The sequence below is a fragment of the Apium graveolens genome, chromosome 7, assembly GCF_009905375.1.
Source record: "Apium graveolens cultivar Ventura chromosome 7, ASM990537v1, whole genome shotgun sequence".
Classification (NCBI taxonomy): domain Eukaryota; kingdom Viridiplantae; phylum Streptophyta; class Magnoliopsida; order Apiales; family Apiaceae; genus Apium; species Apium graveolens.
The window spans coordinates 32,516,590-32,588,678 of record NC_133653.1 but is presented as its reverse complement, the minus strand read 5'-3'; the positions used below and the strand labels follow the sequence as shown (position 1 = coordinate 32,588,678).

Here is a 72,089-nt window from a genome sequence, read left to right as displayed (position 1 = left end):
TTGTTCGGATGATTGTTTGTATGATTTGATGATTGCATGTTGTAGAGCTTTTTTCCTGATGATTTTCATATGTCATACGTCTGATTTGGAGTTCAATAACATGCTCAAAAGTGGGTTTAATTTTCGAATTTCAAAATTAGGGCTTATAATCCGTATGAATGTTTTCAATTGAAATTTGGGGGTTTTTGATTCAGGGGTTATTAGCTGTTGATTTATAGTGGGTTGTGTTCCTTATAAAATTTGCAATCGATTGATATATAGCTCGTTAACAGAGGATGCTTGAATCGAAGGGAGTTGTGTTTTAAAGATTTACGATGATCGCCGGAAACCAGCGATGTTCTTGGCCAATTTCCGGCTTGAACAGGGATGATTAGAATGTTTTGATTGCATGAACAAGTTCCTGGTGTTGTGTAGTGTTGATCTGGAGGTGTTAGTGGGGTGAGGTCGCCAGGATCGTCTTCTCCGGCCACCCCCGATTTTCCGGCGACTGAAACCGCAAAATTGCAGTTTAGTCCCCGTATTTTTGAAGATGGTGAATTTTAGTCCCTCTAGTTTGCAAAGTTTTCAAAAATAGGATTCCTATTTATAAAATGTTTAAAAATCATATTTCCTATTTATTTTTATTATAAAAATTCATTTTTAATTTCTGAAAATTCTGAAAATTATTATTTTAATTCCGAAAATTATTTTTAATTCAAAAATAAATCTGAATTATTTTTTAGTCCCTGTAGTTTGCAAAGTTTTCAAAAATAGGATTCCTGTTTATAAAATGTTTAAAAATCATATTTCCTATTTATTTTTATTATAAAAATTCATTTTTAATTTCTTAAAATTCTGAAAATTATTATTTTAATTCCGAAAATTATTTTTAATTCAAAAATAAATCTGAATCAATTAGTTAATTAATTTCAGTTAATTTTTAATCGATTAATTGGTCAATTAATTTGGAAATTAATTGATTAATTGATTTAATTAATTATTAATTGATTTTAATTAATTATTTAATTAGATATAATTACTTAAAAATGATTTAAAAATTCCGAAAAATAGTTTCGAGCTTTAAAATATTATTCTAAATTATTTTCAAGGCTCGATAATTAGTATAAAATTATTTCGGAGCCAGAATTGGCCAACCGAACCCTGTTTATTATTCCGAAATTGATCCAACGACCCGTTTTAATTCCGAAAAATGTTTTAAAAATCATTTTAAATACCCGAAAGCCTATTTATGACCCGAAACTTCTTTATAAATAATATATCATCGATTACGTGATGTATTATGTGCTATATATGACTTGTTGATTGACTATCAGTCTATATATTCGGTGTTTACATGATTATTGCATAACTTTCAATCTGTTAATCGGATTTGGGTAAAATGAAGGGTAGACAGAAGTATGTGTTGAATAGAACTCTATGAGTCGATTATTGATAGATGTTTATGATATGTGAGCAGAAGAGGCAAGGCGTAGGAAAGGGAAACAGGTAGTTGAGGAGTAAGACGATTGTGATTGGAAGTGAGTGCAGAATAGTAAGCTAGTACCAGGCAAGTGTTCTGAACTTTCTCGAGATATTGTAGTACTTGATAATCCTGTGATATTGCAAGTGCTTTGAAGCACAGAAACCTAAACCCTGACTCAAGTTATTGATCTTGAGCCATGAACCTTATTCTTCCTAGACCATTGATTGTTGTATACCCAAACACGAACCTCAAGTATACGATACTACTCCACAAATACATGCAAACAAAATTCCAAACACTAAACTGAATTAATTATATACTCAAACATTGTATCCTATGCTTTGAAAGCCCAAATCTTTGAAACCCTGAAATGTTGATTCCTTTGTTATCCAATTCTTTCAATACCAGCATCCAAGCTTTTAAATTATCTTATTGATCCTTACAAGGATTGAAACTCTTTCATTGTTAAACACTCATTGTTGTTAATGATTCTGATTATTGTTTATTATTGCTTATTCTGTTATTATGTTAGAATTGGATTGTTTTTATAAAATTGTGGACCAGATTCGTGGTCAGACCATATAATGGTCAAGTTAGGCCAATGTGTGCCTTGCTCGGGGTTAGTGCGTGACTGATCAGCAGCCTAACCTTGGTTTTTAAATTAAAAGTATAATATCCAATTCTAAATCATAATCCATTGTTCACTTGATATCATAATCATGTTCACCTGATGATCATTATTCTCAGTTTTGTCATTGTGACTTGCTGAGCTAGTTAGCTCATTTGTGCAATATTGTTTATATTCTTTCCAGCTAAAAAGGAACCAGTTGGTAACGAGGATCCCCAGTCCAGCGCGAGAGCTAGGGGTTCAGGTTGAGAAAGCTGAGCTAGTAGGCTTTTTTTGGAATAATTTAAGTCTGTAAAAGTTTGTAATAAAGTTTAATACTCAGTTTGAGTTTGAATGGTTGGGATTTGAACGATATGTAATATAAGTAGATGTGTGACTTGTGTGCATACTTTAACCTGGTGCGATCCGTGGTAGTTGGTAAATAGGGTCACTACATATTATTGTTATCTTTATTATTGTTATAAGCAGGTTATAAATAAGGTGTGTGTGTGTGTGTGGACCCCAAACTTCTGACCCGGGTTTGGAGGGCGCCACAAATATGCTGTGATTTTGTTTATTGAGACTTATTATTGATTTTTATTGAGACATATAATTTTACTATTTAGTCTATTATTCTTTATGTTATAGTGTTTTGATTACGTTTTACCAATCTTATTTGTTGTAATTTTTATAATGAAACTAATTTTTTTCAGAACTTAATTTAAAAGGTTAATTATCTAATCATATTTAAAAGAAACTATACTAGTATTAAAATATAAAAATAAATATATACTACCAGAAAATATATAAAACATAAAAATATAAATATTTTTATTAAATAATAAAAAGTAAATAAGCTAGATTTAAAGCTGAAAAGAAAAATCTAAAGCCAAAAGTTTCTATTGCAAAGAAACCTCCAAGGCCTAAGGTAAAAGGCATTGTGATCAAGGAGAAGTCACATACTGAGGCATCAAAGCCCAAAAAAAGATCACAATCTGAGATTGATCCCAAAGACAAAGGGAAAGGAAAAGTTGATGAACCAATCAAGCCACATGAGATGAAAACTTCTCAAATCCTGATAAAGCCAGTGTGCAAAATGGTTCAAGTTACCGATGATACTCTTGCTGAAGATGAAGATGTTCAAACTCAGCAAAGAAAGAAGATTACTGAAGAATTCAAGACAACCTCTCACAAGGCTCAAGTTGTTCAGAGTCAGGAACAACAAGCTATAACGGAAACAACAAGTTTTGATAAAATCATCAAGATATCAGCCTCTGATAGTGCCCAAGTTGATTTAGACAAGATGGAAGTAGCTGATAAAAAGAAACTTCTGTGGAAAAATGTCAAACCATCAGATCCAAAGAAAAGCCAATTGCTGTCTACTTTCATGACCATTGGGTTAAATGCTAAAGAACCAAGAGACAGTGCTGGACTAGGTTCGGATGAAGCTAAGATCAAAACAGGAGTTGAAGTTGCTACTAGAGATCCATTTCTTTTGACTGACAAAACTCTTGAAGATGTTACACAGAAACACCTTGATAAGGTTATCTCTGTTCGAGTGGTACTGGATGCTCATGACAAGCACAATATCAAGGAAAATCTGATTCTATTTCTTGAAGATGGAAGGATATATCAGATGTCAGAATCAGATGTGCTGATCAAATCATTGAAAGAACTTCAGTTCTTTCATTACCTTTTAGAGGTAAAGTCTGATATTACCAGGAGATGGTCAAACTTCATATTGAAGACCTTCTGAGATAAAGCAAGAATTTCCGGTTCAAGATTTACATAATTCATTCCTAGTATTGTTGAAAATGATGGAAGTGAAACTCCAATGAAGAAGGATTCTGCTAAGCTTGAAGTGTTACTGAATGAGAAATGTCTGTGCGACAATGAAGATTCTTCTCATCCTGGGGTAATAAGACTAAATGATGGTTTAGAAAGAAACCATATCTCTGCTTTAAGGACTGCAATCTATCAAATTGGGAGTCAAGATGAAGAGATGAAGCAAGTTAAAGCTACATTATCTCAAGTCCTGGGAATTAAAGAAGAAAAGCTGATATCAAGCTTTGTCAAGAATCATTATGAATTCAGATCGACTTAGTGAGATTGGTAAAATCTACAAGGACTATAAGTTATAGTTAGTTATCTAGTTAAACTCTTATTTGCATTTGTACTTAAATGTTTTTGACATCATCAAATCTATTAACTTGTATATTTTGCATAATTTACAAGTTGGGGGAGATTGTTAGATATATTTGAGATGTCATGTCTAATATGATTCATGTTTAGTTTTCAGATCTTAACAAACACGACATATCAGGACTTACTAGAAGTCGGAACTTAATATCAGAACTTAAGGTCATATCAGAACTTAAGTGCGGGAAGACTTTCATATAAGGAAGAAAGCTGATTTACAGTAGAAGATCGAGACTAAAACAAAAGAAGATATGCATGGAAAGAGTTAGAAGACTGGAAGACTTGTAGAAAATATCTGATTGATATATTTTAGGAGACAGAATTATATTTGTTGGATTTTAATCGCAGCAGAGGCATGGTAAAACACTTTTACACATATAAAATCCAAATAAAAGCATATAAATCGTGGTAAAAACATAGGGATCAATTACTAACCTTTAATATGCGATCCAAAAGCAACGTTCGGAGATCCTTAGCAGCTGCTCCTCAAACGTGAAGCACTCCACCGGTATCCACCAAGAAAACGACGTTAAGGAGGAGGAGGAGGTGGAGAGAATTAGGTTTTTATAAAATTTTGGGGTTCTGGGTTAGAATAAAAATAGGGTTTATAATAGTATATTTATAGGCAAAATTTTCAGCTGAAATTTTCCCATAAATATTATTATTATTATCCCATTTATTATTCTCATTAATAATTTAAAACACCTTTTAATTATTAATCATTTTTCTAAACACTTTAGAAATAATTCTCTCTCTTGATTTAATTTCCAAAAATTAAATCCTTTAATTAATAATATTAAGAACTTTTCTTAATTAATTTATAATCAATTAAATCTCATTTAATCAATTATTAAATTTGCCAATTAATTATTTATTTCATAAATAAATAATTATTGGCCATTATTAATTAATTCCTCCACCATTAAATCATTCTCTTTTTATGGTGTGACCATGTAGGTTCAATATTAAGCCGGTAGTAGAAATAAATAATAATAAAACTATTTTATCATTATTTATATAAATTCTCTAATTTATTAAATATGATTAATTAATTAATCACATTTATTCTACATCGTGAGGGATACTTCTCAGCATATCGCGACTATCCGGATAATACGAATTCACTGCTTTGAATACCAAGAACCTATTCAGTGAATAGTTACCGTACAATAAACTCCTTCTACCCTACAATGTCCCGATTAAATACAAGGCATGGATCTCGTGTCAAGGCTATCTAATTCAATCACTTGCTTACCATTTACTATGCTCAGTTCTATGTAAATTAGAAACTCCTTTCTAATTTCATTTACTCTGGCCAGAGATTCCTGAACTAGCATAAGTGGATCAGCCTTGAACATTCGCTTCCTTCACTGGAAGGGGTAGATCCTTTATTGATCATACACTATCTTCGTGTACAAATTCCTATACCCAGTAGAGCCCTAATAATTGTCCCTGGAGACTAAGAACTAAACCAAAGCATAGTTCAGTGTACACAAGATGACTATGATGACCTCAAGTCTAAGGATACTTGTACAACTATCACTATGTGAACAACTGCTGACACGTGAGTGAACTCCATCAGTTGTTCAGCTGTGCGAGTCATGTTCAGTGAACTTATTCTATAATAAGCACCTACATACTAGCTATAGTGTCACCACAAAAATGTCTATGAGAACAGACATCCTTCATAATGAAGCAAGCATAGTATGTACTGATCTCTGCGGATTATTAATTACCAGTTAGTAATCCTACGACCAGGAACTATTTAAGTTTAGAGTTATCATCTTTTAGGTCTCACTATTATGATCTCATCATAATCCATAAAAAGCTTTACTCTAAACTATGGTATATCTTATTTAAACACTTAAATAGATAGAGCCCGTAATAAAAACAAAACAAGTCTTTTATTAATATCAATGAAACCAAAACAGATTACATAAAAGTTATTCCTAAATCCTCATACATGATTGGACTTAGGACATATTCCTTTCAATCTCCCACTTGTACTAAAGCCAATCACTCTGGTATCTAATACCCATCTTGTCTTTATGACGATCAAAGTGACTTTCATAAAGTAGCTTTGTGACTGGGTCTGCTATGTTATTATGTGTGTCAACTCTATTTCAATATAATACAAGAAATGTTACCGCGCTCCCACTAACCCTTTTGTAGACGCATGGTTCATCTACGTTTTTGATAAAATCAAACTCTTTAATTGTCTCATCAAAACGGATGTTCCAACTATGAGAAGCTTGCTTTAAACCACATATGGTTCGCAGCAGCTTACACACTACGTTTTCATTTCCCTTGGAAAGAAAACCATCTGGCCATTTTCCAGATCTCATAGTCGTAGTAAGCAGCAATCACAAGCAAAATCCGAACTGATTTTAACAGGGCTACAGGTAAAAGGTTTCATCAAAGTCAATCCATTGCATTTGTTTGAATCCTTTTGCCACAAGCCTGGCCTTATAGGTCTCCACCTGGCCATCTGCTCTAATCATTCGTTCGTATACCGTATACATAGATTCCTTTTCGGATTTCATGGCACTATGCCATTTCTCTGAGTCAACACTACTCATAGCCTCATTATAGGTCACAGGGTCGTCATCATCAATGATCGACAACTCATTGTCATTCTTAATGACAAGGTCATATTACCTCTCAGGTTGGCGAGACACTCTCCCTGACCTACGAATGGGCTGTTCCACAGAAGGTTGTTCAGTCAGAACAGGTGTTTCCACTTGATCCGTAGTAGTTTGTGCTTCTTGAACTTCATCAAGTTCAATTTTGCTCCCACTGTTTCCTTCAAGGATAAACTCCTTTTCCAAGAAGGTAGCATGTCTGGAGACAAACACCCGATGATCGGTGTAAAAGTAATACCCTAAAGTCTCTTTAGCATATCCCACAAAACTACATTTTACGGATCGATATTCCAGCTTATCTGGGTCAACTTATTTGACATAAGTTGGACATCCCCAAATCTTAACGTGTTTAAGACTCGGTTTCCTTTCTTTCCATATCTCATACGGAGTTTGAGGAACAGATTTGGAAGGCACCTTATTCAGTAAATATGCTGAGGTTTCCAATGCATAACCCCATAGGAATACTGGAAGATTTGCATAGCTCATCATGGACCGAACTATGTCTAACAAAGTTCGATTTCTCCTTTCAGATACCAATCTGGAGGAGTCCACTGGGAGACTATACCATTTACTTTGAGATAATCTAGAAACTCTTCATTCAAGTATTCACCACCTCGATCTGATCGAAGAGTTATAATACTATGTTTGGTTGTTTGTCCACTTCATACATATACTCTTTGAACTTTTCAAAGGCTTCAGACTTGTGTTTCATCAAACACATATCCGAATCTAGATCTATTATCCATGAAAGTAATGAAGTATGAAAATCCACTCATGGCTTGCTTAGACATTGGTCCACATACATTTGTGTGTACCATTCCTAGCAAATTTGCAGTCCTTTTTCCATGTCTACTAAATGGAGACTGTAATGCCACAATAAAGTGAGATTTTCATCATCCTTTTTCTTTTATTAGTTTGTTCAATCTGAAATAAATTATGTCACATTTATACAGACCATTATTTAAAGTACCACGTCCATAAAGAATATTATCTCTAAGAATAGAACATTCATTATTCTCAATAATAAATAAAAATCCAGCCAAGTCTAACATGGGAATAATATTCCTCACAATCGAGGGAACAAAATAACAATTATTTAAAACAATAGTCTTGCCCGTAGGCATATGTAAATGAAATGATTCTACATCTACATCAGCAACTCTTGCTCCATTTCCCATCAGTAGAATCACCTCATCTTCCTCAAGAGTCCTACTTCTCCTTAGTCCCCACAACAAATTGCAGATATGAGAACCACAGGCGGTATCTAATACCCAAGTAGAAATTTGATTTAATGACATATTCACTTCTATCATGAACATACCTGAATCAGAATCGGTAGTCTCACTACCCTTCTTCTTCTTCAATTTTGCAAGGTAAACCTTGCAGTTCCTCTTCCAGTGCCCCACCTTGTTACAGTGAAAGCAAACAACTTTGCTCTTGGGGTCTTCAGCTTTTGGTGGAACCGGCGTTTTCTCACCTACTTTCTTCTTCTTGGAAGGGTTCCTCTTCCTTTTCTTAGGATTGGAACCTTCACCAATTAGAAGAACAGAACTCTTCTTAGGGGGAAAATTCGATTTCACAGTCTTCAACATGTTGTGGAGTTCAAGCAGGCTGACATCCAACTTATTCATGTGAAAGTTCACAACAAACTGCGAGAACGAACTCGGAAGCGATTGCAAGACCAAGTCTTGGCTCAGCTCCCCATCCATGGCAAAACCAAGTTGTCCAAGAAGTTCAATCAAATTGATCATCTTAAGTACATGGTCATTCACAGATGATCCCTCAGACATCCTACAACCGAACAGCTCCTTCGATATCTCATATCGAGCTGTCCTCCCCGCCACATCATACAACTCTTGTAGATGCATGAGGATAGTGTGAGCATCCATATGCTCATGTTGCTTCTGTAGCTCAATCTTCATGGAAGCTAGCATGATGCATTGAGCAACATTTGCATCATCTATCCACCTACGATACACAACATGTTCATCATTATGTGCATCACTAGCAGGTTCAATAGGCTTAGGTGAGTCAATCACGTATTCCAGCTTCTCAATCCTGAGAACAATTCTCAAGTTTCGAAGCCAGTCAGCATAATTAAGACTTGTCAATTTGTGAGCATCCAGTATGCTCCTGAGTGATAGTGCAGAAGACATAATGTATATTGTAAATCTGTAAATGATAAACACATAACAACAATTAGCAAATATTCAATTTCATTTTAAAACACTATATGAATCGGGTCTTTATTCATAAGTGGCTCCCACTAGTTTACCTAATTTATTCAACCCCCTACGTGAAAAATTAAGCATTCAATGCTAGTGGGAATAGGGATCCTACATTCCATTACACAACCCCGGATGTAGCACGAACCGCCATGTAATGTTCAATAGGCATACAACTCTTGTCAATTACATCTTATGTTATTCCCTAATCAAACTTTAGCCTCTTGAATAATTGAGTCTCGGTTGTGGCACGACAAACTCAATATTCTAAGTCAAGTCTAACCCAACATTCCGTACAGTTGAATCAGTCCCCAAAGACCCACGGCTGTGGCACGTACCGACCTTTAGATTCTTATTCAATGTACACATCTCTATGTAATAGACAAGTATTTCTTATTTCGAAATCAAAGCCCTCGGCTGTAGCACGAACCGACAATGATTCAAAAATAAGAACTACTTTTCTATCATGTTGGAAGGCTATGACCGACACAAGCCCGTTGTATTATTGGCCAATTACTACTTGATATTATTTAATTTTAGAGGGATTATATTACGTTACAATCATAATCATATTATAAAAAGATTCTTCCTTTTAAATTAAATATTTCAAATCAATAATCGATAATCAGATGATTCCTAGATCAGGTGGAGCATTGTCAAGAGGCGTCACTTAATAACCCTTTCTTACAGATAGAAATCTGTTGTTGACAGAATCATCCTTTCTCTCATATCGAAAATTCATATTCAAATAACGTGTTTCATAAACACAAGAATCTCATGATTGTATTCATAATATTGTTATTAAGGTTATGAAACAATTTCACTATACTAGGTTGTCTAACAAACGCCTTATGTTCATTTAAGTTCACCTAAATCTATCATCGCATGATAAACTAAGCATATATCACATATATCAACATGAATAAACATCAAGGTAGGCATGTTATATCATCTAGCACATTAGTCTAAACATTATACATCTCTATGTATCACATGAAGCACTTAAAAGCAATTCAAACGATTAAAAACAACTTTAAAACACTTCTGTCAGCTATAAACAGTTCGAAACAATTTCATAAAATATCATATAATATACCATTAGAAGCGTCTCAAAAAGACGAATCCAACGGCACCAAAAACGCCCTATTCTGAGTTGCCACGCACCCGCACGCACCGAAAAAAGGTCTCCCACGCGCCCCCACGCGCACACGCGCTGACAGACGCGTGTCACACCGCCGCCCACGCGCGCCCACGCGCCCACGCGCCACACGCGCCCAAAACCCTACGCTGACGTCAGCATGACGTCATCTGATGACGTCAGCATTGCTTGACCATTGACCAACGCGTGTCTGCCACGCGTCGCGCGTGGTACATGGGCGCGTGTACCCCACGCGCGCACGGCAGACGCGCGATCCTCCTTCCTGTCTTCGTCTCCGTCTTTTTCCGTGCAGCAGTAATACAACACAGGCAATACAAACATATATATATATACTATATATACATATATTTATACTTAATTACGAATTTAATTGCAAGAACTTCAAAAATTCATAATAACAAATCTATACATCATAAAATTATGAAAAAAATACCCAGACGATCTACAACACTTGTAGAACCCAGATCAACATTCAAAATTATTCTGAGAAACGATTTCTCATCAGACAAAATTAATCCATAATATAACTTGTAAAAATCTAATTAATTCATACAAGCACATAAAATTCTGAAATTTTTACCACATATCTATATGCATACAACCTATGCTCTGATACCATTGTTGGATTTTAATCGGAGCGGAGGCATGGTAAAACACTTTTACACATATAAAATCCAAATAAAAGCATATAAATCGTGGTAAAAACATAGGGATCGATTACTAACCTTTAATATGCGATCCAAAAGCAACGTTCGGAGATCCTTAGCAGCTGCTCCTCAAACGTGAAGCACTCCACCGGTATCCACCAAGAAAACGACGTTAAGGAGGAGGAGGAGGTGGAGAGAATTAGGTTTTTATAAAATTTTGGGGTTCTGGGTTAGAATAAAAATAGGGTTTATCATAGTATATTTATAGGCAAAATTTTCAGCTGAAATTTTCCCATAAATATTATTATTATTATCCCATTTATTATTCTCATTAATAATTTAAAACACCTTTTAATTATTAATCCTTTTTCTAAACACTTTAGAAATAATTCTCTCTCTTAATTTAATTTCCAAAAATTAAATCCTTTAATTAATAATATTAAGAACTTTTCTTAATTAATTTATAATCAATTAAATCTCATTTAATCAATTTTTAAATTTGCCAATTAATTATTTATTTCATAAATAAATAATTATTGGCCATTATTAATTAATTCCTCCACCATTAAATCATTCTCTTTTTATGGTGTGACCCTATAGGTTCAATATTAAGCCGGTAGTAGAAATAAATAATAATAAAACTATTTTATCATTATTTATATAAATTCTCTAATTTATTAAATATGATTAATTAATTAATCACATTTATTCTACATCGTGAGGGATACTTCTCAGCATATCGCGACTATCCGGATAATACGAATTCACTGCTTTGAATACCAAGAACCTATTCAGTGAATAGTTACCGTACAATAAACTCCTTCTACCCTACAATGTCCCGATTAAATACAAGGCATGGATCTCGTGTCAAGGCTATCTAATTCAATCACTTGCTTACCATTTACTATGCTCAGTTCTATGTAAATTAGAAACTCCTTTCTAATTTCATTTACTCTGGCCAGAGATTCCTGAACTAGCATAAGTGGATCAGCCTTGAACATTCGCTTCCTTCACTGGAAGGGGTAGATCCTTTATTGATCATACACTATCTTCGTGTACAAATTCCTATACCCAGTAGAGCCCTAATAATTGTCCCTGGAGACTAAGAACTAAACCAAAGCATAGTTCAGTGTACACAAGATGACTATGATGACCTCAAGTCTAAGGATACTTGTACAACTATCACTATGTGAACAACTGCTGACACGTGAGTGAACTCCATCAGTTGTTCAGCTGTGCGAGTCATGTTCAGTGAACTTATTCTATAATAAGCACCTACATACTAGCTATAGTGTCACCACACAAATGTCTATGAGAACATACATCCTTCATAATGAAGCAAGCATAGTATGTACCGATCTCTGCGGATTATTAATTACCAGTTAGTAATCCTACGACCATGAACTATTTAAGTTTAGAGTTATCATCTTTTAGGTCTCACTATTATGATCTCATCATAATCCATAAAAAGCTTTACTCTAAACTATGGTATATCTTATTTAAACACTTAAATAGATAGAGCCCGTAATAAAAACAAAACAAGTCTTTTATTAATATCAATGAAATCAAAATAGATTACATAAAAGTTATTCCTAAATCCTCATACATGATTGGACTTAGGACATATTCCTTTCAATATTCCATATCAGTTAGAAGTTATCTTGTAACTGTGTAATATATAAACACAGACTTAGGGTTTACACTATATGTGTTCTCATTATCAAGAAGATTATACATTGTAACCTAGCAGTTCTTAGTGATATTTGTTCATCACTGAGAGAGAACAACAGTTCTTATTGTAACAGAGTTTATTCAATATACTTGATCTTTGTTACATACTTGTGTTAAATCGATTTGATTGTATTAACACTGTATTCAACCCCTTCTACAGTGTTGTGTGACCTAATATATATAATAATTATTACAGAGAATTGGTACATGGAGCATGTCACATTGAAAATCAACTCTCTATAAACATATATATTCATTTTAATGGAGGTGTTAATAAAAACATACCTCTCTCCTTTGTATATCTAATTTGATAACATTGTAGTCAGGTGAATGGTTGAACGATAAATTAAATGCTTTCTATATTTAAGGTATACTAATTTTATACAAAAGAAATGTCATACTCTTATCTCCATGTATTATCATTGCTATCAAATTTTGAATGTGAACTTTTGAATTTGCCTCTTCCCCATTAGCTTTTAAAGTCTATCAGACAAAGGTGATTTATTAGAATTTCGATTAAAACCTCTCATTTCTTCCATTGCAGTGGGAGAAAAAAAAAGGAGTAAAATCATCCAATGAAGCATATAATGGATTTTTTTTGTGTATTTAAAAATAAAGGAATCACATTTAAAAATAAAAAAAATTGAGAAAAAAATAGCAGTAGTAAGTCATTCAATAGCCATACACATACAACTATTGTTTATTTAGTGCAAGTATAAATATTAGAGGACGAATGTACAAACTACGGTTCGAACTGTAATACATGAGTCATACCATTGACTAATTCTGTTTCGATATAATTAATTTGTCCAAATTATTATCTGTTGCATTCTCAACTGCTCCATTTATCTCGACAAAGTCGCCAACCACCGTCTCCGGATTCACCAGTAGCCATACCTCATGCTCATTTTCTCGTACATATGGAAAACACGTAAAAGATAAGAATTTTTAGTATGAAATTTAAGTCTGACAGTGAATTCATTTAAAATCATCAAAATTACAAACAAAACAGTCTAAAGGCTCTAAGGCATATATGCACAGAAAAAAGAAAAAAGAGTGCAAGGTAATTCAGTTTTTACCAAGGTATTCCCCTCATATCCAAGAGTTTATCTTTTTGGATTCATTTTCCAAAGATTCAATACATGTTGTTCATATCTCTAACATAAGTAAGCATTAACCCGTTAGTTGAAAGATTTGTAATATTAATTGGAGAATAAACTGAATTAATCTATAATGATATAGGTGTTTCATACCTAGATTGACACTTAATCGGAAATTGCATCATATTCATTCTCGATGGCTCCTGTCATCAAACATGTACACCTATAAAAATATTCATAACTATATCAAAATTTTGGTCAAACATTTAGTCTTATTAAAAATGATATGCATCGACGAATTGCTATAAAATAAAGATACAAAAGAGATAGTTGGTATTATATTCTTGATATCATTGTTCAATATTTATAAACAAATACCTTTTTTGATCGAATCCTTACTTACAAATAATTACTCCACTGTTATAGTACCTATATCATTGAAACAAATATTTAAAAACAATAATTATATATAAATCGACATTATAAACACATATATATCAGATTTCACAGTTTGCTCATATAAGTTTAAATAATGTACTGTTAAAAAAATAGTTTAAATAATGTAAGTAAGGAACAAATAAAATAATTATAGGAAGAAGAAGGAAGGCGACTAAAGATGAAACAATGAGAAAATATAAAATATATATACACTGGAAGATTTAAAATCTAAATATACAAAATACAACTAATCAATCACAAATTTGAATTTTCAGATTTCTATAAATGTATATGCATATCATATATCATAATTTAAAAAAAGAACAGTAATGAAAAAAATTGATGTACTTCCATGTTAATTGAGTCTTGTATTGATATCTGATTTTGTTTAAAATTGTTCATACCACGAATTTTGGGTATTTAATTGACATATACATAAGACCGTATTGTTATTTAATTACAATTTTGTTTAAATTGCTGAAACCATGAAATTAAGGTCACTAATTGATATACATATCTTGATCTTTGGTTACAATTTTGAATGTTTAAATTGTTGATACCATAAATTTAAGATCATTGATACATAAGATCGTAATTGATCATTGATTACGATTTTGAATATTTTAATTGTTGATACCATGAAATTAGGATCTCTGATTGATAGATACATAAGACTGCATTAAATGAAAACAGGTAAACGAGTCGGACTTGGTTATTTTGTTGATTTTTTTTCATTAAACGGGTCGGAGTTGGTTATTTATTTAATTAGTTATTTACTGTACTACCCTTTTCTATGTAAAAATTGCATACCTTAATTTAGCAAATAAATAAATAAATTTACATACCTCGAGTAGCGTGCATTAAGAATATATTGATATTGATATTGATATATTGATATGGATTCTTCTAAGATTTCTACACATATTCCATTAAATTTTTTGAAATTAACTTACTATCATATTATTCTCCTTAACTTCTCCCTTCTCTTTAAATCAACTTACCATCTTTAAATATCTTTTTTTAATATCATTTATCCTTTTTATCCTAAAAACAACTTACTATATTAAATTATTTTAATTTATTTTTGTAATTTTATCAAAATTTTATAATATTAAATAAAAAATATTACATGAATTATTGACTAATAAATAATTATATTAAAAAATTTATTTAATAGCGTGAAATTAAATAAAATTAAATTAAAATGTACAAAGGCCCATTCACTTCCCTTCTTGTGTACAACAGTTACACTTTACAAGTACAACTCAAACGCTTAAAAGTCTCAAAATAAATCAAAACCGCCACATATACATTAACTTTGGCGCCCATCTCAAAAGCTTCCTCATCACTCCCCAAATTTCTAGGGTTTCAAATCTATAATATATACACAAACTCATTTTTTATTTACTCAAGAAACCATAACAATGGCAGTGAATTTATCAGCAGGTTCAGTTCATATGATATGTAACACAGACTCAAAACATGTGGATATATTCCCAGTGCTTCAAGTTCAAGATGTGAGGATTGTTCAGACTGCTAATTCAGCTGCTGAGAGATACAGATTGTTGCTTTCTGATGGGATTTTTACTGTTCAAGGCATGCTTGCTACTCAGAACAATGATTTGGTCAAGACTAATAGGATTGTTAAAGGCTCTGTTGTGCAGTTGAATGAGTTTGTTTGTAACCGTATTCAGACCAGAGTGTATGTTTCTTTTATCCCCTTTTTATCAATCTTGTTTTTTCTTAAGTTTTGGGCTTTTTTGTGATTTTGTGATTTTTGGGGTTTCTTGAAAAGGGGTTTTTAAAGATTGGATTTTGGGAACTGGGTTGGTGTTGTTTATTTGAATCTTTGTGTTTTGATGTGTTTTGGTGGTGGGGTTATAGGATTTTCTTGATATGGGGTTGTTTAAAGATTGGATTTTGGAGATTGATTTGTTGTTGTTGTGTGTGGAATTGATTGTTTTTGATTTGTTTTGTGGGGTTTTAGTTTTTTCTTGATATGGGGTTCATGAAAGATTGGAATTTGGGAGATTGATTTGTTGTTGTATGTGTGGGATTGTTGAGTTTTGATTTTTTTTTTTAATGTGGGGTTCTTAAAGATTGGATTTTGGAGATTGGTTTATTGCTTATGAGTTATGAGTGTGAAATGTGGAGTTTTAGTATTGTTTTGATTTTGAGGATTGATTTCTTGTGTACTATTGTGAAACTGTTGGGGTTTTGATTAGTTTTTTTGATGTGGGGTTTATCAAGATTGGGTTTTGGAGGTCATATATTGTTTTTTTATTGGTAGTGTTGGTAAAGATTTTTTTTTTAAGTTTGAATGTTTTTTCTTCTTGTGGTCTCCTTGTTTTTGATTGTGAATTTGTTGAGTTTTTTTGATTATTTGCTGACATAGGGTTCATCAAAGAGTGGATTTTGGAGATTGGTTTCTTGTTTTTAGTCAGGGTGCTTAATCATGTATGGAAAATTGCAAAATGTTAGCCTTGGTGCTAAATATAGAACCAAGGATGGATGTTGTTATATTTGCCACACACATGAGTATTTAAAGTAAAATGATAAATAAAATTGTGCATTTAAATCTTAGTTTAATGAAATATACCTATTTTTAGATATATCTGGTGCCATTTTGAAACTGTGTGTTGGGTCACAAGTTCTATTGTAAAATTTAAAATCACTTTTTGATTTCATAATATAGCAATAGCTATTATATATATTTTAGCACCACCATTGGCCTTGTTCTTAGCTGTGTGTCGTTACATGTTTGTACTTGATTTATAATGATTAATTGTGGTCTTTAAATTTGTGCTTATATCAGTTTTAAGAAGTTGCCTGAAATAGTGGTGCAATGTTAAAGTTTCTTAATTTATCTGGTTAAATGATTGAAATTGAGTTGTGCAAGCAGAGACTGGAGTCTTCACTTGAATTTTAATATTAAAATGTAAAAATTGTTTTTAAGTAACTGCTGTCCAGATAACTTTGATGCAAAAGTTAAAGTTGAATGTTCTCAGAACTAGATGCTGAGAATAAGAACTAAATTTAATTTTTATTACTAAAGCGTGATGCAAAATCACATTTCAGTATATAAGTGCTGGCTACGAATATAAAAAAGACCCTAGTTTGCTTTAATTAACTTGTAAAACTTATTGTTTTGACAAGTTATGTTTATCATTCTAAAATTCTTTTCTGCTAATAGCTCTAACTATGTTGTGGATTTTGTATCACTATGTTTGATCTAAGGATGCTCTAATATTCAGTTCTCCATACAAAAATTTTACAGATGACTCAATTTAATCCGTATACGAGATTCTGTATTCATTTCAGCTGTGGTGTTTATTGATGGGAAAAAATTGGTGCAGGATAATTATAATTGTCAAACTGGATATTGTACTAGAGCAGTGTGAAACAATTGGCGATCCAAAACCATTTCCACCAATAGGTGACAGCGCAACTTTACCAACATCAAAACCTTCCCCAGCTTCTACCATAAGTCACACGACTCCTAGTAATCCTCAATACCAAAGTGATAATTCATTCAGTGGTGGCTTAATGCAGGAAAATGTGGGTATGGGAAGTTATATGCAGGCTCCTGGACAAGGAAGGAGTTCAGGCCCGCCTTTATATAGTAACTCAGCAAGCAAAGTAGAATCAGGACAATGTAATCAAACTTCAGCCTTTGGGTACTCAAACACAGAGTCTGCTATGGGACTTTCACGATCACCGTCAAATAATCACGTGCATCCTATTCAGCCAGCATATGCTCAGATACCTCCAATGTATGGAAACAGAGGACCAATAGCAAAGAATGGAGCACCTCCAAGGATTATTCCTATTGCAGCTCTTAATCCATATCAAGGTAGGTGGACAATTAAAGCCAGAGTGACAGCAAAGGGAGATCTTAGACAATACAGTAATCAGCGAGGTGAAGGGAAGGTATTTTCTTTTGATCTTCTTGATTCTGATGGTGGAGAGATACGTGCAACCTGCTTTAATGCTGCAGCAGACCAGTTTTACCACCAGATTGAGGACGGAAAAGTATATCTAATTTCAAAAGGAACGCTGAAACCAGCTCAAAGAAATTTTAATCATCTCCCAAATGATCATGAAATTATGTTAGACAGCTCTTCGACAGTGCAGCCTTGTTTTGAAGGTGAACAGTCGATACCACAACAACGTTTTCAATTTCGTCCCATTAATGAAATTGAAGGTATAGAAAGTAATACCATTATTGATGTCATTGGTGTGCTTTGCTCGATCGGTGTGCCTACCCCGGTAATGAGGAAAAATGGTACTGAAACGCTGAAGAGATCCCTCCAAATTAAAGATATGTCTGGAAGAAGTGTTGAAGTAACTTTGTGGGGAAATTTTTGCAATGCAGAAGGACAAACACTGCAAAGCATTTGTGATTCAGGGGTATATCCTGTTTTGGCTGTGAAATCTGCTAAAGTGAATGACTTTAGTGGGAAGACTGTTGGGACAATACCTACTAGTAAGGTGATTATAGAACCAGATATTCCCGAGGCTCACAAATTAAAAGCATGGATGGAGAATGATGGGAAGAATGCTCCGGTATCTTCTATTTCCAGGGAGGCATCTATTGGAAGGCAAGATGTTAGGAAGACAATATCCCAAATTAAAGACGAAAATTTAGGGACTTCTGAGAAGCCAGATTGGATAACAGTAACTGCTACTCTATCGTATCTTAAAACAGACAATTTCTGCTATACTGCATGTCCCCTTAAGATCGGTGAACGACAGTGCAGCAAAAAAGTTATAAACAATGGAGATGGAACATGGCGTTGTGAGAGGTGTGATCAGTCTGTTGATGAATGTGATTATAGATATATACTCCAGTTTCAGATACAGGACCATACTGGCCTAACATGGGTGACTGGATTTCAGGAAATTGGAGAGGAAATCTTTGGAACCTCTGCAAAAGAGTTGTATACATTGAAGTACGAGGAGCAAGATGATGAAAAATTTTCAGTATTCGTCCGCAAGGCTCTCTTCAGCAAATATTTGTTCAAGTTGAAAGTGAAGGAAGAGACATTTAGTGATGAACAGCGGGTGAAGTCCACTGTGGTCAAAGTTGATAAACTAGATTTTATATCGGAGACTAGAAGTCTCTTGGATTCACTTAATAAGCTTCAAGGGAATGACTCAGTTTCAGTATCTTTGAAGTCTGAAAATTCTGTTTTGAACACTGCAACGAATAATGCTGCATATGGTAGTGTTGGAATTAAGGAGTCTGTACAGCAAAATGTCAACTATATGGGAAATATTAGTACTGCTGGTCAAGGGATCGGGTTTCCGGCAAGTCAAGTAGGTCAGTTTGGGAACCAAAATGTTGGTTCTAGCCTTGCACCAACTGGGCCGACTACTCTCTATACGAAGTGTAGTACCTGTGGTCATATGGGTCACAGCTATAATCAATGTCCAGCTGCTTTGGAAAGTCAAGAACATTCATTTGGTGGAGGTTTTAGTAGGACAATTTCTGCTGGCAGCGTCAGTGCTGGAGGTGGTGGTAGTAGTGGTGGCGAGTGTTACAAATGTCATCAACCTGGTCACTGGGCAAGTAACTGTCCCAATGCTGGAAGTGCAGTTCCTGGTTATGGAAGCGGCAAAATTTCTACTTCTGCTGGCGGTGGTGGTAGCGGTGGTGGTGCAAATGAGTGTTACAAATGTCATCAACCTGGTCACTGGGCAAGTAATTGTCCCAATGCTGGGAGTGCAGTTTCTGGTTATGGAAGTGGCAATATTTCTACTGCTGGCGGTGGTGGTAGCGGTGGTGGTGAGTGTTTTAAATGTCATCAACATGGTCACTGGGCAAGTAGTTGTCCCAATGCTGGGAGTGCACTTCCTGCTTATGGAACCAGCAATATTTCTACTTCTGCTGGCGGCGGTGGCAGCGGTGGTGGCGAGTGTTTTAAATGTCATCAACCTGGTCACTGGGCAAAAGATTGTCCCGGTGCAGGGGGTTCAACTGCTGGTTATGGAAGTGGCAGTGTTTCAGCTGGAAGATTCGGGAGTGCTTCTAACCAATATGTGGGTGGCTACTGAGTACACAGGTATGCGAGTTTTCTGCATGTCTATAGTAAAGTATATGCTGCTGTCAACAGTTGCAAATATACACTTATAAATATGAAAAACAAACTTACTCTTATAGGCTTTTCTATTTCTATTAAATAAAATTAACAAGATAAACATTTCTATAAATGTGTATTTAGGGAATAATGTATATTAAACCAGCCTTAAATAGATATGTCAGGTGAAAAAGCTTGACAAACGTTCCACTTGTGTACTCCTTTTTAAAAATATGTTGTGTTTAAAGTTCTTTTGAACAGATGAAGGAACCTCATTTTGTTTAGTTCAAGTGCAGTTAAGATTAGAGTGAATTCCTCTTGTACTCTTATTTGACGTTCTTAAACTGAGGATTAACCCAAAGTGCTATAGATTATTAGCTTTCTATACCATTAATTTCTTATATAAACTTTTAACATAGCAAAGTTTTTTTCTGAAAGATTCGTCTATGTTAATTTTTATAGGTGTGTGTATATATTTAGGGTTATAGGTGTAGGTGTCTACATTGAGAGAAGAAGAAATGTAAAGTGAAATGCATATATTATAATCATAATCTTGGTGGCCTTTATATAAGCCAAAACATACCTTGTACATCTTAGCCGTAAAAATACTACAACCATTATTCAAAAATATTCAAAACTAAATCATAACTAATCCTAATGATTTGGTCAATATAACCAATTATTAAAATATATTTATATTTAAATAATAAAGCACAAAATTCTTACACTCCTTCCTTGCTTTGACATTTAATTTTCATCAAAACAAATTACTTCTCATTTTTTTGGACATCTTTATCATCTCCTTTTGTATTCCAAAAACATGTTGTTCTTGTGCTTATTCCTCGTAGATTGTAGTTGTCTCCATTCATTTTCATGAATATGATTTTGGGTTTTATTTTTGTATGCCATGATATGTTATGGTTTTACACTTCTCAATCATGTGTTATAGTTGTGGGTTTGTAGTCCAAAAACATGTTGTTCTTGTGCGTATTCCTTGTAGATTGTAGTTGTCTCCATTAATTTTCATGAATATGATTTTGGGTTTTATTTTTGTATGTCATGATATGTTATGATTTTAGACTTTACAGTCATGTGTAGTCATGTGTTATGTGTTATAGTTGTGGGTTATGGTTATAGGTCATGATATGTGTTATGGTTATGTATTGTGATTTTAGGCTTCTTACTCATGAAAATATGTTGTGTTTGTGAGTTCTGTTATGGTGTGTATATGAGTCGTGGAAATGTGTTACGGTGAAGGTATGAGTTATGGTGTTTAGCTTGTCCCTTAAGAAGAAAGTTCGGATACCATGTTAGTTTTTTAGGTGTGTGTATATATTTAGGGTTATAGGTGTAAGTGTAAGAAGAAATGTAATCTGAAATGCATATATTATAATCATGACAAAACATTCATGATACATCTTATTCCTAAAATACTACAACTAATATTCAAAACTAAATCATAACTAGTCCTAAAGATTTGGTGAACATAACCAATTAGTAAAATATATTTATATTTAAATATCACAACGTAAAATTCTAACAGTCTACAACTTAGTTTTATCAAAAATATATCACACATTCAATCTCTATTAATGTACATTAAAATCAAACAAAAAAATTTATTGATGTCATGTATGAATACATGTATATATAATAATAGACTTGAACATTAAATTTTAGTAATATGTAAGCCAGGCACATTTTCTTAGTTTTAATTTTTTGAATTTAAAAATACTTAAATACTTTATTGTGTGTATAACAAAAAGTGGGAACTAAATATCACACCTACATGTTACCCTTTTTATAAAAAAAATTTACCCCAACTTAAATGTGTTTACTTTGACATCTTCCTTTGTTTCTCACAAAGGGCTGGTATATAATCTAGACTCAAGAAAAGATAAGATTCAGGTTGTTGTACATATTGCCCTGTGCAGAAGAACTCCATATATTGGACAACAATAATAAACAGGCAACAAACAGAAATTAAGATTGCTTGTAGGTAGCAGCCTATTTTCTTCGCAATCATATTTATGATGTCATCACGACATTAATTATTTTTCTTGATGTTGCTCTTTTACTGGCAGGTAACCGTGATATCCAGCGGGCTCAGACCTTTGATATCGGAGATTTTTGGAACTACCCTTGTCTATAATTGGTAATTGTATGACCAAGGTTGCTGTAATTGGCAGTTGGTTTGCCTTTATAATCTTTTATCAGTTTTTTGTTTTCGTTTTTCTTGTGTTTCTCTTTTTCTCGGTAATATTATGTGATCTGCTTCTGCAGTACATGTGTTTATAAATCTACCAACTTATGGTTTTCTTATGTGATCGGGTTAAAGTGTTTATTTAAATTTGTAACTTATTAACACGTCCAGATGTTTTTATTGACATCTGCTGTTGTTTCATGTTACAAGTGCTTAAGCAACATTTGTTTTAGGTGATGCTAATTGCTGTTATAGCAAGCATTGGACACTTTGCTTTACTGCTTTGGAACATAGTAACTATATAAGTAGATTGAAGTAAAACCCATTATAGATCGAAATCAGAGGTCAACCACAAGTACAGTATAGTGGCGTTAAGAAAAAATTAAATACAGGCTAAAATAGCAACATACAGTTATAGGAAGCACATGCAAACTTTGCTGCCATGTGTAATTATTGAGGTTCAAGACTGGTACTTTTTCACGTGAAGAAGACACCCGCACAGTGATTTTTTTTGTTAATTAATTACATATGTACAGTCGAAGTGTTTCCGCACAAATATACCATCCGTTTGTTTGCCAGTACACTTCATCTTTTACTCTGTTCAGCAAACGCGTTGATATCATCTTTCACAGTACGAGTTCAAGTGTAGGCATGCAATTGAATCATTCGGCTCGGATTATATTACATTTATAATCATAACTAGTCTACTGATGATCCCCCTTTACTTGGAAGAAGTAAAATCAATGAACAAGTTGTAAATCATAATTTATCAAATCTATCGCTATCATTTTGAATGTAAATAGCTTTAGTCGTGGATTGATTCTCTTAATTAAACTATGAATGGTTGTAACGTATAAGCAAATGAAATATTGTCTATCACCCTCCAGTAAGAAAATCAAGAGTCCAAATTAAAAAGAGTAACCAGCTCAAATCCCGTGCGATATACGGGTTTTGTTAATATTTAAAATTTTTATTTATTTCATCATATTATAATTTTAAAATATTTATATAAATATTTAATAATTATAAATTTATAATTAAAATTATAGAATAATTGTGACCGTAGTTTAGTAGAATAAGTAAACTCTATCGGGTAATTTAATAATTTCATAATTTAGCGAATATATAACATTTTTTTATTATTTAATAATAGGATAAATGTTAATTAATTGTCGACAATTTTTTCATAAAATATAAGATTAATGAACTTCATGTGTGTTAATAATCCTGCCCAAACTTGACATGTGCAATTCAGAAATATATATTTTTTGTCAAGAATTCAGAAATACTTTTAAAATTTAAGACTCTAACATCAGACAAAATATAACCTTACAAATGTGTATGTTTTCTCATAAATTCTTTCTCATAACTTTTCGGGTAAATAATTTTCTTTCTTTAAGTTCCCATGTTTTTGAAAGAAGAATGAGAAAGTAAAAATATGTTGAAATATATAATATAAATATTAATATAATTAATCTTTTTCTTTCATATATCTAGTAATTTAATAATTTAATATTGTAACGAATATATAACACTATTTATTTATTATTTTAATAATCAAAATTAGAAAATAACCGTTGAACCAAATTATACCCCATTCCGATTATTATAGTATAATATTATAATCGAAACATGATTTCGTTTGGTTATCAAAAACTTTTGTTAATACCTTCCAAAATATTAGACCTATCATTTACATTATTTATTAAAAAAACTAATTATATATTAACATGTATACTACTAAAAATACGGTATTTTTACTCAATCATAAGTCATCCCCCACCCTCAAACAACACACTAGGGCATATAATTTATTTGGACTGGTCTATAGTATATTTACGTAAAGGCATGTTTATTTTAAAGTTAATGTACTATTCTAATTATTTAAATAATGTCTATAGTATATTTATTGAAGGACGTGTTTATTTTAAAGTCAATGTACTATTCTGATTATTTAAATAAATTTTAGTAATTTAAATTTTAATATATCAAAATTAATTACAAATTAAGAAAAATCTATATCAAATTATCCATATACACCAATATACCCCCTCAAGCCATGAACTTTTTAACATTTTAACTATCTAAAATTAGAATCCATAAATAACATAATAATATAATATATAAAATATTAACTTCATTAATTTTAATAAATGTTTTAAGTATATTTTATTTATTATCTTTTATAACTTACTTTTATATAATAAAAATAATAAAATTATAAATATTATAATTATTCCATGCATTACGTTACGCTAGTATATATAGTACAGATTAGTAACTTTGAAGTGGAACATGACAATATAGCGAATTTATAAAGGAAAATGTTAGAATCCCAATTTCCCCCTAATTTTTGTAAAATGCTAATGTGTATGTGGGGTAGTAACCCTTCTCTTATTTTATAGTATCACTTGGTAAAAATTTGGAGAAATTAATACCGCTCATTTCAATATCATTTTCTAATATTAGATATCGATTATCATTTTTAAAATTTTTAGCATTTTTTTTGTGTATATATCCGTAAATGATGCCGTTACTAATAATCTTTATTAATAAACAAAATCTTTTTTAAGTGATATTTTTGTTTCATTTATTTTTGGTATTACCACCTTTTATTTCATGTTTTATAATTCATGTTATAACTCTAATTATATTATTTTTTATCTTTTTTGATCTTATATGACTTATAATTCTTACATATTAATTTTACCCGTTTTTCTTTATTCATAAACTTTTTAACTGTTACTTTGATTTCATTTATTGTTTGGTTCTACCGTCTTTTACTTTCACCTTTTATGATTTATGTTATAACTCTAATTGTATTATTTTTATCTTCTTTGATTCCTGTATGACTTATAATTTTTTATATATTATTTTTACCCGTTTTTTTTAATAAACTATTTAGGTGGTACTTTGATTTCACTTATTTTTTGGTTCTACTGCCTTTTGTTTTTACCTTTTATGATTCATTTATAATTTTAAATCTATTATTTTTATTCTTTTTGATTCTTATGTTACTTATAATTCTATATGTATTGTATTTAACCGTTTTATTTATTCATAAATGAAACATGTTTTAAAGTGGTACTTTCGTTTTACTTATTTTGTTTATCGTATAGAACCCGCAGCCGCTACCGAAGGACGGGGTAAACTCCACAGTCTCACGTAATGGTCTGCAAATCACGTGAATCAAGATAAACCGCATTTAAGCGACAGACTCTGACTCAGAAGGCATAATCATAAATTTTCGTCCCGTGGGATTCGAACATGTGACCAAAAAGATAGTTATCCACCAACTTTTAATTTCACCTTTTATGATTTATGTTATAACTCTAAATGTATTATTTTACTCATTTTTTAAATTTTATAAGCCATGTTTTTATAGGTTTGAATCATATTTTTAATTATATTTTAATACGTTCATCAATTGGCCCAACTAAATAGTCCTGAAAAATATAAACCACGTCGAAGTAAATAGGCCAATGTATTTAAATTGGAATTTTTTAATTTAAATTTTTTTAATTTATTGGTGGAATCCCATTTTAATAAAATAATATAAATATTATAAAATTGTATTTTGGTTTCACCGTTAGAAAATAATAAAATTGTTCAAACCGTATTATGATTACAATTCTATTTTCATAGAACTCTGAATTATTTTTTGATAGGGTACTTAGTTTTATCTTAGTACGGTTATGTCGTATTTTGGTTTTACCTCTATATTTCTTTTTCGTGTACCGTTCTATGTTGTTTTTAACAAAATATAGATTGAAATCATATTATTAATATGACATTTCTATTTTTCGTAGATTTTTTTTTATTAAATTGATAAAATGGAATCTTTTATACATTGTTATTATTAATTAATAAGGAAACCATCTCTTAACGGATACTTTGGTTTCACCCGTTTTTTTTATCGTAGGTAACCAAGGTAAACCGCATTTAAGTGACAGACTCTGATTCAGAAGACATAATCATAAATTTTTCTCCCGTGTGATTCAAACATGTGACAAAAAGGATAGTTATCCCCTCTTTAACCAACTGAGCCAACCCTTGCGGGCATTTCACCCGTTTTCAGTTTTATAAATTTTTGGTTTCACCCCTTTTTAAATTTTACTATAACTCTAAATATACCATTTTTTATATTACTTCTATATGCCTTATAATTATATATGTAATATTTTACCCATTTTTGGATTCATATATACCACATATTTATATTGTTTTTATATAAACGGAATCGTATATACATTGTAATTTTTAAATTTAACCTATATAATTCTATTTTAACACCAAATGCAAATTTATACATACATAATGAATATTTTATTAGAAAAATTATGCAATAAAAAACTATATAAAAATACAAATTCAGTTAATAATAAAAAATTTAATATGCAATTACTTAGTAGCGTTGATTTAATCAAAACGGCCAGTTATTAATGGAATTCCTTGTCGGTTCTATGTGAAATACTGGTTTGGTCATTTTTTGTTAAATTATCCGTCAATTGTGTTACTCGTTACTTGACTAAAGTTTCGATGTGAATATTAATTATGTCTTTTTGAACAACGAATACATAATAACGTTGAGTTTGTTGTTTTAATAAGATTTGAGTTAATGAAACTACATATAATTAAAAAGAAAAAATGAATTAATCGTACAATTTTATTTATTATATATTTTAATAAAAATTTAAAATAACTTTTTATAATTATTATTTAATATTAATATTTTAATCTCGGCCCGTATTTCATACGGGTTATTGATCTTAATAGTTAAATTAACAAAATTCATGCGATGCTAAAAGAAAAATCCTGTTTACTGGTATTATATATTAACAGACGATAATGGAAGGAGACTTTTAAAAAGAGTGAATTGTCAGTCAAGCTTTTATAAAAACAGATCTAAGGGCACTTTAACTTTGTGGAATATTATTAATCACAACAAACAAACACGGAAAAGATTATCATGTACTCCCTCTTTTTTTTATTTGTGGCTTTGACTATTACACGTATTTCAATATATTTTGACCGTCTAGTTAGAAATTTGATTTTAAAAATATTCTTTTTGAGAATTAAAATTTAAGTTGTCTACTTTTATTTATAAAAAGAAAATTTTATAAATAATAATTTTAAATAGCCGGTCAAAACACATTGAAATATGTGCAAAAGTCAAAATGACAAAAAAAAACACAAAGAGTGGTATATAATTACACGTACGCGTAAGCTAATATATAGCTGTATATTATAACAGCTGAAGCAAAGAATAAAGAAAGACATATTTACTGTCGGTGCTCAAGTCTTTTTCGTTACTGATAATATACATTATGTGACTGTTTGGCAAATGTTATAAGCTAGTTTATAACTGTAAAAATTTATTGATGAGTGTTTGTCAACCCAACTTATAAGTTGAATTTATAATTTATAAGCTGATAAGTTGAATGTTATTAATCACATACTTTTTTGCAACTTATTTTTGATTTTTGATTTATTTTATCAATTTTAGTTTTAAAATATATTTTTTTAAATGTTAATCAAACTTAAAATATAAAAATTAAGATAATATATTTACAAATTATTTATTTTAGTTCATTTAAATTAAAAAAAAAATCTAACTTATAAGTTAAATTATCCAAACACTTGTATAATTTATAAACGTTTGTCAACTTATCATTTATTAATCACTTATTTCATTTAAGTTATAAATTACTTGTTTTAAGATTTGTCAAACAATATCAAAAGTTTGTATAAACCACATCGTGCCTGCATGTCTTTGGCTTAAATTAACGCAGTGTCATGTGGTATAATTCACAAATCACAAAACGATGAAATCTTTATTTCATTTTCGACCCTCTATGCTAATCAGAGTTACGTTGTCTAACTTCCATGTGATACGAGCCCGATTTAGAACATGGGGGGATATTAATAATTGAGTTTCGGTAGCAGATGTTGTGTTTTATTCAACTCCCCTCATCATCCCCTCCTCGTCCCCCAACCCTCATCCTCTTTTCATGTTTGCGATTTTAGGATTTATTTTGAACAATAATTTTGAGACAGATTAAATAAAAAATAATGGTCAATATACATGTAATTTCAGGAAAATGTTAAGTTATCAAAAAAAATTCTGAAATGTTATAGCAGCATAGAGATGGTAAATTTTTTAATAATAATAATATAAGATCATACATGTATATATATTAGTCTACAAATTAAATTAAAATCAAAATTTGTATAATATATCCCAAATTAATAGTTTTTTTTATAAATATATTCAATCTTTTTCAACAATTATGAAACTGTTCAAGGATTAAATTTTAACTCTTATATAACTCATATACATGTAATTAATTATATTTTTGTACTTACATTGACTAAAAATGTCCCAAATAATATAATATACATGACAATAAAATTCAATTACACTTTTGAATTAATATTCTCGTGAAAATTTAAGTGCGATACTTAGGTGACTTAAAATTCTTTATCTCAATCTCTTCTCTCTCCCCTTCATCAAAAAATCCAGTCATATGCTAAGTTTTTATTAGGACGTAGCAAAATCTAATCATAAAATATATGTTGTTAGTCGGTTAATTTTTGACCTTAGGCATAACCTTATTTTTAATATTACTGCTCTTAACCAAAAAAAAGTAATATAAAAATATTGATATGTAAGTAACTAATTATTTAAAATAGTGAAATAGTAACATATTAAATATAATATTTAAGTAAATGTTAAACATGTCATTTAAAAATGTATAATAGTGAAATTAACTATGATTAACTTAAAATAGTCAAAAAAATTGAAAATGAGAGATATTTACAAATAATATTATAATTAAAATATTTTTATAAATGAATTTCTAAAATGGGACATATTCATTAAAAATCCAATTAAAAATCTATGACTTATTATCCCATTTTATTTGGGGATTTTTTTTACATATAGCACTACTCCTATTCTCACACATGAAAATTATAGAAATTTATATTTCCTCGGCCCCCCATTTGTTTACACTTTTTTTTGGGATGTTCCTTCCGATTGTTTACATTTCAAAAAATTTCAAAAATAGTAATTTTTTTATAATTTTTAACATAACTACATCTAATACTTCTCTCTACTATACCCACTTTATACATATAATATTAGGGTTGTGTATTCAATTGGGATTTTGAAAGATTTTACCCACTTTATACATATAATATTAGGGTTGTGTATTCAATTGAGATTTTGAAAGATTTTTATGGATTTTAAAATCATGGGGTATTCAATTTGGATTTTAAATAATCCTTTAAAATCTGAATGTATTCAACAAGTATTGGAAAAAGTCTTTTAAAATCACGGGGTATTCAATTATGGATTTTAAAAGACTTTTTCCAATCTGAGTGTATTCAATTTAGATTTTAAAAAGTTAATCAAAATTTGGTGGTATTCAATTTGGATTTTAAAAAATCCATCAAAATCTGATGGTATTCAAAAGTCCATGGATTTTCTTTTATTTAAAAAAGTTGTGGATTTTGATGGATTTGTTAATACATTTTTAATATCTTGAAATCTCTTCAAAATACACGAGATTTTGATGGATTTCTAAAAAACTCCACAAAATCTGCAAAATTCTACAAGATTTTGGATCAACTCCATCAAAATCCACAAAAAATTGAAATCAAGAAAAATCTTTTAAAATCCGTATATTATTAACAATCCCTTAAAATCTGACACGTGAATTAGTAATAAAACAATTTTGGAATGTGGCGAGTAAGTGGAGCCAATTAAATGGTGATTGCTAATCAGAAACAATACGAACCTATGAAATCAAAACAGCAAAATCTGTCACATATTCTGTGTTCTTTCATTTATTATGCGAGTTTAAGATTTGAATCTTTATTCACAAAAAAAAATTGAAAGATAATCGACGAAACTATGTGGTCAATGCACCTTAAACTATGTATAAAAGTCAAATTGAACGGATAAATTGGGACAGATGGAGTGATATCTAATGTCTCAAGTTCATTGAACTTAAAACAGTATTAAGATTGTAACTGAAATTAGCGACACATTATACTTTATTAATTTTCTAACTATTTGACAATGGAAAATGCTCATATATTAAAATTTAAGAATTATTTGATTAGTGAGAAGTTGAGTTTGACTTTGAAAGAGATGAGTTAAGACCGATTGAATTTCGTAAATATTAAGAATAATTAACAAAATATACTCGTCATTGAGTTTAATTTGTTGTGAATGAATGTCCCGAGAACTTTTTAGATATTATGAATGGATGATCCTAGAACATTCTAGATTTAATCTTTTGATCTTTCATAAATATGAGTTTGTTGACTTCTCATGTTCGTGTATCTAATTTATGTATCGAGTTCATGTATCCTGTATATCTTACACTTATAAATAGTCATCTAAATGGAACTTGTAAACTCATTTAGAAATAATATGAGTAATGTTACATATATAGAATTAGCTACAGAATATTTGTAGAATGATGTGGAAGCGATAGTTCACCACTGTATTAATAATCTTTGTCGGTCACTGTAGTTATACCTACAATTCATTTTCATCTTCTTATTATTTGTTTCTTACATTCTTTTTTCTTTTTATATATTACTATTAAAATTTCACCAAAATTATCTACTTATAAGTAATCAAGTTCTACTCACAAAATTAAAATATTCAATATCACGAAAATATTTTTTTTTATTTTAATAATAAGACAGTACTTGCAAAATAAATTATAATATTATATATTACAAGAAATGTTACAAATATTACAAATATTAGGTTGTTTAACATATATTATAGTTTTGTAAAGCATATATTATATTTTTGAATTAATATTCTCATCATCATTCTTTTCTATATACCATCCTTCTATCCTGGTATTTTAGAAATTAAGGAAAATAAATATAATGAATGATATGTTTTAAGTTGGAAAGCTACGAAATATGTTCTTTTTTATTTGATCCATGTTGGGTATTTTTAATTGTGAACACAAATATGCTATGATTTTGTTTATTGAGACTTATTGTTGATTTCTATTGAGACATATAATTTTACTATTTAATCTGTTATTCTTTATGTTATAGTGTTTTCATTACCTTTTATCAATCTTATTTGTTGTAATTTTTATAATGAAATTAATTTTTTTAAGAACTTAATTTAAAATGTTAAATATCTTATCATATTTAAAAGAAACTATACTAGTATTAAAATATAAAAATAAATATATTACCAGAAAATATATAAAACATAAAAATGTAAATATTTTTATTAAATAATAAAAAGTAAATACTTAGTAATAACTTGTACAATTAAATAATAAAAAATTTGTACGTGCACAACAAAAAAATCTAGACAATTTTTAAATAAACAAATGAAAATAAGTATAATGGACAACAATAATCATGGTGGTCGACAAAAGTCATTAATACAGGGCACAAGTGGGGCTTCCGCATCATTCTGTACGAAAATTATGTAGACAATTCTGTACATGTAACATTATTCATAATATATTCTCTCTTCTTCTCTCTTTCTCTTCTTTTCTCTTGGTGTATCTATACTATATTTATAATATGTTATCAGCACGATTTGCTTAAAAAGTTTGTAGGCCATTTACCGTGTAACGCCCCCAAATCCGGGGTCAGAGGATTTAGTCGTCACTATGAAACCTCAATCCAAAATAACCTATTAAATCAATAAATAAATGCCAGCGGAAGATATTAATCATCTATGACCCCAAAGTAATTTAAGATCTTTTAAGGTTACAGTGCTAGAAATAAGATATCCGAATTCCACAAATATTTTTTTCACTTTCTTTTAAAACTCTTTTCAATAATTCCAAACCTTAAAACTTAACCCGCTAGTATAACTTTGAAAAGAAGTATACTAGGCCCAACTATGAAATAACACAATTATAATATAATATAATATAAACAACTTTACACAATAGAACTTACATTAGTTCGCAACCCTGGACCAACCACCTTCCAAAAGCTTCTTCTTTGCTTCCTTGAATTAAGCGGTTAAACAGCGTAAGCTAATCCTCACTGGAGGTTAAATTTGAAAACAGGCAAGTATGAGCGAAAGAATGCTCAACAAGTTTATTATAGCGTATATATATATATATGTTCGTTTTTGATATAAAACTGACATCTGCAATAAAGCAGAATATTTTAAAATCATAATTGTTGAAATAAAAAATTTAGTTAAGGAATCTCAAAATTGATTCCTAATCTGTATTTAAAACCGTTTTTGATATTTTCGAGCGAAATGCTTCAACAATACTTTAAATCCTAACGAGAGTAAAATTCGTAAAACAGTGTTTACGGAAATATCGTAAAAAACAATAACAAGATGCAATGATTATAGATTAAATCATAATCTTTATTCAAAACTGAACTCTTGATATCAATACTCATTTTGTTGTCATATCAAATTAGATATCAATATGAACTTTGATGCTCACAACATCCCATACTGAAGTCAACATCAATCATCTATACTAATACCACCTTTGATATTTAACAACAAAGTAAGTATCAACATAAATCAGAAACTGAATAATCAAAACTGCATTTCACCTTTAATCCAAAATAGAAACGGTTGATAAATCATTTATTCTATGATTATCAAAACAATTTAGAAAACAACAGTTTAGATTGGAACCAATAATATTTCATGATGTTCCTGATGATCAGTCACGAAACAACACCGGTATCCCGCAGCCATACCGTAAATATAGGTACTACCCGTATCCCGTAGCCATACTGTACCTATAGGGCGCCAAAAAAGGCATATATTCGCCTTGAAAGATATTACAGCTGGACCGATATCTCGATCACCTATGCTGTAACCAGTAACCATTCCAATCTTAAAACATTTTATTAAAAAGGAGCCGAATCAATCGACATCCTAAATAATTTTATTCCCCCATTCACTTGGGCAGGAATACTCGCAACAAAATCATCTTTCTCAAAACCCAAAACATTTATAAATCCATTCATTTGATAAGTAAAAATCACTTAGTTATTCTGAACATAGAATAACAGAAGAGTATTTGCATGATAATTTAGCGATATGTAAAACATTTATCTATTCTGAACTGAGAATAGGGAAAACAATACTTGCATAATAAGAATCAAAATAAATATCACTTGAACAATAAGTGATGATATAGATACTTGCCTTTGGTTTTTAACAGTTAGTCACACTCGCAATGACGCATCCATTCTGACATTCTGTCTCAAAACATCACCATATTTCTTTTCAACACTTTACTGATATGTTGCTCCTACGATTGCTAGAAGCCAGATATCCAATACCATTCCATCTCACTCTTTATCCAACGTCTTGTCCTGATCAACTCGAATAATCCGCATCTATAATTAAGAGATACAACTTTAATCGTCTAAACGATAATTACTCAATGAACTGTGCGTCAAAACCCTATCGTCTACCCATACGATAGCCCACACATAAATAAAACAGTCAAACACAAGACTCTTGACCCACGTACACACGTATTTCACATAGCACATAATCATATAAGCTACGTATCACATAATTCATATCACATATGACTTAGTTCGTCAAAAGGTAGGTTTCAGAACGTTCAGAATTGAAATCAGGCCAATAACAGTGTTTATTGATCAAATACCGGCTCAGAATGACTCACAAATCAAATGACATTGCAATACAAAAGAAATTAGGTCTCAAAAGTATTTTTATTGAAAGCGTAATGTTTTTCTGAGTCTATACGCGTTCGTTTCGTATTAAACGGACGAACGGTTCATTTATTATGAATAAAATAAGAATTAAATAGGAATAAATCAATTAATAATAATATTAATTGATTTTTAAATACCAAAATATAATTTTTAAAAGCTTAAAAACAATTTTTAGGATTTATTTGAATTAATTATAAATAATTATATTTTATTTAACTATTTATAAATAAAATTAATTAATTAAATGAATTAACCAATTAATTAAATCTATAAATAAGAAATTAAAACAAATTATCATGGTTGTAAAAATCGGTAATCGGTACTAATCGGTTTAGGCACCGATTAGGGATTAATCAGTAAATCGGGGATTAATCGGAACAAAAATCGGATATATTAAAGTTTTTAATATATTTAATATATTTACCTTATTTATTATGGAATATATAATTCAAAAATAATTTATAAATATTAATCGGATTTCAAAAAATAGATTGGCCAAATATTTTTTAAGGATTAATCGGTTTTTTTTTTAAAATCGGGAATTTTTAGAACACTGAACATTATAAATAATTAAAACAAATATGGATTTCTGAAAATAATAAAAGAAATAATTTTTTGAATTTAAAATAATTAATAAAATAATTTTTAGAATTACAAATTATAAGTAAATGATTTTTAAAATTAAAATAAATGATTTTTCAAATTAAGAAAAGATTTTTTTTTTGAATTAAAATAAATAGAAAGTTGTTTAAACAGGTTCAGGGTTTGGGTGTAGGGAAAATAAGGATCAAATGCGGGTCAGAAAGGAATCAAAACGGATCAAACCCGGACCCTGAAGAACAACCGTCGGGAAGTTCTTGAGGGTACCGGAATCTAGAAAACCTCCAGAAACCGGCGAACCTCAGTCGAAGTTCCGGCGGCCTTAAAATCATATAATTCGATCATTTCAAAACGTAAATTAGTTCAAATCCCTTCACTAACAGCACAGAAACACAGAAATAACAACAATAATACCAAACAAACAACATAACCCAATATCCGGCCACCTATCGGTGGTTTTCCGGTGAAATCGCGGAATCCTCCGTTTCTTAACCAACACCATCGATTGACATAGAAAAACGATGCTCATATTACATACAAACGACTTCTATCATCATAATCATTAAAACAATCAAGAACAATCCGGAAAATCGAAAAGAAAAACCATCAAATTCAAAAACCCGATTTAACAATTCTGATGATACAACCTATAAATTTGTAGCATAATTCGACTATATTGAACCTATTAAAGCTATTCTTATCATCAAAACCATCCAACAATCAATAGCAATCAAAACCCCAATTCAAACTCAAGAACCCTTAAAAAACGAAATTAAAATCTACTAATCTGGGATTGTTTTTGATGATTGAAATAGGTAGATAATTGAAATCCAAATATTTTAATTACTAATACTTACGATTTGGTGTTCAAAAACACTTCCAAAGTTGGGATTTAATTCTTTAGCTCAAGAACACCCCCACCTTGTTCTTCAATTTTTCTGTTTAATTGTTCTGAATTTTAATGAATTTAATGAATAAAATAAAAATAATACAGCTATTTATATTTATAGAAATTATATCTCCAAAATAAATTAAGGGTGCTTTTATCCCCATAATTAAAATAATTAAGCCCCAAAATAATAATTACGAGGAATAATTTTAAAATCAGTAAAATATAAAATTTATATTAAAATTTCCCAAAAATTGCGAATAATTCAAAATATAATAATATTGGGTATTTGAAATACGAATAATTCTATAAAAACAAAAACACGAATTTTGTGGGTTTTGACGTCCCGGTGGGGTCCCGGTCCGTTTGGTTTTTAACACAAAGACGATTCCTAAATTAATAGAAAACCCCGAAAACACATAAAATACATTTAAACGCACATAAAACGAGATAAAACGAGTATCTCGATAAAGACGCTAATAAACACGCTTCCCGATTGTAGATCAATTCATATAAATGCATTTTAAAACACATAACCAGTATCCCATTGGATCATATCGGATCCGAAAATAGATTACTTAGCCGCTAAGTAATTACAAAAACGATACAACTTGATACCAGTTTTGGATAATCGTCAAAACCGGACTTCTTATAAAACACCCTACGAGAAAATAATATAAAAAATATCCCGTCTCTCGAGAATACATATTTTATTGATTTATCGAAATTATTATCGTATCGAAAATTTTACGCCGGGACGCGTACGAGTCAAACCATAATCCGGATCGAAAAAGTTAAAATACGGAAAATGTTCAGAATATCCACATTAGGTTAGAATGGAGTTTTCCGAAGAGTTTCGGGTTATAAAAACGCAAAAACGGTTGAAGCTGGAATATTTCCTGCTTTATAAAATAGTTCTGTAATTATACTGAAAATAATTATTAAATCTATAAATCCTTATAAAATTATATAACAATCCAAAAATTACCAAAAAAATACCATAATTATATATACTTTATTCTGGACATATTACAAATTAAAATACTCAAATAATATCATATATAAATATCCAAACATCAATTCCAATTATCATATAATTCACTAAAATTCACATAAAATCATATAAACAATTTCAAATAATAATAATAATAATAATACTAATATCTGAAAATATGGGATAGTACATACCGTACAAGAAGTCACCTACATATCTTCTTTATTTATCTCACCTAAGGTATGTAATCTTTCATGTTAAGATAATTTGTGTTATTATATCTTTACATAAACATATATTCAGAATATGTCCATTTTTGGTACTATACTTCTTTGCACTAGAAATATAATAAAAGAAAAATTACATGCATATGTCCCGCCTTATAATTTGTTTTATATGTACATAATGTTAAACCTAACTAGAAGATTTATCATATGTTAGACTAGTTGATTACCAAAACAAGTTATTTTAATGTGCCCAAAATATACAAAATTATTAGTTTATAAGCATTTATGTAAATGTATAGTTTCATTTTAAATCATGTATGCAAGTGATGAAAGTTGTTTATGGATTATATGATACCTGTGATATAGTAGGCATCAAAAGATTATAGGGTTATCTCTGGAAATATTTTATTCTACCCACATCAATGACAATCATAAGTTTTCAAGCATATATAATTTGTTTAGCTTCACATGCATGTATTTAGACATCACAATTTTATTTTTGTAAAATTAGATATACATACATGTTTGAAATAATAATAATAATATATTTTTGTGATTATTTTTCTAAGAATGGCAAACTTTACCAAACTTGAATTTGAGGCTTTTGATATCACCAGAAAGAATTATTTATCATGGATACTAGACATTGAAATTCATTTGGCCGCACAAGGTCTTGGAGACACCATTAAAGAGGGAAACAAAGAATCTGAATCAAACCGCGCAAAAGCGATGATTTTTCTACGCCGTCATCTCCACGAAAGACTTAAAACTGAATATCTTACTGTGAAAGATCCACTTGAACTTTGGAAAAATTTGAAAGATAGATATGATCATCAAAATACTGTGATTCTTCCAAAAGCTCGATATGATTGGATGCATTTGAGGCTTCAAGATTTTAAAACTGTCAGTGAATATAACTCCGCGCTTTTTAAAATCAGTTCTCAACTAAAATTATGTGGAGAAAATATTACTGACGCAGACATGTTAGAAAAAAACTTAATCAACTTTTCATGCCTCGAATGTACTCCTCCAACAACAATATCGTGAAAAAGGTTTTATAAAAAATTCAGATTTAATTTATTGTCTTCTTGTTGCTGAACAAAACAACAAGCTATTGATGAAGAATCATGAGTCTCGCCCACCCGGCTCTAGCCCTTTCCCTGAAGTGAATGCGGCAACTTATAGTTTTGGGCGTGGACGTGGACACGGTCGAGGAAATCAAGTAAGAAACAACTATCCTTGTAAACAAGGAAAATCAAATTACAACCCGAAGTTTGTGAAAAAAGATGAAAAGGTGGAGAAAGATAAGAGAGGACAAAAGAATGTTGAGAATATTTGTTATAGATGCGGTATGAAGGGTCATTGGTCGTGTACATGTCGTATGCCTAAGCACTTAGCTGACCTATACAAAGCATCCCAGAAGGAGAAAGGAAAGATTGCCGAAGCAAATTTAGCTTTCCAGAATGAAGGACCCGAGTATAACCCCTCTGACATGACACATTTACATGCGTCTGATTTTTACGAAATCCCTGAAGGAAGCGGCAATATGAATGATATATATATGATATAAATAATTGTTTGGATGAAAGTTTTTTATTATGTGTGAGATATTTTATTTCTATGATTATTATTATTTAGTTACTAATTCTATGTACTTTTATTTGAAGTGTTATGGATATTTCTCATTCTCGCATTGATCACAAAATAAACGAAGATATTTGTCTTGTGGATAGTGCAACTACTCACACCATTCTTAAAAATTAAAAATATTTTACTCATCTACAAATATGTAAAAGTAATGTCTATACAATTTTCGGAAGTACAAGTATAATCGAAGGCTCCGAAAGAGCTCATCTTTTGTTACATCAAGGAACAAAATTTATTATAAATGATGCATTATTCTCTCCGAACTCACAAAAAAATTTATTAAGTTTTAAAGATATTCGCAGAAATGGATATCATGTCGAAACAATGAGTAAAGAGAATAAAGAATTCCTTAACATCACATGCATCATTTCGGGTAGGAAATGTATCAAGGAACAACTACCCGCCTTTACTTTTGGATTATATTATACAAACATTCGTTCTATTGAAGCAAATGCTATCATAAACCAGAAGTTTATTGATACAAATAATTTTATAATTTGGCATGACCGGTTGGGACATCCGGGATCAAGCATGATGCATAGAATTTTGAAAACTCAAATGGGCATCCACTGAAAAATTAGAAGGTTTTTTAGACTAATGAATTCTCTTGTGCTGCTTGTTCTCAAGGTAAGTTGATTATTAAGCCCTCTCCAAGAAAAATAGGAGTTGAATCTCCGAGATTTTTGGAACGTATTCAAGGTGACATATGTGGGCCCATTCACCCTTCATGTGGACCATTTAAATATATTATGGTACTAATTAATGCATCAACAAGGCGGTCACATATGTGCTTATTATCGACTCGTAACCTGGCGTTTGCGAGACTACTTGCATAAATAACTCGAATAAGAGCACAATTTCCGGATCATAATATTGACACGATCCGTTTAGATAATGCTGGGGAATTTACTTCACGTGCATTTAATGATTATTGTATGTCAATTGGAATAAAAGTCGAACATCATGTTGCTCATGTTCACACACAAAATGGTCTTGCGGAATCATTTATTAAAAGACTCTAATTGATTGCCAGACCTTTAATTATGAGAACAAATCTCCTAATTTCAGTTTGGGGGCATGCTATTTTACATGCAACAACACTTATACGCATCAGACCCACAAGTTATCATAAATTTTCTCACTTACAATTGGCCTCCGGAAGAGAGCCTAATATTTTCCATATTAGGACTTTTGGGTGTGCGGTATATGTCCCCGTTGCTCCACCACAACGTACAAAGATGGGTCCCCAAAGAAGATTAGGGGTATACATCGGTTATGAATCTCCCTCTATAATAAAGTATCTTGAACCTTTGACCGGTGATATATTTACAGCAAGGTACGCTGACTGTCATTTTGATGAAACAGTTTTTCCAAGATTAAGGGGGAGAAAACAAGATTATCTAAAAATCAGGGGGAGAAAATAAATTGCTGGAAAAAAATTACATGAAATGCATCAACATTAAATATTTATGATCCTCGTACAAATCAGTGTGAACTAGAAGTTCAGAAAATAATTCAGTTACAAGGCATTGAAAATCAATTACCTAATGCATTCACTGATATAAATAGAGTGACTAAGTCACACATACCAGCTGAAAATGCTCCTGCAAAGATAGAAGTCCCAGAAGGATAAATAGTCTAAGCAAGTGAATTAGGACCTCGCATGAAGCAAGGTAGACCGATCAGTTTTAAAGATAAAAACCCTCGAAAAAGAAAAAGGGTAAAAAGTGGAGATGCCCAAATAGAGGAAATAAAATCTCCAGAAGAGACTCCTCAAGAGACCTGTGACACGATAGATGAAACCTGAAAAGAGGACAAGGTACCTGAAAATGTTGAAAGTGCAGATATCTCAATTAATTATGTTGTCACGGGAAAGAGATGGAACCGATATGACACTACCGTCGATGAAAATTTTGCATATAATGTAGCGCCCGATATAATGACAGAAAATGAGGATCTTGAACCAAAATCCGTCGATGAATGTCGACGTAGAAATGATTGGCCAAAGTGGAAAGAAGCAATTGAAAATGAATTGAGCCCACTTAATAAACATAAAGTGTTTGGACCTGTAGTCCGAACCCCAGAAGGGACAAAACCTATTGGTTTCAAATGGGTATTTGTGTGAAAGAGAAATGATAAAAATGAAATTGTAAGATATAAAGCACGTCTAGTTGCTCAAGGTTTTTTGCAAAAACCAGACATTAATTATGAGGAAACATATTCTCCTGTAAAGGATGGAATGACCTTTCGTTATCTTATCAGCCTTTCAGTGATTGAAAAATTAGAAATGCGTCTGATGGATGTTGTGACAACATATTTATATGGTTCTCTTGAAAAAGATGTATATATGAGGATCCCTGAAGGATTCTAAATACCAGAAGCATCTAGACCACATTCTCGCGACCTTTACTCGATCAAGTTGTAAATGTCAATATATGGATTAAAACAGTCTGGTCGAATGTGGTACCAAAGGTTAAGCGAGTACTTGTTAAGGGAACGATATATAAATGACCCTATTTGTCCATATGTATTTATAAAGAAGAATGAATCTTCATTCGTTATAGTTGCTGTGTATGTTGATGATTTAAATATAATTGGAACTCCTGAAGAGCTCCAGAAAACAGTTAATTATATTAAGGCAGAATTTGAAATAAAAAAACTTGGGAAAATAAAATTTTGTCTTGAACTTCAAATTGAATATTTGAGAGATGAAATTTTTGTTCACCAATCAACATACACTGAAAAATTACTTAAACGATTTTACATGGATAAATCACATCCATTCAGTTCCCCCATGGTTGTTCGATCACTTGACAAGAAAAAAGGATGTGTTCCGGCCAAAGGAGAAAAATAAAGAGGGACTCGGTCCTGAAGTACCTTACCTTAGTGCTCTCGGTGCACTTATGTATCTTGTTAATAATACACGACCAGACATTGCATTTTCTATAAATCTATTAGCAAGACATAGTTGCACTCCAACTCGGAGGCATTGGTATGAAGTTAAACATATTTTTCGATACCTTCGAGGCATAACTGAAATGAGATTATTTTATTTTAATAAATCCAAAGCAGTGCTAACTGGTTATGCAGATGTAGGATATTTATCTGATCCCAATAAAGCTCGATCACAAACAGGTTATTTGTTCACTTATGGAGATACGACCATCTCATGGCGATCAGTGAAACAATCTTTGGTTGCTACATCTTCTAATCATGCATAAATTCTTGCAATCCATGAAGCTAGTCGAGAATGTATTTGGTTGAGATCAATATGTCAGCATATTAGAGAGTCATGTGCCATGCATCATGACAGGAAAGTTTTCGACAATAATGTTCGAAGACAATACAGCATGCATCAAGCAGTTAAAGAAAGGATATATTAAAGGCGATAATACTAAACATATATCCCAAGTTTTTCTTCACACATGATCTTCAAGTGAATGAAGAAATTGAAGTCCAACAGATTCGCTCAAGTGACAACCTTGGATATCTATTCACGAAGTCGCTACCTCCATCAATTTTTGAGAAGTTGGTACGTAAGATTAGCATGTGTCGACTTAAGGACTTGAACTAAATTTTCATAATCGATGTACTCTTTTTCCTTTACTAGGATTTTTTCCCAATGGGTTTTTTCCTAGAAAGGTTTGAACGAGGCACAATTATCGAAAAATGAACATCCAAGGGGGAGTGTTGTGAATGGATGTCCCTAGAACTTTCTCAATATTGTGAATGGATGATCCTAGAACATTCTAGGTTTAATCTTTTGATCTTTCATAAATATTAGTCCGTTGACTTCTCAAGTTCATGTATCAAATTCATGTATCAAGTTTATGTATTTTGTATATCCTACACCTATAAATAGCCATCTAAATGGAACTTGTAAACTCACTTGGAAATAATATATTCTCTCTTCTTCTCTCTTTCTCTTCTTCTCTCTTGGTGTATCTATACTATATTTATAATATAATTATTGTTCTGAAATTATTTTTAGTTCAAATACCAACTTTATGTGAGCCCGTGGGATTTATCCCGTGATTACCCGAAAGGTAGGTTAGCAAATGCGGGTTGCTTACTATAAATAAAATACATTAAACCGGTTTTTTTTAAAACTACATTAAACCAGTTTTAATGGTATCTAGATAATTAACCCTGTTGTGAAATAAATAAAAGAAGTTACCTTTTTAAGAAGTTGTTTAAATAACTTGGTAGCAATACAGACCTCATAAGAAAGAATCTGCATCGGCCCAGGCGGCGTGATGAGGGCAAGTCGGATAAGCTAAATTTTCATCTCCATTATTCCCTCTCCCTAAACTTAGACTATGTGTATATCAAAACACAATACGTTCAAGTGAAAATATTGTCACCGTAGAATAATTAAAATAACTCATTTTTTCAGTTCAATTATTCAAAATAGTCCAAAATATCTCTTTCTTCGAAATTTACATTTTTTTAAAAATACGCATTGCAAAAATTTTGTATGCACTTTAGGACAAAACTTGAAATCGGAGGTTACTGAAATAGCAGAGCGATTTGTGTATGAATTTAGCCGTTTTTAGGGATCAGGGTTTATAAAAAATAGGGTGGCTAGACTTGTGAGGTGTCTCGATTTGTCTCGTTGTCTCGGATCCCTTTGCCAAGATGCCTGCGTACCAATTTATATTGGATCAAGGCTACGCAGTTTCGTGAACTTCGGGCTTATCCCTAAGAGACTTTAGAAATAAGTTTCACTAATGTGCTAATTACCAATTTTATTTGATTTAATATTGGCATTGTGATATCTTCCTTGATTTGAAATATATATTTTCGAGATATTCCGTAATTAATTGATTGTGATTGATTCTTCCTCATTCCAGGGAGAGGATATTACTTGGGCAATAAGCAATTAGTTATTAATCAGAATTAAGAATTATTAAATATTAGAAATTTGGACTATGCCAAAATATGGCATAACAATTAGCTCACAGTTCTTCAATGTAGCTTGCTGCAGTGGAGAACTAAAAATTTTTCATGCTTCCAAATTTCTTGAGTCGCTGGAAAAAACTGAAATTAATAGATAAGTAAATCATATGGAGCACTGCAGTGCTCATAATCCGTATGCGAGCGAGAGTATGACATCATGTGAGAACCAATATAAAGGATATATTTTTGCCAAGGTTTCAAAAGTGCGAGTATAAGTAATATCTTTTTGAAATCCATTGCGGTCTGTATTGTCAAGTTAGGACCTTAAGTTATATATATAGCCCGAATTGGCGTACATATTGTTCAAGTGTCGTTGACTCCTCATAAGGATGTATCTTCGTTCGAGCCCCAAATTTGGTTGATGGGGCCTTCAATAAAGTAGAGTATCCTAGACTCCGCTTTCGAGAGTAGGTCCTTTGAATAATATAAGTTTCACCCTTGTTCTCCTGAGAGTAGGGCCTTGTATAATCCATAGGGTGGCTGACTTTCATAGGGTGGCTGACTTCTTTACTTAAGTATGTAGCATTGGAGGACTTACAGTTTACCTAGGCTACCCTACTTGACAATTTCAATTTGCAAGTTTGAAATATTTTTGACATATACATATTATAGCGACGATATATGAAAATATTTTGAACGTAATCCAAACGCAAGAATAAATATAGCATTTTAAAAATGTCGCGATATTTATTTTTTCTAAAATAATGTTTTTCGTAAAACATTTTCTTTTAAATTATGCGTCTCACATTGATAATATTTTTTTTAGAAAGATACTTCTCGTACAATCTTCCTAATTATTCACAAATCTTCAAAATAAATATCTCGTACAATATTTTAAAAATATATGCGTCGTCCAAAATTAGATACGCGCAATAATTTTACAAACACAGTAATATATTACTCGCACATATTTTTAATTAGTAATATTTTTTATTCAAAAATATTTAAAATATAAAATTTATGCATGCATGGCACAATATTAAAATTTGCAATTTGCAGAAACAATAAAATAAGAATAAAAAACTTATCTTTTCATTTTATTTTTCGCCATCTAAAGTCGGTTTCCGAATCATTCTCCAAAGTCGCGTGCTTCCCGGTCAACGTGCTTACTTTATTTTTTATTTGAATTCAAGTAACCTTTTGCATAAGCATTCTTCTTTTTTAATGGTCGCGAATGTGCTGCTTAAATCCTCGGTGGATGTTTGGCTTTCTTTCACCGTAGGTCCCCTGGTAAAGCTTCATCCGTATGTTGTTCAGTATAATCTATGTCGAACCCCGTTTAATATTTAATCCCGTGTTTGTTGAGAATCAGGGCCGACCCTTGGGTAAGGCGACCAAGGCGGCGGCCTAGGGCACCAAAATATTTCAATAACATATGTATATAGGTGTATTTTTTTTTTTTTATTATTTATTTTTTAAAATACAAATTTTAATTAGAATACATTAACATATATGTGATTGAGGGACATATTAAAATTTTAAAATATATTATTATCTTTGTGATAACTTTATTTTAAAATTAAAATATAATTTACTTTAATTTACTTTAATTTACTTTAAAAATATAATTAATAAATTTATTTAATAAACAAAACAAAGTAAAAATGTGAAAGGTTTGGAGAAATTGAGTTTTTGGACTATGCGCGTCTATACCCATTATCCCAGATGGCCAGATGAAGTCATATAACAAAAGTACAAAACCCTCTCCTTCCCTCTGCTTAGCTACCGAATAAAATACAGAACACGGATTGTTCTCTGTTCATTCTGAATATCAATTATCAAAACACTGGAAGTCATCGACTCATCGTGAAGATCGGATCATCTTTGCTTTGCAATTCAGCAATTATAACACAGGTATGGTTTAAAGATTTCTATTCTAATTACTTTTTTAATAATATTGTAATTTACTATTTGTTTATTATTATTTTTTAATTTAAGGATTTGATGTGAATAATTAGAGAATAATTGAGATTTATTTTTGTAAAAAGTAGTATGTCTTTTGTGATTTACTGATTTGGGATTGGTGACTAAAATTAATTGCATTATTTTGTTTGATGACTAGATAATTTGAAAATGAAGCGTAACCAGTTATCGGGGCATCAAAAAAGGCAAAAGAAATTGAAAGCGGCGGAGGCAGAGAAAAGCGAAAAATTCGTAGACTTGTTCATTTTGATGATCTTGGGGTTACTGCAGCTGATGATGATTAGAACTTGAGTGCTGAACAAAAATTCAGAAGGTATTATTTCTTGTATATTGTTGATCAAGGTGCTTTTCACTTAAAACAACGGTTTAAACAGTTTCAAGATTATAAGGAAAAAATTGGGTTTTTATTTAACCTGAAGAAGCATTTATCTGGTGATGATGAGGGGTTAAAATCTTGTTGCATGAAGCTTGAGGGATTTCTTAGACATGATATGCGATATGATATTGTTGGCGCAGAGTTGTTTAACGAGTTACTAGTGCTTCGAATGGTAATACCCGATGAGATAACAAAGGCAATAGATGTGCTTAATTATTTAAGTTCTAGTTCAAGACAAATAAATTATCCAAATGCTTGGATAGCTTATAGAATCGTTGTGACTATTCCTGTTACAGTGGTAGAGGCGGAAAGGACATTTTCTAGATTGAAACTGATCAAATTTTATCTCCGCTCTTCGATGTCTCAAGATAGGCTTAATGGATTGGCTTTATTGTCTATTGAAAGTGAGCTGGCAAGTTCTCTAGATTATAGCAAAATCATAGAGAGATTCACATCTCAAAAGCCTAGAAAAAAAATTTCTAGTAATGATGACTGTTCTATATTCATGATACTACATCAGTGGCTTGCAGGAGATTATTGCAGGAGGTTGAAAACTTGGATATTTAGCGTACAAGAAATTCATTATATTCACTTACTACTTTAGATTCAAGTCAGTTTTCTTTTATACAATGAATATATCTTATTGTGATTTTTTGGTTATGAATATGGGGCACCATTTTTGAATCCCGCCTAGGGCACCCAAATACATAGGGCCGGGCCTGTTGAGAATCATCCCCTCCATCAAATAATTACCCCTCCTTCTAGCGCCAAATGTTGTTGGAGGAATTTCGTAACACGAAATCGGAGGTTGCTGAAATAGTAGAGCGATTTGTGTATGAATTTAGTCGTTTTTAGGGATTAAGGGGATTAGTGTTTATAAAAAATAGGGTGGCTAGACTTGTGAGGTGTCTCGATTTGTCTCGTTGTCTCGGATCCCTTTGCCAAGATGCCCGCGTACCAATTTATATTGGATCAAGGCTACGCAGTTCTGTGAAATTCGGGTTTATCCCTAAGAGACTTTAGGGATAAATTTCGTTTATGTGCTAATTACCAATTTTATTTGATTTAATATTGGCACTGTGATATCTTCCTTGATTTGAAAAATATAGTTTCGAGATATTTTCCGTAATTAATTGATTGTGATTGATTATTCCTTGTTTCACGGAGAGGATATTACATGGGCAATAAGCAATTAGTTATTAAACGGAATTAAGAATTATTAAAAATTAGAAATTTGGACTATGCCAAAATGCGGCATAACACTTAGTACTCATGTTAGTGTTATTTGTAATTTTTTTAAAAAAATAAATATACATTTCGTCAAATGCGTATTTCGTAGATTATTTAAATATAATTACGCGTCATTAAATATTTTTGGGCATTTAAAATTTAAAAATGGGTCTTTTGATACAATACCCAATCATCTATGTGGTTTATAATTATTTAAGTTATTTGATTTGATTTACACAATTTTTAAATTTTATTTATTTTAAATAAACATGTATGATTAGTTTTTATTAGAATATAATCCTTTATGCATTATAGATATTGCAAGTTGTTCGTTTTTGTGCGCAATTATTGATCTCAATTACAAGTGGTAATTTGTTCGATTCATATGATTTCTTGTTTCATGTCATCAATGCATAACACAAACCCGAACTGTTAAGGATTCGCTTCATTTCGTGTTCGTGTGCCTTCATATCATGTACGTTTCGTATAATTTAAGATTAATAATAAAAATAAAGATAATATATATATATATATTTAAATATTAAGTTTTTAGTAGTCGAGTTTTAAGTCAAATAAGTCATAAAACTTAAGTACAGTTAAGTCTTATGAAATTTAAATTTGAATCTAATTTGTATCAATTTTATCTAAATATTATATGTAAAATATTATTGTAAGATATATGTATTCATATAATTTTGATAAATTTATTTAAATATTTATTTATTTCATATACTTTCGTTTCGTGTCGTGTAACCAAGTGTAAATTCAAAACCGACATTAAATTTATCAGCATACTTTCATATTCATGTACCAAAAATATCAAATCAAATTCGCTATTTTCATGTGGCGAACGAAATTGCTGTAATCTCAATTATATATTTTTGGAAGCAAGACCTTATCATAGAGCTGGTTTGTTGACATTTATGTATAAACATACATACTACACGAGTACATCATGGATCATGGTACACCAACCTTTTGGTATATTTCGAATATAATTTATTAAAACACTTGAAAATTTTTGAAGAGTTGAAACTGAACTAGATAGAAATATAAAACTAAACCAACTAGCGGGATAACAAGTCTATACATTTCTATAATATTATTGATCGTGTTAATGCATTAATTGATAAAATCGTGGTTTTGTTCCCACCGTCCAGTATGCCTTGACAGTTTTTTGTTAATTATTTTCACCTCACCTTGAACTTAACAGGGCAGATAGTGTTGTTAATTAATTTACTAACATAATGAAATAAATAAAGTTTACTAGAATTTTCTATTAATCCTTTTTTTTTTGAAAAAAATATTTTCTATTAATCCTAGTAATTTACAAACATTCTTCGGAGGTAAAAGATTACTCGTGATTTCTGTTCTAAAAGTTGTCAAATAATCAATATTAATCTCTAAACAGTGATCAATCAACTCAATCATAAAAAATCGTTAACAAAATGAACAATATTTTATTATTATAGAGCTATGACCGGCTCACGACCCAATACCATTATCATTACTTGAATAATTAACTAGGATTCACACTTATTACGATAATAAGAGCATTTTCAAGAAATTTTTAGTTCACTTTTAAAAATAATATAAAGAATTAGCTCCTAATAAAATAATGTAGATTCATCTCCAATAATAATTTTTAAACTTACACTTTATATATTATTTTATAATTAAAAGTATATTGAAATTATAAAAAAGGGAAAGAAAAATAAAATGGAGAGATTATTTTAATATTAAATATAAGTTAAGAGTTAGATATAGATTTTTAAAATTGAGGAAAGATAAGAGATCTTTAAACTTTAAAAAAATATCTAAGAATCTCTCCAACTTTAAATTTTTAGCATCATTCCCTATTTTTAACTTATAAACGGATTTGTTGGAGATGTTCCAGTGAATCAGAGGGAGGAGAGGGGTGAAAGTAAAATATCTCTGCCGCGGGGCTGACTACTTTGAGCTTTTGGAACCAAAACAAAACTTTGGGTGATCACAAGGTGTCAACATTTCATTGGCAACTTCTCTTATTTGATACACCGTAAAGGATAATCACAATTCACAAATTTCGAGTTCCCTGATCATACATGTGTATTATTTCTTATAATTTGTAATAATTTTTTATGCCTTTACTTTTTCAAGATTAATTTATACTCTACTTGATATATAGTAATCTCTTTTTGTTGCTAATTTTTCTAACTCTACCTCAATGATCAAGATCTGTCAAAATTTTAGACTTTTAGCATAAGTTAGTTCCTCATTTAATGTAGGAGTTACTTCTGGAAACAGAAGAGTTGTAAATGTATGTAAATTATATTCTCAACAACCAAAATAATTATTTTAAGATAAACCAAAACTAAATACTCCTAACTAGTTCTTAATTATTATTTGGAACAAAGTGAATCATTTTTTATTCTTTCAAATTTCAACTGTAGCAATAACATGGAACCTGTGTTAAAAATAACAGGATTGTGATTTATGACAAAATGGAAGAACATTTTGCACTTGTGTGTGTGTTACAACTGCACATTGCACAGAATAAATCAAGATACCATCCTTAGCAAAATTACAAAAATTTCAGTAATATTCTTTTTTCTTACATTACCACCTTTTTTATTATATAAAAATCACATTTTGACAGAGGAGAGAGAAGAAGGAAGAAACAAGGAAGGAACCTTGAAATGATGTGATGACTTATGATGGTAATTTATGAAGACCAAAAAAAAACAAGAAAATATAGATACAATGAATAAGACAGCTAGGTAGAAGGTAAAGAACCAGTTACACCTTTTTTTAAGGTGCTTGCTATCTCCTATCTGTATGTCTAAACACATACAAACACTTGTATATATGTGTGTCTGCATTTCTATGTGAGGCCAACAAATCTTTCTCTTGCTCTTCACATTATCCTCTTGAGCTGCACAGGCTTTACAGAGGAGAGCAACTTAAATTTTGCGTGTCCTTATATATACATATTTATATTTGCATATTAGAAGCTGAGAAGTAGGCTTCTGTTATATCTTTAAGCTTCAACTGAGGTACTTAATCTGATCTCATCTATGCATGCCCTGTTTGTTGGACTTTACTAGATTGTGTGTGTGTGTCAGTGTGTGAATTTGTGATGCAATTAACTTTTCTTACAATCTTTTTCAATTTCATATATTTTTTATGATTTAAGTTACTAATTGATGGATGGGTCTTTGAAAAGATTACAATTCATTATTGGTGAGATTAATTTAGCATCATGGTCTCTCATATTTCTAATTTATGTTTAAAGTTGTTTTTGCTATTGGTATTTGATCAGTGTAAAAAAAAACAGCTGATTTAGCACTTAGTATAATGCAAGGAGTGTGAATTTTCATTAGTTTGAGTAATTATTGACTTAAACTAGATATCCAGCTTGTATATGCAATAGTTTAGTACTTGTGTTCCTTTCTCGGATTATGCATGGTTGTTGCAGTGAAGTTGATTGCTTTGATTTTCTTTCATCTTTCTTAGACTTATTGGTAGGAGGGTCCCAAGTCCCAACTGGCCGACTGATTGTTGTTATCTATTAGTCTTGGGGCCCAGGATCATGTGATATGTAATAGGACATTTGAAATTAGATCTTGTAGTTTTCTGGGTTGATTTGAGAACACTGTATATAGGAATGGTTGGTTGGGTTGGGTTGGATCTGCATTATCCTCTTACACATTTGTACTGCATACTCTAGATCTCTATATATACTCAAGTATTTTTTAAAATCGTCTACAAACTTGGTTAGTCGAGTTAAATGTTCTGGTATCTTAGGTGTTAGTATATTTGTGTAGAAGTCATTGCGTAAATCCGGAATTGCCGTGTAATTGCTGCTCCCTCTCTTTGTAGGTCTCTTGTGAAGTTTCAGCAGGTTTTAGCAAAATTTTCAGTTGTGAGTAACTGATATTTGTGAACTTGTTCGATCAGCTTTAATGTTTTTGCCAATTTTGGTTTTTGCTCAAAAGCAATAAATTTTAGTGGAGTTTTGGGAGAACATATACTAATAAAGTGAACACTTCATTTTCTGAGACTGTTTGAAGTTGTTTTTTTAAATTTCTGGATGCTAATTTGATTGTTCTGTGTAATCATCTTCACATTTACGTAGATCTATTGAAGTTTAACAATATGACATTGCACTTTGTTTGCTTTTTTTCCTAGATAGCTGATTAGTTTGGCAACCATGAAGCACAAGGATGGAAAACTGATACATGACAAAAATACAAGGATAGTCCCCATAACAGTACTCCTGATTGTTTTATGTGGATTTTCTTTCTACCTTGGTAAAATCTATTGTCCAGAGAAAGACAGGATATTGGCTAACGACGTTGCCAAGGCAGTGGAATCATCGAAGACAGCTGCTCCCATATCATTGCAAGTGAAATCTGTTTCCTTTTCTGATTGTGGAATTGATTATCAAGATTACACTCCATGCACGGATCCTAAGGTACTATTTGTTACAAAACCAGTGATGTTAAGGTCTCTTTCCGGCCTATTCAAAAATCTATATTTGGATTATATATATTTTTTTGCTAAATACTTGGATAACAATTTCATTTTGTTTGCACAGAGATGGAGGAAGTATGGTGTTCATCGTCTAACATTTATGGAACGCCATTGCCCTCCCCTTTTTGAGAAAAAGGAATGTTTGGTTCCCCCACCTGACGGTTACAAGACCCCAATCAAGTGGCCTACAAGCAAAAATGAGTGTTGGTACAGGTAATGTACACCTCTTAATTCTCTAAACTTTAGTTACTGGGTTGCTCATCTTTTTTGTAATTCTCCTGGTAATTAATCTTTAGTTATCTTTCAGGAATGTGCCATATGATTGGATTAACAAGCAGAAGTCTAATCAGCACTGGCTGCAGAAAGAAGGAGAGAAGTTTCGTTTTCCTGGTGGAGGCACTATGTTCCCCAACGGGGTTGGTGCTTATGTCGATTTGATGCAAGATCTAATCCCTGGAATGAAAGATGGGACTATCCGGACTGCCATTGATACTGGATGTGGGGTAAGTCTACTTATTTGTAAAATGCTTTGGACATTAATATGAGTTAACTTACTTGAAACCTAATATTGTTCATCTTGAGCAAACAATTCTGATGACATCAATAGGCTTGTAATTGATGGTTATTCAAGTTATCTGTAATTTTCAAGTAAAAGTACAAAATCTTAATTTAGCTAAAAAACAGTACAAACTTAACGATATGTTTTGTAGGTTGCTAGCTGGGGAGGTGATTTACTTGATCGAGGGATATTAACCGTTTCTCTTGCTCCAAGAGATAACCATGAGGCTCAAGTCCAATTTGCTTTGGAACGTGGAATTCCTGCAATTCTAGGGATTATTTCAACACAGCGACTACCTTTCCCTTCAAACTCATTTGATATGGCTCATTGCTCAAGATGCCTTATCCCATGGACAGAATTTGGTATGTAAACTTTTGCAGCTTCATCTAATATAAAACACGGGGTTTGTATAACATGGATTGCTTTCTTTTGTTGGAGGGACGTTAGGATTATCAACCATGCTACAAAACTCTACTATTATTAAGTTTCTGTTCAGTTCTTTGCCAGTCCAGTTTTGAAACTTAGTTGTCTGGTTACTCCACGCATGTAACAAATCACTAACATTCAAAAAAAAGTAAAAAACCCTAGTAAGTATACACTTAATTCATGTTTCGACTCCAGTGGGGAAATCTATCTTGCAATATCTTGGAGTAAAGTTGGGACGTTACGCATTTGTAAAAATAAAGGTCCGCAATATAATACTATCTATAATACTGTACATTTATCACACTGCTTTAAATTTAGGCAATTATTAGTATTATTTTACATAAGATCTGTTTGTTATTTGCATTTGTAACATTTACATTTATTGCATTAGTTGATTACTTTTGGTTTAATTTATGGTGTTATTTTTCTGTTTTCTTATTCAGGTGGAATTTACCTTCTCGAAGTTCACCGTATACTTCGTCCAGGAGGATTCTGGGTTCTATCTGGCCCACCAGTGAACTACGAGAACCGTTGGAGGGGTTGGAACACTACTATTGCAGACCAAAAATCTGATTATGATGAGTTGCAAAAATTACTCAAGTCAATGTGCTTTAAATTATTTGACAAAAAAGATGATATTGCTGTGTGGCAGAAGTCTTCAGACAATAGCTGCTATAAGCAACTTGACAACCCAGACGTATACCCGCCTAAATGTGACGACGGAACTGAACCTGATTCAGCATGGTACACCCCACTCAGACCTTGTGTTGTTGTTCCAAACCAAAAGAGGAAGCTAGCACTACCTTCCCTTCCCAAATGGCCCGAAAGGTTGCACAGTGCTCCAGAACGTGTTGCCGATGTTCGTGGTGGCAGTGATGGTACTTTTAATCATGATGACAGTAAATGGAAGGTACGAACAAAGCACTACAAGAAGTTGCTTCCAGCAATTGGTACAGATAAGATAAGAAATGTAATGGACATGAATACACTTTACGGAGGATTTGCTGCTTCTGTAATTGATGATCCCTTGTGGGTGATGAATGTAGTCTCCTCCTATTCTGAAAATACTCTTCCGGTAGTCTACGACAGGGGCCTCATTGGAACCTACCATGACTGGTAATTTTTACTGCATCTCTACAAAGTCTGCATTAATGGCACACTTGTTGCATTATTAAGAAAGTTATAGTTTTTAATCAACTACATGTAGATGTTGAGACGTTGATCGTGTTATTTTGCAGGTGTGAGGCTTTTTCAACATACCCTCGAACTTACGATCTACTTCATGTTGATAGTCTCTTTACTTCTGAAAGTCATAGGTAAGAGCTTAGTCTTCATATTTGATCTCCTTAATATTAAGAAGCTTTTATAGTTTTTTTTGAAAGTAAGAAGCTTATAAAATTAACTTTGTAAGTGAATATGTTTTTTATTTACTTTGTCTAAATTTAGTTATTAATTGTACAGATGTGATATGAAGTTTGTGCTACTAGAAATGGATAGAATTCTTCGACCAAACGGATATGCAATAATCCGCGAGTCAATCTACTTCACAGATGCAATTACAACCATGGCCAAGGGCATGAAATGGAGCTGTCATACAGAAGACAACGAGTACGGTGTAGAAAAGGAGAAGGTGTTGATTTGCCAGAAGAAGCTGTGGTACTCTAAACAAAGCTCTTGACAAACCAACAACCAAAATACAATTTTCTGCAGATATAATGAAATGATTGTACCAGAAACTATAGATAAGAGAAGAAAGATTCCATTACATTTACAGAAATATAGTTTATTTATACCTTGAATTAAGAAAGTTGTTCCATTTCACATAATGTACAATTTGTAATGATTCACAGTTTCTTATAGTAATTGCTTGATTCTTAAATTTTTCCCAGTCCCTTAAATATTTTCTGTAAATCGAAATCATGTAATGTGTTCGGGACCTCGGAACATTTCAGTTCTTGATCTTAATGTGTTTGATGAAATATATACTAATTACAGTTGATATATGTCCTTCATTATACAGACTATGATCTCCCTGGTCTGCAAACTGCTATGGTTGTCTTCATATATGACTCCTGTGTAATAAAATGATCCTAATTTTGCCACCGACACTCAATTCACAACTCATTTATTTTGGGTCATAAAATTTGAAATAGGTAAATTATTCTATTATAACAGAATTGAACAAATTTATACAATTTGAAATAGGTAAATTATTCTATTATATTTTGGCATTGGATTGACTCGGGTCAAACGCAGGTTAATTACAGTCAAACTCGATGTTGCGTTGTGAAAGTGAGGACGCGTCCAAGTATTGAGGACGCGCCTACTTGGGAAGGGATATGTTACGAGGTGAGAAGAGTGCATGTTCAAGGAAGGACGCGCCCAGACATTATGGATGCGTCAATAATTATGAAAGTGCTTGACAGGTGAAATCTTATATTGATGGAAGCTTTAGGACGCGCCTACTTTAGAAAGGACGCGTCATAGGAGGTAAAAATTGTGCATGATGGTTTAAAAGAAGACGCGCCCTAAATTCTAGGACGTGTCTTGTGATCTTGAATGCTATAAGGAACGGTTGATGAGGAAACAGGTTTGGGTTTATGGAGGTGAGGACGCGCCCAAAGGGTGAGGACGCGTCCTGTGTTTGATCTATATACTTTTTGATGTTGAATTCAGGACAAAGCTTGCATGGAGAGGAGCAATGGAGGTTATTTTTACTAATGTATTTGTTGCAGGTATTCTTTGAAGAATTTCCTCCTTGAGACGGTCAAGGAGGGGGATGTCCGTGAAAAGCTTGAAGGCCTCCAGGGGTATGCCTGATGATTGAAGGCCTCCTCCTGTATTCAACGGGTGTCCTCGTTGGGGATGTGGGGTTTACTTTGGTGTGTGCTTTGGGAGTTCTGTTCTTGTATTCAACGGGTGTCCTCGTTGGAGAACTTTGGAGTCATCCTGCACTTTGCACCCAAGAGCTTGGGATCACCTGTCCTGCTATCTGGTGGGTTATCCTCATTCGGGGGACAGGGATGCGTCTGGCATTTGGGGTGAACCGTGGCTATACCTGTGTTCGTAAATCAAGGGAGATAGCTGTAGCGGAGTGTTATCCTTGCGCAGGGAGATGCACTATCCGTGAAGTCCTACGATTACGGACGAGCCTTGGGCCTTTGCGGTTGGGCCTCATAGTTGGACATTCCTAAAGCTAGCGGAAGGTGGATATCGCATAGGCTTCTACTGGGCTTAGGAGTAAGAAGTCTAGAATCATTAGACTTCCTGTTCTACAAGAACTACGTCAGACTTGATCCCTATATAAAGGGTACGTAGGCACATTGAGAGAGTAAGAAGTTGAGAGCTGATAAGAGAGCCACCACTTACTCTGATCAATCTCAGCCTAAAACAACTACAATTAATCACACACCGCTTAAGTTTCCGGCAAAGAACCACCGTCGCAGATCTTGGTTCCGGCGAGAAACCTCAATCTTTGTTGTTACCAGATTCCTCCGTCAACAAATTGGCGCTAGAAGGAGGGGTGCTAACTAAGGTCATAATCTTAGGAGGAAAAGATGTCTTACAATCGCGATGGAAGTTCTTATGATGGAAGTGACAGCAGGTCTGAAGGAGAAGGCGGGGGGCGCTATACTCGCCACGAACCTTACGTTCCCAGAAACATGGCGGATCCACCGAGGGCTCCGGATGTGGGGGGGACACCTCCCGTTCTCATCAGCAACGCTGATATATTGGAGCAATTGTATCGCATGGGGGATACTCTTAACAGTTTTAACTCAAGACTGAACACGGTGGAGCGCCGAAAGACGAGGAGAGGTCGTCGTTTCCCCCGTCATGGTCATGCCTTGGGGAAAGCCCCTATAGTTGAGGGAGATACCCAGGGGAGCGGGGATAACCCGCGAATCACTCCACGGCGTTTGCAGTATTCTGATGATGTAGAACCTATTGTGGAGCTTGCGGATGAGGACACTGAAGGCAGAGAAAGGCCACGCCTAGGCAACCAGGTAGTACCACACCCGCATAGGTCCGAGTGTACGATGGACGAGCGCCGTCGTGCGGAGGACACTCAAGACCAAGACGAGGGAGAAAGAGATCTTTCAGCCTTGAAAAGAAGGCTTGGCATAAGGTTGGAGGACGACAATTTGAGGATGTTGCTGGTAGAATGGCAAAAGGAAGGAAACGCCGGAGAAGCGAGGCCCCGTGATACGACGCGTGTGCCCCCCGCATTCCAAAGGGATGCCGGGGTGCGGCACCGCGAGCACGAGCGTGCCCCTCCGCGAGGAAGGCCCGGGAATTACTACCGGGGATTTCAGAGGAATGGACGAGGGAGAATGGGATATCAATACGGAAGAGCCCCTTACAATGGTAGGAGAGGTGGAGCGCACTCCGTTGGAGAAGCCCCCGCTGTTATTCCCGTAGCTTCCCACACCGCTACTGATAATGGGTCTGGAGCGCGTCCTCATGACCAGGACGGCGGGCGAATTCAAGTAAGAATGCAGAACAATGATGAAATTCCGCGACACGGTCAAGGTGAACCTCGCGTACGGGAAAATGTACAGGACCAAAATGGTAACATGCCACCGCTGCAGCCTCAGGGCGAGGGGCGGCGAGATCCTCCGCCACACCCGGGGGGTAATCAAGGGGAATTTCAGCAAGTCGCAGAGCAACCCCAACAGCCTAATGTTCAAACCATTCCTGGGGTAGGGACGTTTAATGTGAACGACCTTAAGCGGTTGCTCAACCATCTTGAGGGAGGAAGAGTAATGGCGACTGCGCAAGCTCCTTCTCCTTTTGCTGCTGTTGTGAGGGATGCGTAATTGCCCGCGGGATACCGGAACACAACCAATGACTTGCGTTTCCACGGGAACTCTGATCCTGTGGAGTTCTTGGGGTGTTTTAACATTGAAATGGATGTATATCAAGTACCTGATTTGGCTCGATGTCGTCTCTTGGCAGCCACTTTCAGAGAAGGTGCTCAGCAGTGGTTCCAAAAACTTGGTCCAGGTGTAATTACATCTTGGGAACAGATGAAAACTTTGTTTTTGACATAATTCCAAGCCGCGGTGAAGTATACACCACCTGTTACCACGCTGGCTAATGTGAAACAAAAGGAAGGAGAAAGTTTGACCTCATATTTCAAGAGGTTTAACGCAGAATCTACTTTGCTGAGGGGTGCAACTGATGAAACGCTGAAAATATTGCTTATAGCCGGGTTGCGTGTGGGGACGGATTTCTGGAAACATCTACAAGGGAAGGACCCAGTGTCATTGGCTGATGTGCTCGCACAGGCGGAGTCGTTCAAAGCAATCGAGCAGTCGCTTGCAGAAACAAAAAAGAATGATAATACCTATAACTCCAAGGGGCGATCCAAGAGAAGGGACAGATCCGTGAGCCCGGATTATCGGCGAAACGCCAGAAGCCCTAACAGGGTAAATGTTGTGAGCTCGCGAAGAGAATGAAGCCCACCATCGAACTACGAGAGAAGAGTCAGCAATTATACACCGCTGGCGGCGTCCATTGGTCATATCTTCGAGGTAAATAAGGATAGGGGAATCTTCAAGAAGCCCGACCGTCTAACTTCATGGCAAAGCAGAGATAAAAAGAAGTACTGTGACTACCATGAGTCTACTGGCCATGACACCCACGAGTGTCGTCACTTGCGGGATGAGATTGAGGAATTGATCAAGGCTGGACACCTGGGAGAATGGATTGACAAGGTGAAGCGACGCAGGGGACTTGATGACAAGGGTAAAGATGAAAGACAGCCCCCGCGGGTGGAAGATGTTGAGAAAACAGCAGAGGTCAAGTTTCAGAGGGCCGGCAGTATTAGGGCAATTTTTGGAGGACACCCTTTCGTTGGTGATAGTAATCGAGCACTGGAAAGAAATGCGAGGGAAGCGAGACATCCACCGCTCACCAACATCCACAGCTTGGAAGACAGACCCCCGAAGGTCTTTAAGGGGGAGTCCGCTGATATTACATTCAAGAAAAAAGAATCTAGGTGGGTGCATCATCCTCACAACGATGCGCTGGTGATTACCATGCTTATTGGGGCAATGAACGTACATCGAGTTTTCTTGGATAATGGGAGTTCTACAAACATCTTGTACTACAGCACCTACAAAAAGCTGGGTTTCCCAGATAGCGACATGAATTTCGAAGATGCACACGTCTATGGCTTTACTGGGGAAGCCGTGAGAGTTATGGGTTCGGTCAGGCTTCCCGTCACGCTCGGGGAAGGAGCTTTGTCGGTTACTCAAATAATAGATTTCAAGGTGCTAGATCAGGATTCCGCGCACAATGTGCAGATCGGCAGACCTTGGTTGCGAGCGTTCAGGGTGATAACATCGATACACCACTTGATGATAAAATTCCCAATGCCAAACGGAGTTGGCAGTCTGAGAGGGTCACAGTATGAGTCACGCGACTGCTATCACAAGGCTGTCAAGGAATTTCGCAGAAGAAGGTATGAAGGGAAAGGTCTCCCATTCGAAGATATAGAAGATATTCATACAAAACCAAGTGGAGAGGTCCATGCCAACTATTTTGTTGAAAACCCCGGGAAGGAAGAAACCAATACCTCTGGGAACTCTTTTGTGACGCAGGGACGTGTTTCGAAAATCCGTAGTGTAGAAGAAGTGGTGGTGAGTCATACAGAGGGAATCATACAGAAAAAGGTTAACGGGGAAAAGTTGGAAGGAAGAAGTGAGATTTTGCAAGGTCTCGGCAATAACTTCAAGGTTGATGCTCCTCAAAAGAAGGATGCGCCCTTGAATGAAGTTGAGGTTGATGCTCCTCCAAACGAGGACGCGCCCTCAGATGAAAAAGTGGAAGTTGAAGATCCCTGAGACTTTGATTTCGATTTGGATCCCAGGATCCCTATGCCCACCGAAAAAACGGGATCGACCGAAGACACAATATCTATTCCAGTTGATAAAAAGGACCCGAGCAAGGTTTTGAAAGTGGGATCTCAGTTGGATGATGAGATGAGAGGAGGTCTTACCCGCTTTCTAATTGCAAATCTTGATGTTTTCACATGGAGTCATTCAGATATGATAGGGATCGACCCGGAAGTAATGTGTCACCGTTTGAATATCCTCCCGAATTACAAGGGCATACGTCAGAAACGCCACTCAGTAAGTGGAGAAAGGGCGATAGCATTAAAAGAAGAAGTAGACCGGTTGTTGGAGGTGGGGTTGATCAAAGAATCGTTCTACCCCGAGTGGCTTGCAAATCCAGTACTGGTGAAGAAACCGAATGGGAAGTGGAGGACATGTGTGGATTTCACGAATCTCAATAAGGCCTGCCCAAAGGATAGCTTCCCGCTACCAAGAATCGATCAGTTGGTTGACGCGACGGCGGGGCATGCGTTGTTGAGTTTTATGGATGCATACTCCGGATACAATCAAATTCCGATGTATGGCCCCGATCAAGAACATACATCATTTATTACGGACAGGGGGTTATACTGTTACATAGGAATGCCGTTTGGTTTGATTAATGCTGGCGCAACCTACCAACGGTTGGTAAATATGATGTTCAAAGATCAAATCGGGAGAACCATGGAAGTGTATGTGGACGATATGCTGGTGAAATCTGAGGTGACAACTGACCATATCAAGCACCTGATGGAGATGTTTAATATTCTGAGGAGGTTTCGTATGAAATTAAATCCGCAGAAATGTGTGTTCGGCGTGGAGTCGGGCAAGTTTCTCGGGTTCATTGTCAACCACAGGGGAATTGAGGCCAACCCCGCGAAGATCAAGGCATTATTGGATATGAAGTCACCTACCAATGTGAAACAGGTGCAGAGTTTGACTGGGAGAATCGCCGCGTTAAATCGATTTGTTTCCAAGTCGTCTGATAGATGCAAGGAGTTTTTCAAGGCGATTAAATTAGCCGGGAAAGACTTTGTATGGACGTCAGAATGTGAAGAGGCTTTCAAAAGAATCAAGGAGCAACTGGGACATCCTCCCATGTTGTCAAAGCCGTTGGATGGGGAAAATCTAATACTGTACCTCGCAGTGTCTGAATATTCGATCAGTGTAGTTCTGGTAAGAGAGGAAGATGGGCAGCAATCACCAGTGTACTACGTGAGCAAGCGGTTACACGACGCTGAAACTCGCTACACAAATATGGAGAAACTGGTTTACGCCCTGATTTTTGCGTCAAGAAAATTGCGACCGTATTTTCAAGCCCATAGAGTTGAAGTTCGTACAGCGTACCCGCTGCGACAGGTCCTACACAAACCAGAGTCATCAGGCAGAATGCTGAAATGGGCTGTGGAGTTGGGACAGTTTGATTTGGAATATGTGCCTTGAACAGTGATAAAAGGGCAAGCCTTAGCCGATTTCTTGTTGGAATTTGATTCTGAAATTGATGATAAAGCTTTGGTAATGCTATATCCACCTCATGCCGAGGAGTCTTTGGAGGAGTTTCCGCATCCTTGGTGGATCTTGCATGTGGATGGGGCGGTTAACAATTGAGGAGCAGGTGCGGGTATAGTACTTGTGTCTCCGGAAGGCCACCACCTGATGAGCGCAATTCATTTCAAGTTTTATGCAACTAATAATGATGCGGAGTATGAGGCGCTGATTAATGGCCTGAAAATCGCTCTGGAAATGGGAGTGCGAAACTTAATTGCAAGAAGTGACTCAGAGTTGGTAGTGAATCAGGTGAATGGGGGATTTCAAGCGCGAGGCCCGCGAACAGAATTATACTTGAGATGTGCACAACGCCTGATTGGAATGTTCAAAGAAGTTAGATTGGAATGCGTTCCGCGGGAGAAAAACAGTAATGCAGATGCTTTGGCAAAAAGGGGGTCGCAACAAGAGGCTGTATTGTTAGGATCCATCCCTCTTGAAATCCAGGAGGTTCCTAGTATCCCAGAGATAAAAACTATGCAAGTGGATGAGGCTCCCAAGGAAACATGGATGACGCCCATTCTAGCTTACATTCACAAGGGAACACTCCCGGAGGATAAGTTTATGGCTCGTCGACTCCGTTATCAAGCCGCAAGATATGTGATATACGATGAAGTCCTATACAAGAGAGGGTTCAACCAACCTCTGCTCAGGTGTGTTGAAGAAGAAGAAGGAAATTACATCCTAAGAGAGGTGCATGAAGGAATCTGTGGCAATCACTCGGGGGGTAGCTCGTTGGCAATGAAAGTGTTGCGCCAAGGGTATTATTGGCCCACAATGAGAGAAGATGCTACAAATTTCGTCAAGGCATGTGATCGCTGCCAGCGCTTTGCAAACTACTCGTCTATGCCGGCTACACTCTTGACGCCTATGGCAAGCCCATGGCCGTTCTCCATGTGGGGAATTGATCTTATCGGAGAATTGCCGAAAGCTAAAGGAGACGTCAAGTATGCAGTGGTTGCGGTCGATTACTTTATTAAATGGGCGGAAGCTATGCCACTGGCTACTATCACCGCAAAGAAAATCAGAGATTTTATTTTCAACTCAATTGTATGTAGGTTTGGAATCCCTTACAAGCTGGTCTCCGACAATGGAAAACAGTTTGATAGCAAGGAGTTGCGACAGCTATGTGAGGAGTTGAAAATCAAGAAGGAGTTTGCGGCGGTCTATCATCCTCAAAGCAATGGACAAACAGAAGCTGTTAACAAAATAATAAAGCATACCCTCAAAACCAAGCTGGAGGAACGTAAAGGGAATTGACCTGAAGAACTCCCGAAGGTGATGTGGTCATACAACACTACACCGCGATCTACTACGGGAGAAACGCCGTTTATGCTGACTTACGGTTACGAAGCTATGGTCCCCGTGGAAGTTGGATCGGGATCACTTCGCAGAGATTGTTACGGGAAAGAAGACGCTGAGGTTAATCAAAGGCTTCATTTAGATCTCTTAGAGGAGACGAGGGAAAATTCTCAGCTAAGGCTAGCAGCATATCAGCAGCGCGCTGCAAGGTATTATAACAAGAAGGTAAAAGGACAGTTGCTGAAGGTGGGGGATTTGGTACTTAGGAAAGTGATACCCAATACAAAGAACCCCCAACATGGAGTGTTTGGAGCTAATTGGGAAGGACCGTACAGAATAAAGTCTATCCTGTGGAAGGGGACTTATCACCTTGAAGATATGGACGGGAAGCTAATTCCGCGAGCTTGGAATGCGGAACATCTCCGAAAGTATTACCAGTGAGGCGTGGCTTTGGCCCCTTGCGTATTTCTTTTATCATTTTGATTTATGCCCAGTTTATAGGCTAGAATTAAATAAATTCCTCCTAGCCTAGGGGGGTAGTGCATGTACTACTTACTTTGGGACTAGTTGAAGGGTCATTTTTTAGAAATAATTTCCCCACAGAGCATAGTAGCCGTGGACTGGTGCACTTTTGACATCAGAGCGCATTATAAATAAAATTTTGAAACTTTCCAAAAGGATATTTGCTCAGTTTGCTTGGTCTCATGACGCGTCCTAAATGTAGGACGCGCCCTAAGCTAGGGTTTTATATGAATGAAGCTCAAGAAAAATGTACTATTTTCAAGGACGTGCCCAGTTATCTTGGTTGATGCTCCTTTAGGCTGGATGTTACTATGACATGGAGAACATGAGTAAAAAAGAAAAAGTGCTTATCAAAGACGCGTCCTGCGGGAAGGATGATGTATTTTGGATCAAAGGTGAGGCGCGTCTTGATTGATAGATCTATGTGGATGTTAGCTGAAGTAGTGACTGCTAAAAGGAACAATAGAACTTGAGTAAAAATGTAACTAGGGAGTGTACTATTTCCAAGGACGCGCCCAAGGAATATTGGTTGATGCTCTTAATTGAAAAATAAAAGTCCCTACCGAGGACGCGTCCTCCCTGAAAGAATATTTCTAAGAGAATGTTAAGGCATGTCAAGCAGTTAGGACGTGCCCCATCGTGCCTTGTGCCTTGGTTAAACACACTACAGTGTAGTGCCGTGCTCATGCACTTTCCAAAACAAACAAAGACGCGTCCAACTAGTGAGGACGCGCCCACAATGGATATTTGCTTGACGGGAGTAAAAATAGTAACAAATTAGTGAAAGGAGACGCGCCCTAAACACAAGGCGCGCCCATAAAAATAATATAGTGCAAGTGAGTGAATGTTCAAAAATAGTCTTTACAACTTGCAAGGCGTCAAGGGGCCCGCACCCTTAAATAGTTCACATACATAAAAGATAAAAGACGCGTCCTAAGTAGGAGGCGCGTCCTGTGTCTTGTCTTGGCCTTCTGCAGGGGGAGGCTGAGTCTGAAGTGGAGCAGGATCAGGGGACGCGTCCTCTACTTCTAAGCCCAGAAAAATCCTCTTGTTCTTGATGGATTCTGCGGCCCTGACCCTGAAATCATTTACCCATATCTGGGTATCTGCATCAAACTTTGAAAGTGTATACTCTGGATCGTTGGCAATGAACCCAGAGCACCATTCTTCAAATCCAGCCTGGAAGCCGTGCTGATAAACCAGTTTTTTCTCCTCTGTCCATCCATGCAGCCTATCATCATTCAGGGTGTCAAGCTCCAGCTGCATGGTGGAATTCAGGGCGATGACGCTGTCCATTTGCTTCTCCATTGCGGAGACATTGCCTTCCAACACGGCTTTTTCCATCTCCAGACGCGTCCTCTCCCCCTCCAGGCGTCTGATTTCAGCATCTTTTTCTTGGGTAAGCAGGGCAATGTGTTTTTCCAGAGATTTGACCTTTTCTTCGGCCTGGCTCTTTGCAGTGTCTGTAACAGCAAGACGCGCCCTGAGCCTGGCAGCCATGTTAGCGCTCTGCCTGGCATGCAGGTGAAGCTCGGCTGCAGCCTTGACCATGGCCTCCTCTATTTGTTGCTCAGTCCTGAAGGTCCAACCTCTCACTTCGTCCTCAGAAAAGTCACCCACTGAGGACACGCCCAGATATCTGAGGACAAAGGACTGGTCATCAGGAACAGTTTTTTGACGCTTTGAGGGCGCGTCCTCTACCTTCTCAGGAATGTCAGACATGGTAGTGTCTATTATCTTTGGTGGAGGAGAAGGAGTTGCAACAGGAGGTGGGGTTTTTGCCCTTGGATCAACTTTTGTAGGAGCCTATTTCCTTGCCCTTAGTTTTTTAGAAGCCCCAATTGCGAATCCTTTGGGGAGTGAAGCCATATCTGTGGTATAAACATAAAAAGGAATTAGTTATGTACAAAAAGACGCGTCCTGAAAGTAGGACGCGCCCATAACGTGATATAAAAATCTACATGCAGGACAGATATAGATGAATGCAAAGATGTATAAATGGGTGTGAGAATGATGCGTCTTAAAGATGTGATACGTATTACCTAAGAGACACGCCAGGGGGGTAGGACGCGTCCTAGGTGATAATGCATATATAAAGTAACACTTATAGGCCAGGCTAAACTAAAGGAAGAAAAGTGAGCATAAATATGACGCGTCCTAAATCCGTGACGCGTCTTATGTATAATGATTTCTTACCTTGCTCTAAATCCACCTTCTTGTTGACATCTGGCTGAATAATTTCTGTGGCTTGGAGCCCTTTGGATTTTTCAGAAGCGGTGAGGATGGGTTTCCCATTGTGGAAATCTCGAAATTTGCAGAGAGAACCCACTCGTGGGGATAAAGCTCCTATTTTCTTCAAATTCTCCTCGGTAATCATGTCTCTGAGGTTGAAATGTTTTTCAGCATATTGCAAAACCTTCTCTGCTCTCTTCTTCTTCTTTCCTGTAAGCTCTTTCTGGGTCCTTTTGTCTAAAAGAAGGGATGATAGGTTACAACAAGGAAAATAAAGAAAAAGATTATAAAAGAGAAGGCGCGTCCTGAGGGACAGGACGCGTCCAGAGCATTGAACTCACTTGGTTCCAAGTTGAAGCGAACGCGCGTCCTTTTGACGTCATAAATGTAGAAAAATGGTTCCTTCCAGTCTCTCTCGTGGCTGATTTTGCCTTCGTTAAATCCTTTGTTGTTCAACCATTTGTTGACTACCAGAAAATGGTACCCGGGAATTGATTTCCTGATGCTGTAAAAGAAGCTGAACTCTTTCATTGAGGGCGCGCCCAGCCTCAGGTTATGGTACATAATGTACAGAGCCCAGGCTAGTTTGTATGAATTTGGTGATAGTTGGACTGGAGCCACGTCGTACCATTTCAAAATTCTCTTAATGTATGGATGCAAGGGCGCACCCACGCCTAGGGAAATCAGTTTTTGAGTAAGCACCATTCGGGGGATCCTTTGATTCCCGATGTTAAAAATATGTGGCCTCATGGTTCGAAGAGGGCGCGCCCAGATGCCCTCCATGTCATAGTACTTCATGTGCCATTGAATTTCCCAGTCGGTTGCAGTTGAGTCAAGAGCTACGCATGCCAGCTTACCCTCTCTTTTTCTTCTGGCATTCTTCTCTGCTTCAGTAAGGGTATTGAGCCTTGTCCAGTCACAATCTATTTCTACATCTGAGGGTTCCCAATGCTCTAGGGGAGGATCAGATTTTTGAGGAGATATGGGATACGTCTCAGGGTCAGGAATCCTTCTTTCGAATTCACTTACACTGTGTAGAGATGCGTCCCCAGAAGGAGACGCGCCCTGAGAGGACTGTTAGATATATTTGATAATGTCATGGCTAATATGTTTTATGTTTAGATTTCAGATCTTATTTGAACAGAACAAATCAGTACTTAACTGATCAGTACTTATACTGGAAGTCAGAACTTAAGGGATATCAGTACTTATGTTATCAGGAGATAGATATCAGAACTTAAGTGCTGAAGGACGATCAGATAAGGACAGTAGCTGATTAAAGTTAAGAAGATCAAGATAAACATAAGAAGAGATATGCATGAAGAAGGAATTCCGTGAAGAATGAAATACTTGGAATAGAAGATATCTGATTGATATATTTTAGGAAGCAGAATTATATTCCATATCAATTAGCGATTATCTTGTAACTGTGTAGTATATAAACACAGACGTAGGGTTTACACTATAAGTGTTATCATTATCGAGAATATTATTTATTATAACCCTAGCAGCTCTCGTGATATTTTGTTCATCACTGAGAGATAACAGTTCCAGATTGTAACAGAGTTTATTGTTTAAATAAAGTTTGTTTTCTGTTACATAAATTCTTGAAGTTTGATTTGATTGTAATAAACACTGTATTCACCCCCTCTACAGTGAAAGTGTGACCTAACAAGTGGTATCAGAGCTATCTGTTAACACACATACAGTTAAAGATCCAAACACAATCATGTCTGACACAGAAACTCCAACTAAGCCTACCAAAACTGAGGAATCATCAAAGACATCAACTCAGAGTCGATATGAGACTATCAGAGTTCCCATATTGAGACCATCTGAATATCCCATATGGAAGGTAAGGATGACCATGTTTCTGGAAGCAACAGATCCAGAATACCTTGATAGAATCAAGGAAGGGCCTCACAAACCTACCAAGCTCGCTGTTGTAGTTGCAGGTGAAGCAGCAATGACCGTACCAAAGGAAAAGAATGATTACACTGCTGAAGATATAGCATCTATTGCTAAGGATGCCAAGGTACGTCACTTATTGCATAGTGCCATTGATAATGTAATGTCAAACAGGGTAATCAACTGCAAGACTGCTAAGGAGATATGGGATGCACTGGAGACAAGGTGTCAAGGAACTGAAACAGTTAAGAAGAACAGGAAGACAATACTCACTCAAGAGTATGAACACTTTGACTCTAGGACTAATGAGTCATTGACTGATGTATATGATAGATTTGTCAAACTCTTGAATGACTTGTCATTAGTAAATAAGGAGTATGATCTTGAAGATACAAACCTCAAATTCCTGTTAGCTCTTCCTGAATGTTGGGATTTGAAGGCAACAACAATAAGAGACAACTACAATCTTGATGAAACAACTCTTGATGAAATCTATGGAATGCTCAAGACTCATGAACTTGAGATGGAACAAAGAAGCAAGAGGAAAGGAGGAAAGTCAAGGACAGTTGCTCTCAAGGTTGAAGAGGAATCCCCCAAACCACCTTCCTCAAAGAAAGATAAGGGTAAAGCTCTTATCATAAAATCTGATACTGAGTCATCAAGTTCTGAGAGTGATGATGACTCAGATTCTGAAAGCTTGCCTGAAACTGATGCTGATGAGGAGATAATGAAGCTGTGTGCTCTTATGGTGAAAGGAATCACAAAGATTGCATACAGGAAGTTCAGGAAGGGAAAGAAGTTTTCCAGGAAAGGCATAAGTTCTGATAAGAAGAATTTCAGAAGATCTGAAGGAAGAGGAGGAAAGTCTGACAGAGGAGATTACGCTAATGTTAAATGTTATAATTGTGGTGAGAAAGGCCACATATCTCCTGATTGCAAGAAGACCAAGAATGACAAAGGCAAAGCTCTTGTCACAAAGCAGAAAAGCTGGACAGACACCTCAGACTCTGAAAGTGAGGAGAACTATGCATTGATGGCAAATGCTGATAAATCAAGTTCTGAGAGCAGTTCTGAAGCTGCTGAAACAAAGGTACCTCAGACTACTTATGCTTTTCATACTGATGATATTAATGAGTTGAGAAGATATCTTAAAACCATGTTTGTTAGTTATAGAGATCAAACTTTAATATGTGAAAGATTAACTTCTGAAAATCTTGCTTTTAGGAAAAGAAATGATTTCTTAGAAAAAGAGTTAGTCATGTTTCATCAAACTCAGCAGGATAGAGATGATGCTTTTTATGTTAGGGATGAAGTGCTAAAAATGAATGAATCTCTAAAAACTGAGTTAGAAAAGGAGAGAGAGATTATCAGAACTTGGACTAACTCTGGCAAAACAACTCAAAATTTGCTAAGCAGTGGAAACTGGAAAGAGGGCTTAGGCTATGGAGAAAATAAAAAAGGAACTGTAGAAATTAAGCCTGTTGATAAGCAAAAGCCGAAGTTAAAACCTGTTAAGTTTGTAACTGAAAAATCCGAAAATGAGAAATCAGAAGTTAAAAAGGAATTAGCTTCTGACAAACTAAAACAGGAAAAGACAGCTGAAGTTAACATAGGCTTAATGACAAAGAAGCAGCTTAAGCATAAGCTGAAAGATGTTAAGAATGCAAACAAGGTAAAATCACCTAGGAAAAACAGGAATGGAAAGGAAGGTGTGAATAAAAGCAATAACTATAAATCTGTTCCTGATGCTCCTAGGAAAGCATGTCATAACTGTGGAAGTTCTAACCATCTGGCTTCTTTTTGCAGGAAGAATAAGAATATTAACTCCTTATCTACAAAGTCAGGAGTTAAGAGTCAGTCTGTTAGATACAAACCACAAAATCCTTGTTTTCATTGTGGTAGTTTATGGCATTCCATTTATACTTGTAAGGAATATCATAGTTTGTACTATGATTATTATCAAATAAAACCTTCTTTAAAGAAAGTTTCTGTTGTTCCTTCTAGTATAAGTTCTGATAAGAAAACTGTTAACATAAAATCTGATGTTAAATCCGCTGCAAATGTTAACAAACCTAAAAAGGCCAAAGGATCCAAGCAAGTCTGGGTCCTTAAAACTAATAATTAGTGGTCTTTTTGATTGCAGGGCAACAGGAAAAATATTTTAGTTCTGGACAGTGGATGTTCAGGACATATGACTGGAAATAAGGCCCTGCTATCAGACTTTGTGGAGAAAGCTGGCCCAAGTGTTTCTTATGGAGATGGCAACATTGGAAAAACTTTGGGATATGGCAATATCAATCTTGGGAATGTCATTATTAAAAATGTAGCTCTGGTCTCAGGACTTAAACACAACTTACTGAGTATAAGTCAAATCTGTGACAGAGGTTATCATGTTGATTTCTTTGCAGAACATTGTGAAATAGTTAGTAAATCTAAAGGAAAAATTGTTCTGAAGGGATTCAGGCGTGGTAACATTTATGAAGCTAAGCTTTCAACAAGTTCTGATGGTTCTGCAATCTGTTTAGTGAGTAGAGCCTCAACTGAAGAAAGCTGGAATTGGCACAAGAAACTCTCTCATTTAAACTTCAACAAGATAAATGAACTGATCAAGAAAGATCTTGTGAGAGGACTGCCAAAATCAGTGTTTGTTCCTGATGGTCTTTGTGACTCATGTCAGAAGGCTAAACAAAGAAAATCTTCGTTCAAGAGCAAGACTGAATCATCAATTCTTGAGCCTTATTATCTACTTCATGTTGATCTATTTGGTCCAGTGAATGTCATGTCTATTGCAAAGAAGAAATATGCGTTGGTCATAGTAGATGAGTTCACCAGATACACATGGGTGTATTTCTTGCACACAAAAAGTGAAACTGCATCTATCCTGATTGATCATGTCAAACATCTGGATAAATTGATCAAAGATTCTGTGAAAATTTTGAGGAGTGATAATGACACTGAATTCAAGAATTTGATAATGGAAGAGTTCTGCAAAAATCATGGAATAAAGCAGGAATTTTCTGCTCCTGGAACTCCACAGCAAAATGGAGTTGTTGAAAGGAAGAATAGAACTCTAATTGAAGCTGCACGAACAATGCTTGAAGAAGCAAAGCTTCCAACCTATTTCTGGGCTGAAGCTGTGCAGACTGCTTGTTTTACTCAAAATGCAACACTCATTAACAAGCATGGAAAAACACCATATGAGATGGTGAAGAACAAAAAGCCAAATCACAAATACTTTCATGTATTTGGATGTAAGTGTTTTGTTCTCAAGACTCATCCTGAACAGCTATCCAAGTTTGATCTAAAAGCTGATGAGGGAATCTTTGTAGGATATCCACTTTCTACAAAAGCCTTCAGAGTCTATAATTTGAGAACAAAAGTGGTCATGGAATCTATCAATGTCTCTTTTGATGACAAGAAGATCACTGGACTTGAAGATTGCATTGATCATGATAAGCTGAGATTTGAAAATGAAGATTCATATTCTGATACCTCAAGTCCTGACAGTCTAACTCCTGATACTGTAAATTCTGATGGATTAAACTCTGATGTTATTGAAACTGTGGTGACTACGTCAAAGGAAGATGCACCAATGCAGGGGGAGCATACTCAAGATATTATCACATCTCAAGAAGCATCAGAACATACATCTGGCTCTTCAAATTCTGATTCGTCAAGTTCTGATAAGCCAAGTACTGACAGTGCTGAAAATCTAAATACTGAAGGATCCAACTCAGAGAGCATAGTTTCAGGGGGAGCATCAGAAAATGAAACCGAAGACAGCATGAATCATGGGGGAGCATCCAGTTCTAGAGAAAATCTTCCATCTGCAAGGAAGTGGACAAAATCACATACACCTGATTTAATAATTGGAAATCCTGAGGCAGGTGTCAGAACTAGAACAGGTACTTCGAATGAATGTCTTTACAATTCTTTTCTCTCTCAGTCTGAGCCAAAGAAAGTGGAAGAAGCTCTTCAAGATGCTGATTGGGTGCAAGCAATGCAGGAAGAGTTGAATGAATTTGAAAGAAACAAAGTCTGGACCTTAGTGCCAAGACCCAAGAATAGATCGGTTGTTGGTACAAAGTGGGTATTCAGAAACAAAACTGACAGTGATGGCATAATTGTAAGGAACAAGGCAAGGCTGGTTGCAAAAGGATATTCTCAACAGGAGGGAATTGACTATGATGAAACATTTGCTCCAGTTGCTAGGTTAGAAGCCATAAGGATATTCATGGCTTATGCTGCTCACAAAAAGTTTACTGTCTTTCAAATGGATGTGAAAAATGCTTTTCTCAATGGAGAATTGGAAGAGGAAGTATATGTTGAACAACCTCCAGGCTTTGTAGATTCCAAACATCCAGATTATGTCTACAGGCTTGATAAAGCACTTTATGGACTTAAGCAAGCTCCTAGAGCATGGTATGAGACTTTAGCTCAGTTTCTTCTGGAAAGTGGATTCAACAGAGGAACTATTGACAAAACATTGTTCTATCTCAACCATGGCAAGGACTTACTTTTGATCCAGATTTATGTTGATGATATTATTTTTGGGTCTCCAAATGACAAACTTTGCAAAAAGTTTGCCAACCTAATGCAGTCAAGATATCAGATGAGTATGATGGGAGAACTTAGTTATTTTCTGGGCCTTCAAGTCAAGCAGAGTGAAGAAGGAACTTTTATTTGTCAATCTAAGTACACCAGAAACTTGCTGAAAAAATTTGGAATGCAAGACTGTTCAAGTGCATCCACTCCCATGGCCACTGCAACAAAACTGGATAAGGATACTGGTAATTCAGTAGATATTACTGATTACAGAGGTATGATTGGCTCACTTCTCTATCTAACTGCTAGTAGACCAGATATCATGTTTGCTACCTGTCTTTGTGCAAGATTTCAAGCAGATCCAAGAGAACCTCACTTAACAGCTGTAAAAAGAATCTTTAAGTATCTTAAAGGAACAGCTGATCTAGGATTATGGTATCCTAGAGAATCAGATTTTAAATTAATAGGTTACTCAGATGCAGATTTTGCAGGTTGCAAAATTGACAGGAAAAGCACAAGTGGTAGCTGCCAATTTCTTGGAGGCAGGTTGGTTTCTTGGTATAGCAAGAAACAAAAGTCAATTTCC

The 72,089-nt window shown here is 34.3% G+C and overlaps 3 protein-coding genes across 10 annotated transcripts; all 3 read left to right on the top strand.

The window, feature by feature from the left end:
- Nucleotides 1-15,413: 15,413 nt before the first annotated feature.
- LOC141672032 (replication protein A 70 kDa DNA-binding subunit A-like) lies at nt 15,414-22,487 on the top strand. The gene is made up of 3 exons (XM_074478515.1): nt 15,414-15,912; nt 17,567-20,275; nt 22,375-22,487. The coding sequence occupies exons 1-2, from the start codon at nt 15,635-15,637 to the stop codon at nt 20,265-20,267; spliced, it is 2,979 nt and encodes a 992-aa protein (XP_074334616.1). The 5' UTR covers nt 15,414-15,634; the 3' UTR covers nt 20,268-20,275; nt 22,375-22,487.
- A 15,019-nt stretch (nt 22,488-37,506) lies between these two features.
- LOC141673479 (uncharacterized) lies at nt 37,507-38,506 on the top strand. Its single transcript, XM_074480229.1, has 2 exons — nt 37,507-37,839; nt 38,060-38,506. The coding sequence occupies exons 1-2, from the start codon at nt 37,507-37,509 to the stop codon at nt 38,504-38,506; spliced, it is 780 nt and encodes a 259-aa protein (XP_074336330.1).
- An 11,374-nt stretch (nt 38,507-49,880) lies between these two features.
- LOC141671092 (putative methyltransferase PMT21) lies at nt 49,881-54,570 on the top strand. 8 transcript variants are annotated; one of them, XM_074477202.1, is made up of 9 exons: nt 49,881-50,106; nt 50,933-50,975; nt 51,246-51,527; nt 51,651-51,799; nt 51,894-52,089; nt 52,297-52,507; nt 53,015-53,687; nt 53,810-53,887; nt 54,033-54,570. In XM_074477202.1, the coding sequence occupies exons 3-9, from the start codon at nt 51,264-51,266 to the stop codon at nt 54,247-54,249; spliced, it is 1,788 nt and encodes a 595-aa protein (XP_074333303.1). In that variant the 5' UTR covers nt 49,881-50,106; nt 50,933-50,975; nt 51,246-51,263; the 3' UTR covers nt 54,250-54,570. The 8 variants fall into 8 exon arrangements, with proteins under 8 accessions (XP_074333303.1, XP_074333299.1, XP_074333304.1 ...); XM_074477198.1 differs by having other exon boundaries at nt 51,242-51,527; XM_074477201.1 differs by lacking the exon at nt 49,881-50,106 and adding an exon at nt 50,808-50,826 and having other exon boundaries at nt 51,242-51,527.
- Nucleotides 54,571-72,089: the final 17,519 nt, after the last annotated feature.

Coding starts and splice junctions, on each gene's coding strand:
- LOC141672032 (XM_074478515.1), top strand. CDS start 15,635: ATGGCAGTGAATTTATCAGCAGGTTCAGTTCATATGATATGTAACACA. Junction 15,913..17,566: donor AACCGTATTCAGACCAGAGT/GTATGTTTCTTT, acceptor AAATTGGTGCAG/GATAATTATAATTGTCAAAC.
- LOC141673479 (XM_074480229.1), top strand. CDS start 37,507: ATGGCAAACTTTACCAAACTTGAATTTGAGGCTTTTGATATCACCAGA. Junction 37,840..38,059: donor GGCTTCAAGATTTTAAAACT/GTCAGTGAATAT, acceptor CTATTGATGAAG/AATCATGAGTCTCGCCCACC.
- LOC141671092 (XM_074477203.1), top strand. CDS start 51,264: ATGAAGCACAAGGATGGAAAACTGATACATGACAAAAATACAAGGATA. Junction 51,528..51,650: donor CTCCATGCACGGATCCTAAG/GTACTATTTGTT, acceptor TTGTTTGCACAG/AGATGGAGGAAGTATGGTGT. Junction 53,688..53,809: donor ATTGGAACCTACCATGACTG/GTAATTTTTACT, acceptor GTTATTTTGCAG/GTGTGAGGCTTTTTCAACAT.